The sequence below is a fragment of the Ictalurus punctatus genome, chromosome 2 (genome assembly GCF_001660625.3).
Source record: "Ictalurus punctatus breed USDA103 chromosome 2, Coco_2.0, whole genome shotgun sequence".
In the NCBI taxonomy this organism is placed as follows: Eukaryota; Metazoa; Chordata; class Actinopteri; order Siluriformes; family Ictaluridae; genus Ictalurus; species Ictalurus punctatus.
The window spans coordinates 23,949,913-24,022,001 of NC_030417.2; the positions used below are offsets into that span (position 1 = coordinate 23,949,913).

General features: G+C 37.7%; 2 protein-coding genes and 1 long non-coding RNA gene across 3 annotated transcripts; all 3 read left to right on the plus strand.

Moving 5' to 3' along the window:
- The first annotated feature begins 1,603 nt into the window (after positions 1-1,603).
- Positions 1,604-4,736, plus strand: LOC108274063 (uncharacterized). The gene is made up of 2 exons (XR_006980950.2): positions 1,604-1,654; positions 4,082-4,736. It is a non-coding gene; the product is annotated as an uncharacterized LOC108274063 (long non-coding RNA).
- Positions 4,737-5,778: 1,042 nt separating this feature from the next.
- On the plus strand, positions 5,779-23,373 carry LOC108274059 (baculoviral IAP repeat-containing protein 5). The gene is made up of 4 exons (XM_017483878.3): positions 5,779-6,080; positions 6,392-6,501; positions 9,654-9,771; positions 22,722-23,373. The coding sequence occupies exons 1-4, from the start codon at positions 5,976-5,978 to the stop codon at positions 22,809-22,811; spliced, it is 423 nt and encodes a 140-aa protein (XP_017339367.1). The 5' UTR covers positions 5,779-5,975; the 3' UTR covers positions 22,812-23,373.
- Positions 23,374-25,474: 2,101 nt separating this feature from the next.
- LOC108274755 (transmembrane protein 235) lies at positions 25,475-43,562 on the plus strand. The gene is made up of 4 exons (XM_017485075.3): positions 25,475-25,950; positions 27,955-28,032; positions 29,955-30,092; positions 38,741-43,562. The coding sequence occupies exons 1-4, from the start codon at positions 25,779-25,781 to the stop codon at positions 38,983-38,985; spliced, it is 633 nt and encodes a 210-aa protein (XP_017340564.1). The 5' UTR covers positions 25,475-25,778; the 3' UTR covers positions 38,986-43,562.
- Positions 43,563-72,089: the final 28,527 nt, after the last annotated feature.

Sequence of the window (72,089 nt, forward strand, 5' to 3'; positions counted from 1 at the left end):
CTCCATCAAACCCCTTCAAATGATTCAGAATGCAGCAGCATGCCTCATCTTCTACCAACCCAAAGGAAACCATGTCACACCCCTCTTCATTTCCCTCCACTGGCTTCCTGTAGTTGCCCGCATCAAATTTAAGGCCTTGATGCTCACGTACAAGACCTTGTCTGGAACAGCAATCCCCTACCTCAACACTCTCCTTAAGGTTTACGTTTCCTCACGCAATCTGCGATCGGTTAACGACCAACACTCAGTAGTACCAACTCAGCGTGGCTCAAGGTCCCTTTCCAGAACTTTCAAACTAAATGTCCGTCAGTGGTGGAATGAACTTCCAACCTCAATCCGGACTGCAGAATCCGTCACTACTTTCAAAAAACAGTTAAAGACCCACCTCTTCTGTGAGCACTTAACTAACCCCAAAATGCCAACCCCCACATTATTAAAAAAAAAAAAACAACAATGAAAAAATGTACTCTGGCTCTTACACCTCTACTCTGTGCACTTTGCTTATGAAGAACTCAATTATAAATGTTGTATGGTAGCGCTACTTGTATTGTTCTCCGCTTGATACATCGCTTTGCTTGTATTTCCTCATTTGTAAGTCACTTTGGATAAAAGCATCTGCTAAATGAATAAATGTAAATGTTATAACCTTCCAATTTTGTTCAATTCAGTTCAATTCAATACACCAAATTTTAGACACAGCTGACTGGGAACAACAAACATCTTTTTCCACAGTCCATGTTGGATTTCCTTCTTGAAGGAGTTTAAAAAAAAAAATCTTTTCCATTGTTTCAATTGACAACTCTCTTGTTGCGGTTATGTTTCCTTTCACAAAGTCCAAGGTTAAGGTCTATATGAGCACTCTTTTAAGGCCCGTAAGCACTCTCTTTTAACTACAGACTAATTTGCATTTTTAGACTTGTGCTGGTACTAAATTTTTCCTCAGCATTGGTGATTCCATAATTATTTCATCTACTTGATCTGGAAAAAAAATATGCCATTAATTAAAAATAATTTCATTTAACTTGTTTAAGGTATGATGAACAAAGTCAGAATGTTCAGCTATTAAACAAAAATTGTTTTGTGTCATATCTGTGATTTGTTTATTTGCTACAAATCAAAAAAGCCAGGTGAACATCCTCTAAGTGTGGTGATTCCATAATTTTTGTCAGGGGTTGGACATACTGAATCAGTTAGGGTTTAAAAAAAATTATGCCAGTTGAAACATATTAATCACTACAATAATGATCTAATCATAGGCCAATACAATCTTAAGTATTTGCTTATTTAAATACAAACAGCTTTTTTTTGGCCAGGCAGTGCATAACTGAATACATAGATTCATTATAAAGTGGGTTAAACAAATAACTTGCCCAAATCAGTTAAATACACTAAAAATAACTACGTTCTCTATTTATTATTAGCTTTTACTGTTTGTTGTCGTTCAACTTTTCACTTTTCCTGTTGACAATTCCAGCAAATGTATTAATTGTTTATTAAAAGGTCCTTATAGCGTTTAGATGGTAATAAGGGGGCGTGTCTTATTTATCCTGTCACGCGCTCGTTAAGTAGGAGAGACATTGCGCATGCGCGTTCTCCTTGGCTTGAGATTCAACGGTCTACCGAAGAGAACATGGCAGGCAATACTGAAAACAGGGTACGTCGTTTGCTTACATAATATGCACGATATTGCGGCTATGTAGCTGTGTTTATTTCTTTGTGGTGTGTGCGCAGCTAGGTCTACAGTATAATGTTTAAAATGTAGGAAGTAAATCTTTGATTAGTTGGGTAGAGTCTTAAGAATTTTACTAACTGTGTAATCACTATTAGAATTTTAATATTAGGTCATGTGTAAACCACATAAATATTATATTTGAACCGATGGAGGAAGTATTCTGTACTACAAGTTCTGTAAATGAGCGAGTTGTTTGGGATCTAAATTCCCCCACATACTTCCAGCCATAATTATTTACACCTGACTCTAATGTTCACATGTTTCAGGCCTCTTTAATTATCTGGATCAGGTGTGTTGGACTGGGGCTGAAACTACTTTGCAGACTGAGTAGTTCTCCAAGAGCCACACCTAGCTTATGTGTTTTGTGGTAAAATCTGGATTTTTACTTGTCTCTGGCAGAAATCTACAGAATTATTTTTCCGTTAAAAGTATTGCGGTTACCGATAAAAAAATAATAATGAATGTGAATCAAAAATTTAAAAATGCACTTACAGTTAGGCCTAGGCTGTATTGCACAAAACTGCTTTTTGCGCAGCGTAACATTGTACTCATTTATTTTTTCAGTTTTGTACAATATTTTTACTTTTTGTTTGTTTGTTTGTTTGTTTGTTTGTTTGTTTGTTTGTTTTAAATGTTTGACTTATTTATCCGTGACTGCAATACATTTGGCGGAAAATTTATCCTGTAGAGAAGTCCGCTGTCATTACACGATACAAGAGTGGCCTCTGGAGGTGAAATAAAAACCATCGCTGTCCAATTTTGTTATTTGAAGTGTTTTTAATTTCTTAATTTTTTTGTCACTATTTTTATTTATTTGGGGTGTTACTTTTGGTTCAGTTTGATGTATGTTTTATTTACTTTTATATTTATTAAGTTCATATAAATATTTATATTTATTTCTTTTAAAAAGAACTACATTTTCATGGTATAGTCAATACTGCTTTTTTTTTTTTTTTTTTTTTTAAAGAAAGTTCAATTATGCACTGAAAGGAATATTCTGGGCTGAAAGTGAAAATTCATGATGCACTTGGCTGAAAACTGGAAGTGTTTTTTTATTTTATTTTTTATTTTTATTTTTTTAAAAACCCCATTTAAAATATATTATTCTTCATTCAGTTTGTAACAATTTTTTTAAAATCCAATTTTCCAAATAATGTACATTAATTATTATGCAAAACAGCAGTCAAGTAATTAACTTATCAGCTCTAGGCTTGCAAATACAAAAAGGTTAAATATGCTACACAATCATTTTAACAGGCAAAACACAGAATGGCAGAGGTCCTCTAGAGTGTCCTTTGGTTGTTTTTTTCTGTACTCTGCATGTTGAACAGGATGTTTTCAGGTGGTGTATCAAACCTGTCGTGGAAAGGTGTGGATGGCAAATTCGATGTCCTTATCAGAAACTTTGAAGTATTTCCAAACCGCTTGAAATACTTGAAAATACCACTTTCGGCTGAAAATTCTGGTGCATCCCAATCAGCAATATTTTACTTTGAGTGTTCTGTTTTCTTTCAGTATCAATTTAAAAAAATCGGTTTTAGGCATGCATTGCCCAACTTGGCCTACTTATAAGGTATCAGTAAAATCCACCATCAGTCGACCTAAAAACTACCAATAGGAGTATTGATTAGGATGACAGAACTCTCAGGACAGCTTTTACAAATGCTGTAGTGGCAATGGCACAATGTAAATAAATCATGCTAATAGATGGAGGAAAATATCCGTATTACCTCAGGCTCACTTTGAAGAATGTTTAAGCGTTTCTGTGCGAGCCCACTGATTGATGACACAAGCAGGACATGGTAATTTTCTTTAATCGACAGTCAGTCCTTAAAGGATCTTCATTGTAAAATCTGAAACTGAGAACATGCCATTGCACAGTCTAATAAATAATCCAGCCAAGATTTTATTCAAATCATCTACAGTCTGGCAAGTAAATCTTGAAAGACCATTTATAGTTTAGGCCAGTGATTATATGTCTCACTCTTCTTAAAATAAGCAGTTCAGTGAAATATTCTCTTTATGCAAGTTTATAAAAGTCAAGAAAATGCATTTCTTCAGCAGAACAGTTTTTAGCACCTCTTAAGTGCTTGTTGCAAGTTTTAGCATTCAAGGGTTTATGTAGCTATTAATATTGAATATTAATGATATTGTCTAGTGCACACAGGAGCCAGAAATAGAATAAATCAATTTTATTTGAGATTTGCGAGTTGAGAGATATATTATTCTAATTAAGCTGATTATTATTGGATTTTTTTTTTTTTTAAAGCCTAGCCTATGTAATGCCAATTTCATTTCAGCTGGTTATGACTTTATTTTTTTGGCTTTTTTAAAAAAATTTATTTATAGGTACAAAGGCTTGTGGACTCATTAAGAACAGCTGTACAGTGGTGCAAAGAAAATGAGCACCGCTTTTTGCAAAAGGTCGAGATGCCTGATGTCCTGTTGATGCCACCTGAAGATGCTGCTAATGCCGTAAAGGTGTTTCTAGAGACGCATGACAGCAGTGAAGAAGAAAGAGATGAAGCAATTGTTCCTTTCTTGTTTCACTTCCATACATTTGCTGACATGGACTTATTCTTGACTGAATTGTCAGATAGAAGAAAACTTTTGGTATTCACTATTTTAAAATAAAGCACTTGCGAAAGAGCCATGAGGTGGGAGGAACAGTGACCCCAATCTAGGATGAGCCACAGATCACGCTGTAACGCAACCTCAGTATACAGCTCTTGCGGCCCACAGGAAAATGGAATAACTTACAATGTTATGTACATATAATCTGTTGGAATATCTTCCACTCTATTACATTTTTACATACGTTCATACCTCTTTCTCCTTGTCCTGGCCACTCTTTCCCATCTTTCACCCACTTCTGTCTGCTAGGGTGCAGGCTTGCTTACTTTATAAAAAAAATAAATAAATTCCAAAGATGTTACTGCTTTGACAGCGAATGTGTAATCTCTTCAGATCAGCCTTCCACCCCCCAAATAAAAGTATCATTCCAGACAGTTGTCCCAGTTTGCTTTTGAGATTGAGAAGCCAGTTTATGTAGGCTACAGAGCAGAGAAGGGAGGGGGGAGCTAAATGAGAAGCAGGGTAAGCCAAACAAAGGGTCATCCCAGACCTTGGTGTGGTCTGAGATCATACCAATTAAGACAAGGGTGGGAGAAATAGGCCTACATGTTCAGCATGTTTAACATAGAGAATCGGATATGATAACTTCAGCAAATGGTCACGAGTGAGAGGGAAATAATAATAGATTAAATATTTCCTTAATTTCCCCTTTGATCCTCCTTAATGGATAGTCACAAAGCAAACATGGTCAACCTAGACTAATTTGGGAATGTTGGTTAACTGATTGTGCTACTTTTCATTGTCAAGAACAAACATTCTTAAATGTGGGAGAATTAATGTCACAAATCAGAGCTGGTTGCCAGTAGGTCTGTCTATCAGAGGGTTACGTTAATGTCGATTCCTGTCTCCGCCCTGTGTGGGCGGAGCATGCATGTTCTCCCCGTGTTCCGGGGTTTTTCTCCCACAGTCCATGCTCTGTAAGGTGATTGGCATCTCAAAATTGTCCTTTGTGTGTGAGTGAGTGAGTGAGTGAGTGAGTGAGTGAGTGAGTGAGAGAGAGATTGATTGATTGATTGATTGATTGGCACTCCGTCCAGGGTGTCTCCCGCCTTGTGCACTAAGTATAGGCTCCAGGTACTCAGCGACCCTGTGTAGGATAAGTGGCACAGAAAGTGAATGGATGGATATCTTCTAAATGCAACTTTTGTCATTGTTTTGGCGCTTATAGATAAACTTAAGGCAAACATATTCATACTAAAAGCCACAAAATTCCATTGTGATTTCATGGGTACTTTAAATAATCAGCCTAATAAATTATGCATCGAATAACATTATAAATTTACTTTTTAATTTAATTCAATGACTGAGACGTTGGGAAATAATTAAAATGAGTTTGATTAATACAACCTTTATAGTAATTTGAATTAAATGTTTCTTTTTTGACAGCATATTAACGACTTTTACGCGTTGGTGAAGTACAGCAACGGGGTTACGTGATGACGTTTCAACCGGTTACGTTTCAACCAATCAGAGGAGACGTCGCTCTTGAAGCCTAAAATTCAAAAGTGATAGCTGTTGACGTTAGCTGACTGTTTTGCTAGCTTGGTTTTTAACACTGTGACAGAACTTCTGAACTAATTAGCGCCTTTTTTGTGCTTTTTTCAAAAACATGGAGCTTATGAACGAAGATTTAAAAATGTACTTTTACGAGAACAGATTAGCTTCTTATTCAGGGTGGCCGTTTGATGAGGACTGCGCCTGCACGTCGGATAATGTGAGTAGCGTTAATTTGACCTGGAAGCCACTGTAATTAAAGAAGAATGTGAGCCAGAAAGTGTGGAGGGAGAATTGACTTAAATGTGCCCGGATGTTTGGTGAAATTACGATTAAACATGTTTTTTAAGTTGTATTTTTCAGTGTGTAACTAAATATTTGAATACAGAGTGTACTGTGTTATAGATATATAGATGTTATAGAAGGTGTAAACAAGGCAACTTAACGGTGTTCTAATTTAAATCTATGAATATATCTACGACGAAATAATACAGCAAAACCTAATTTCCTGTGTGCAAATACACCTTCCAGATGGCCAAAGCTGGTTTCATCCACAAACCCACTGAAAACAGTCCGGATGTGGCCCAGTGCTTCTTCTGCTTTAAAGAGCTGGAGGGTTGGGAGCCTGAGGATGATCCTCTGTAAGTAACTGTAAAGCCACCACATGTCTCACTTGGATAGTCTTTCTGCATGTGCCTGTAGTTTTTTTTATTTTTTATTTTATTATTATTTAAAAAAAAAAAAATTTTGTCGTCGTCACTACGTCTATGTAGTATAGGAGAGCTTATAGCTCTGTACTGCAAAACGGCACAACTCGATGAGGATCTGTTGCTTTCACAGTAGAAGTAGGAGTGCAATTCATTAGGGGCATTCAATAAAATTAGTATTCTGGAGCCACAATTCAATGATAAATTGAACTGTTACACGTTGATGCAGCTCGGTTTTTGTTTATACAGCCCACAATGCAATACAATTTGTCTGTCCACTGTCAGTGTTTAAAACCTCATTTCTGTCCATTATGAACAGCGGCATTGGAACAGATGTCAGCCAGCAACAAATGTTTATAATATTTACATATTCAGTGGTGCAAAAATGTACATTTGAAAAATAGTTTTTGCAATCATTTATTCAACAGAAATATCATTAGATGTGTGTGTGTGTGGGGGGGGAGTAAGTACACCCTTATTCTCAGAAGCTAGTATTGCCCTCTTTAGCAGAAATAACTTCTTGTAGGCATTTTGCATAATTGTCCACCTGGCTTGCTGGAACTTTTGATCACTCTTAAATGCAATATTCTTTCAGTTACAAGATGTTTGAGGATTTTCTTGCATGTACTACTTCAATGGGATTCAAATTTGGTCTTTTACAAGGCCATTCCACAACCATCTATTTCTTCTTTTTGAGCTATTCCTTGGTGGATTGCTAATGTGCTTAGGATCATTATCCTGTTCAATATTCAACTTTTGGACAGATGGCTTTACATTATCTTCAAGTTGAATCAGTGGATGCAAGCTGTCCAGTTCCTGAGGCAGCGAAGCAACCTCAAACTATGACATTTCCACCACCGTGCTTCACAGTTGGTATGAGGTGCTTCTCCTGAAAAGCTGTCTTTGGTCTGCACCAAACATATCTGCTGTTACAGTGGCCAAACAACCTTATCTTTGATTCGTGTGTCCAGAGCACATTATTCCAAAAGGCCTAATCTTTGCCTATATGCTCACTGGCAAACTGTAGTCTTGCAAAGGCTTTTTCCTGGCATGCCTCCCATTCAGCTCAAATTTGTGCAATCTCTTTCTGATTGTAGATGCATGCACTTGAAACCAACAGTTGCAAGACTTTCTAGCAGATCCTGTGATTAAATTCACTTGACTGGATTTTGCTGCGCTCAAACAAACCCGTGCCAAACTAACAGATAGCACCATATCAGGTTTGATTATGATTGTCATTTGTGTATTAACATAAAATCTCCCGCTATATGCTAGGCTATAAATTCAAATTAATATGGAAACTGTTTTATGATGATGATGATGATGATGATGATTTTTAAAAAAATTATTAGTAGTAGTAGTATTACATTTTACATGGTTTTGTTCATGCATGTTTAAGTTAATATATGAATGTGTGAATATTTGGTTTAATTTTTGCATTTTCTCATCAACTAATATTTGATGCCATTTTAGTCAGAGTGAAATTAACTAAAATTAATCAGTATGACTATGAAATATTGATTAAATTTAAAGGATATTTTTGTCGTTCCAATTCTAGTGTCTGAATATTCTTAAGAATGAAAAGTTTATTGCTCTTTGAAAGGATGTACTTGCATTATTCTGCTATTATATTATCATTATATGAGTGACATAAAATGGTCTTATTTATCATTATATCACTTATCGCAGTTACTTCTTGGACAGTATATCATCCAACAAAAGTAGTCATCGTGACAGGCCTACGTGATACAACTGTTCAGATATGTCACAGGTTATCATTCTCTCCTTGAGTGGCTGCCTGTCACACACGTGTTTGTGTTGGAGTGTAAACCAGATTGAAAGAGTATAACATTGGACTATAAGAGCAAAAAGGATTTAGGACTGATTGAGTATCTACATTAGCGATGGATCTCCATCACCAATGCAGATACACAGGAGTCTACATGGCCGAACACAGAGAGTTTACAGCTGAGCACCCGAGGAGAGGTTTTGCTTTTTCACCTGGTACTCAGTGACTGACAGTCAAACTAATCTGTGCAAAACTGATTCTGCAATGTTAAACATTTAATTATACTCTTAGAAGCATGAATACTTGGGCCACATCCCAAACCACAAATGAGTGTACTTACGGTTGTTATGCTTTCACTTTTTCCAGCAGTCCTGGGTGCTGAGTGTTCACTCTCTCAGTGACTGACTCCTGAAACTGACAATACCTCAAAATATGTATTTCAGTCTCTGCAATTTAGCTTTTTTTTGTGATTGTTGTGGCCAAAAATACTGGATTTTGCTGCAGCTTTTTTTTCCAAACTTTGCGATGTGCTTTTGTTTACATAAGAATGAATGTCACCATGTCATGTTCAGCGAGTAGATGGATGCAAATGCAGTTAAAGTGTTTTATTTGAATGATAGGCAGACGAATCCAAATTGTGTATCAAAATCAGTAAAAGGAACACAGGCACAGGACGGGCGATCAGCGAACAGCAAAAAAAGCTGGGAAAATCCAAATACACATGACAAAATGGAGCTAGGTCAATATTTGGAGAATAATGAAAAGTCAGGTAGCAGAACATTGAACTGCGCTCAGCGTGAGGGGGAGAGTCCTTTCCATAACATTGCACTAAAACACAGACAGTAAATAACTAAATCATAAAGAATTCACAATGCTGTATTACAACAATGTACTCCTTGTAATTTTGTTATTTCTGGAGATCAGGTTTTCACAACCAGTTTTCTTTCTTTCTTTTTTTTTTGGGATACATGTTTAAGTTAATATGTACGAAGTTTACAAAACCGAGGGTACGGATTACAAATCTGAGGGCACGGTTTACACATGATGTTACATATGATATGACATTGATTTACTAAATTTAAATGATATTTTTGTCAGAAGACAAAAACTAGGCTATTATATTATTGTTATATCGGTGGCATAAAAGTGTCTTAAAATGACTATCGTTTATCACAACTACTTCTGTGACAAGATATCATCCAATAATTTTAGTTATCGTGACAGGCCTACATAAGAGTAGCAGGAAGTGAAAGATAATGATCTGTAGAGTGGCCATTAATTTATTCGTTTTCTTCAGCAAGGAACACAAGTCTCACTCTCCAACTTGCAATTTCATTCTGCTGAAAAAGCCAGTGGAGGAGCTCACAGTGGAGGAGATTCTGAAGCTGCAGAAAGAGAGGCAAAAGTTCCACATTGTGAGTAGTATTTGGTTATGTAAAGCATTAGGCTATGCTGCACTGTACATTATAACTGATGTTTCCTTGTAGCTGTAGTGTGTGTGTGTGTGTGTGTGTGTGTGTGTGTGTGTGTGTGTGTGTGTGCCATATTCCTGTTTAGAATTCAAAACCTTCACAACATATCCATAAATATGGATACTGCAGAACTCTCAGTTGGCCGAGCATTGACTTTCCTTTTAAAGAGCTCAGTTAGTACCAGGGAATTGAGACTGTTCATTATCATCACGTGATCGGTAAACATCCAGACTGAATTGTATGTGCTTTAATCAAGAAGGGATTAGTCTGTGTATTATTAGATAACAGGATGTCAGATTAAGCACTGCAGCATGTCTTTCGTTAAACTACAATGTGTAAACACTTTACAAAACATGTTAGAAAGGTAGAAGTATCTTCAGCTACATTCACAATGCAGGCAGACATGGACCAAATATCTTTTTCTTCATATGTGGCCTTTTTCGTGACTATACAGAATTCATCTGAAATTTTCTATTCCTATTTGGGCTGCTTTCATGTGTGTCACTGAAATCCCAAAATTCCATGCTGAATACTGATGAGTGTTTTCAGGCAAAATTATTATTCAAATTTCCAATCTGCTCCACCTAATGTGGAACTTTACAAGAGATGTGTGTGGGGAGCTAGATGCATGAGCCAAGCATAATTTTTCATATTTGGTTGATCTTTTCACTGGTTTATAGTAATGCATCTGCATTTTGGAGAGAGTTGTGCACAGGCAGTATCCATCTCTACTCGCCGAACATGACATTGTGACATTCATTCTTGCGTAAATAAATAAGCATGGAAACACAACGGGCAATATCGAGGTCATGTGCATATATGATACAATATCATGATGTACAAGTTCATGTTTGTGTGTAATGTGAATATATTAAGTAGGGGGCAGAAAATAAACAATTAATGAGTCTTGCAGAATCGATGCACATGATGAAGTGGACCAATGCCAAATCTGGGATTCAAATGCAGATAGTGAATAGCTTGGAATGTATTTTTTTCAGATTATTATTCTACAGAAAAAGATGGAATTTTAATAAAATGGCATATAATAAGCTATTGAATACTGTCTCTGAATTTTTATATACTTAAAATTGTATTTGTGGTTTCATATCTAGTTATTTACTATTTAGAGCTGCATCTAATAAACTATAATCAGTTGATCTGTATTAATTTTTAATCAAATTATGTTTAATGATTCATTTTTTTTACTTTTGTTTGTTTGTTTGTTTTTATAAAGGTTCATTTTAACTTGCAGCATTTTGAGTAAACTGGTTATTCCTTCAACAGTGCTGTTCCAAACAGTGTGAAGATTGAAAGTTATAAAACAAAAAAGAATTTATGCTTTAATCGTGTCCAATAACAAAAATATAATATATAAAATAATTAGCAAAAATTATGTCTTCAGTTTGAAATGAGCTAAGCTGTGTATAAATAGAGAAGAATATCAAACTACCTGTTAGCAGGACATTTGGAGGTATAATTATAAAGTGCAAAACTGCACATCACAGTTCTTTTTGCATTGTTCTTAAAACAAAAATGAGTTTGTCTTAAAGTTTGAAATGACCGAAAAGTGGGCAATCTTATCCGGAAAGGGCCGGTGTGGGTGCAGGTTTTCATTCCAACCGGCTTCTGCTCGGTTGGAATGAAAACCTGCACCCACACCGGCCCTTTCCGGATAAGATTGCCCACCTTTGAGCTAAGCTGTTTAAAAAGTAAATAATGAAAAATATACAACTAAATGTTACACATGCATAATTATTCCCTCCTACAAAATATTGCATTGCAATGCAACACTGTTAGCATATCCACATGGTCTGAGCTTAGGCTGGTTCTCTTCTTGGAAGTTATACTGCCTGCTGGGGAGAAGAGGCATTCAGGTGGTGTATTGAGGTGCCAGGGAGATGGACGTAGGACTTTGCACACAGGGCCAAGGTGGGATATCCATCCTTATTAGCTTTCCCCAAATGGAGTTGATTTTCTTCCTTGGAAAGTACTTCCAATGTAAGTCAGGACTTTATTCCTAACTTGGCCCTTGAGATCATCCATAGCTCCCTCCTCTATTTTCTTCATCACTGCTGGTTCCAGAAACGAGGATTAACAGGGAAATTTATGTCCTGCAGCTGTTGTAATGGTTGAGGTTGTGCTGGTTTGAGCACAGAAACTGTCATGCTGCTGCTGATCCATTTCCATTCTCGCTGCTAGTGCCTGTGGTAGTACTTTGGCTTGCACATTGAAGACTTTTTCCTCAGGTGTCAGAAACATCAGTCTTCTGAACCTTTGGTCCAAGGCAGAGGAGAGGATCACTTGTGTCGGAGAAATCAGTCTCCTCCTTCCGTTGCTGTAAATGGCGTTTTTGATTTTTGGCCGAAAGAGAAAAGAGGCCAAAAATATATGCAGTCCCTCGTTGCTCGGCACTCAGATTTCACTCTCCATCAAGCAGATGGTTAATGTTGCATTGCAACATTATTAGATCTACGATTTAAAGAACATTACTTTGACGTGGAGAAAAAGCAGTGTGCATGGGAAATGAGACAGGCAGAGCTGGAGGTGATGAATGCATCTGTTGAAGGATCGACGCGCTTCACAGAGCAAAGTGTGCCAGAGAAACGGGTGTGTACAAATGATGAGGCACAAACTCCCTCAGTTTCTGACGTGTTTGATGAGATTCTAGAGGAAAGCACCTGATCCACAGCAGTACCACAGCAAGCGCAGCTACACTGTCCATTGCTTGCACGGATTGCACGCAGGTATTTATCTGCCCCAAGCACCAGCTCAGAGAGTGAGAGACTATTCAGTGCAGCACCTCATGTTCTTGATGAGAAGAGAGGAGAGAACAGTCTCCTGCCAGAAAGCTGAGCAACTTTTGTTCTTGAAGAGAAACCTGCCACTTTTGCTTAAATAGAAAGCAGTCCAATTTGTGTATAGCAATTAAATTAAAATTTGTGTAGCCCTGCAAAACTTTGTTCTTGACTTGAGGCTACATCTGTTGTTTACAGTTTGAGGTTGGCTTTAATTCTATTGCTGCTGTTTTGCACAATAATCTTTAATTAATGTGGAAATACATTTACATAAACAGAAAAAGCCTAGTTCATTACTTGACTGCTGTTTTGCATATCATTATAGTTTTCTATTTACATTATTTGGATACATTTTTTAATTGTTACAGAACTGAATGTAAATTTCAATGTGTGATAATTTTATTGGTTTGTAGTTTTTCAATTCTGATTCATTAAAGGAATTAAGTCTAATTGTTACAATTATACAAAAAAAAATATTTTAAAATAGATTTTATAAAAAGGACCAAGTGCATCCTGAATTTTCGGCCCCGAATTTTCCTTTCAGTGCATCACTATTTACTGTTAAAGCTGCTATGTAACGGTCACTTGGAAAGCCTGCAGTGGGTTTGAGGACTTGTCAAGTAGAGGTGTTGATTTGCCTTTCCCCACTCATTAACACAGTGGCAACTTCAAATGGTTCAAGGGCTGTGGAAAGCTCTTCTAGTGGGCTCCAGTGATCACTTTTAAATCAAGATCCCTTTTGCTGCTCTGGGTAATGGATGAGTTGGATAGTGTTAGAGTTAAAGGTCATCTTTTTTCAGTCAGGCTGCTAATCATGTCAAATGTGATGGTCCATCTTGTGGGTATAAGCAAGCTTATGCTCAGATGTGCCTATCTGTCGCCATTTATCTCTCAGCTTGCTCTTTCTAGACTAGGGTCCTTCACTGCATTATTCAGTTGGAAGTTGTGTTTCTCCTAAAAATTGTTTCCCACCATGTTGGATCCATTATCGTGCACAGTGGTGCTAATTTTACTAGGAATGATTTAAAATCTGGCTGCTACCTCCAGCCATTTTGCAATGTTGGATGCTGTATGCCTTTCCTCCTGTGGCATAATGGTAACGCAGGCTGTCTTCATGTTCCAATTGTGTCCATTGTAATGGCATGTAAAGCCAGTGTTTGCTTCTGATGGTTGATGTATAGCACCATACATACTCCTGACATGTTGTTAAGACCAGTTTATATACCCAGCAATAAAGTCCCTTTTTCAGGAGACTGTATTTTAAAGATAATTTTGTAAAAATCCAAATAAGCTTTAAAGATCTGTATTGGAAAGGGTTTAAGCAATATTTTTAATGCTTCAATGGACCATAAACAATGATTGCACATTCACCTGTGGAACAGTCCTTACACGAACAGTTTACACGCGGTGGGCAATTAAGTTCAGTTACAATAACTTCGGACACCTCTGAAAAACACCAGATAAAAGATGACTCTGGTTCCTGCTCACCTGCGTGAACATGCCATAGGCTTGCTGTAGGGAGGCATGAGGACTGCAGATGTGGCCAGAGCAATAAGCTGCAAAATTACATGTAACCATGTGTCCCCCAGACGTGATCGAGAGCTTGCAAATGCTTTGGTGGAAGAGTGGGGTAACCTCTCACAGCAAGAACTGACAAATCTGGTGCAGTCCATGAGGATGAGATGCACTGTAGTACTTAAAGCAGCTGGAGGGCACCAGATACTGGCTGTTACTGTTGATATCGACCCAACTTTGTTCAGGGACTCATTATTCCATTTCTATTCATCAAATGTCTGTGAAACTTGTTCAGTTTGTGTCTCAGTTTTTTGAATGTTATGTTAATACTAATAATTACACGTTACGATATTTGCTGGAAATAAAAGCAATTTAATTTGAGAGCACGTTCTTTTTTTTTTTTCTTTTCTTTTTTTTTTAGCCGAGTATACTTGATGCACAGCAACCATCAAGCACCTCCTATGCAGTCGGCATGGAATTTTTTTATTTTTTATTTCATTTCTGTGGCTAACAGGACTTTAGAATGATGAACCTATACATCTATACTGTTTCTGGAAAATATGCTTTCAGAAGTATATTTAGTAGAAAATGTTAAATGTATGTTTTGGGTTGCTGCACATGCAGGGAAATGAATAAATAATATGCATTTCATAAATCTGTGCTTACTTTTGAGAATGATGAAGTTTGTTCTTATTCATTCTCGTAAATCTATTAAAGTTAAGATTATCGTTACTGGTTCTTTCTGTTAGATAATGTGACCACCTGTCAAGCACAATCTCTAACCTTTACTCACTACACAATGTAAACAGCCTATTTAATTTAATGTAATAAAAAAAGATTTCCATCAGCAGTGTTGGTAGTAATTAAATTTATTAATGTTGATTTGCTTCTTGTTTCACTTCTAGCCATTATAATTGTTGTTTTATGCATGACATTATTCTTTTCGTATTTGGATCACTTGTACAAATCCAAACACAACCAGTCTGAAAAGACACTTCAGAATTCCTATGACTTGTCAGTTCGTCCCTGCATCTGTGTTTCACTTTCACTCAGTCACTTACTTTCAGTAACTGCTCTATCCTGGTCAGTGTTGTGGTGTATCCAGAGCCTGTCCCAGGAAAACTGGGTGTATTCCTGCCTCAGGCCGTGGATGGGACACCTATCCATCACAGGGCATCATGTGTGCGCACACACATTCACATACTCATTTATACCTACAGTGAGGGGAAAAAAGTATTTGATCCCCTGCTGATTTTGTACGTTTGCCCACTGACAAAGAAATGATCAGTCTATAATTTTAATGGTAGTTGTATTTGAACAGTGAGAGACAGAATAACAACAAAAAAATCCAGAAAAACGCATGTCAAAAATTTTATAAATTAATTTGCATTTTAATGAGGGAAATAAGTATTTGACCCCTCTGCAAAACATGACTTAGTACTTGGTTTAAAAACCCTTGTTGGCAATCACAGAGGTCAGACGTTTCTTGTAGTTGGCCACCAGGTTTGCACACATCTCAGGAGGGATTTTGTCCCACTCCTCTTTGCAGATCTTCTCCAAATCATTAAGGTTTCGAGGCTGACGTTTGGCAACTCGAACCTTCAGCTCTCTCCACAGATTTTCTATGGGATTAAGGTCTGGAGACTGGCTAGGCCACTCCAGGACCTTAATGTGCTTCTTCTTGAGCCACTCCTTTGTTGCCTTGGCCGTGTGTTTTGGGTCATTGTCATGCTGGAATATCCATCCATGACCCATTTTCAATGCCCTGGCTGAGGGAAGGAGGTTTTCACCCAAGATTTGACGGTACATGGCCCCGTCCATCGTCCCTTTGATGCGGTGAAGTTGTCCTGTCCCCTTAGCAGAAAAAACCCCCCAAAGCATAATGTTTCCACCTCCATGTTTGACGGTGAGGATGGTGTTCCAGGGGTCATAGGCAGCATTCCTCCTCCTCCAAACACGGCGAGTTGAGTTGATGCCAAAGAGCTCCATTTTGGTCTCATCTGACCTCAACACTTTCACCCAGTTGTCCTCTGAATCATTCAGATGTTCATTGGCAAACTTCAGACGGGCATGTATATGTGCTTTCTTGAGCAGCGGACCTTGCGCGCGCTGCAGGATTTCAGTCCTTCACGGCGTAGTGTGTTACCAATTGTTTTCTTGGTGACTATGGTCCCAGCTGCCTTGAGATCATTGACAAGATCCTCCCGTGTAGTTCTGGGCTGATTCCTCACTGTTCTCATGATCAATGCAACTCCACGAGGTGAGATCTTGCATGGAGCCCCAGGCCGAGGGAGATCGACAGTTCTTTTGTGCTTCTTCCATTTGCGAATAATCGCACCAACTGTTGTCCCCTTCTCACCAAGCTGCTTGGCAATGGTCTTGTAGCCCATTCCAGACTTGTGTAGGTCTACAATCTTGTCCCTGACATCCTTGGAGAGCTCTTTGGTCTTGGCCATGGTGGAGAGTTTGGAATCTGATTGATTGATTGCTTCTGTGGACAGGTGTCTTTTTTTATACAGGTAACAAACTGATATTAGGAGAACTCCCTTTAAGAGTGTGCTCCTAATCTCAACACGTTACCTGTATAAAAGACACCTGGGAGCCAGAAATCTTTCTGATTGAGAGGGGGTCAAATACTTTTTTCCCTCATTAAAATGCAAATTAATTTATAAAATTTTTGACATGCGTTTTTCTGGATTTTTTGTTGTTATTCTGTCTCTCACTGTTCAAATAAATCTACCATTAAAATTATAGACTGATCATTTCTTTGTCAGTGGGCAAACGTACAAAATCAGCAGGGGATCAAATACTTTTTTCCCTCACTGTATGAGCAATATACAGTATCTCACAAAAGTGAGTACACCCCTCACATTTTTGCAAATATTTGATTATATCTTTTCATGTGACAACATTGAAGAAATGGCACTTTGCTACAATGTAAAGTAGTGAGTGTACAGCTTGTATAACAGTGTAAATTTGCTGTCCCCTCAAAATAACTCAACACACAGCCATTAATGTCTAAACCGCTGGCAAGAAAAAGTGAGTACACCCCTAAGTGAAAATGTCCAAATTGGTCCCAAAGTGTCAATATTTTGTGTGGCCACCATTATTTTCCAGCACTGCCTTAACCCTCTTGGGCATGGAGTTCACCCGAGCTTCACAGGTTGCCACTGGAGTCCTCTTCCACTCCTCCATGACGACATCATGGAGCTGGTGGATGTTAGAGAACTTGTGTTCCTCCACCTTCCGTTTGAGGATGCCCCACAGATGCTCAATAGGGTTTAGGTCTGGAGACATGCTTGGCCATCACCTTCACCCTCAGCTTCTTTAGCAAGGCATTGGTCGTCTTGGAGGTGTGTTTGGGGTCGTTATCATGCAGCAATACATGCTGGGATCATGCTCTGCATTAGTATGTCACAGTACATGTTGTCATTTATGGTTCCCTCAATGAACTGTAGCTCCCAAGTGCCGGCAGCACTCATGCAGCCGCAGACCATGACACTCCCACCACCATGCTCGACTGTAGGCAAGACACACTTGTCTTTGTACTCCTCACCTGGTTGCCGCCACACACGCTTGACACCATCTGAACCAAATAAGTTTATCTTGGTCTCATCAGACCACAGGACATTGTTCCAGTAATCCATGTCCTTAGTCTGCTTGTCTTCAGCAAACTGTTTGCGGGCTTTCTTGTGCATCATCTTTAGAAGAGGCTTCCTTCTGGGACGACAGCCATGCAGACCAATTTGATGCAGTGTGCAGCGTATGGTCTGAGCACTGACAGGCTGACCCCCCACCACTTCAACGTCTGCAGCAATGCTGGCAGCACTCATATGTCTATTTCCAAAAGACAACCTCTGGATATGACGCTGAGCACGTGCACTCAACTTCTGTGGTCGACCATGGCGAGGCCTGTTCTGAGTGGAAACTTTCCTGTTAAACCGCTGTATGGTCTTTGCCACAGTGCTGCAGCTCAGTGTCAGGGTCTTACAATCTTCTTATAGCCTAGGCCATCTTTATGTAGAGCAACAATTCTTTTTTTCAGATCCTCATCGAGTTCTTTGCCATGAGGTGCTATGTTTAACTTCCAGTGACCAGTATGAGGGAGTGTGAGAGAGATGACACCAAATTTAACACACCTGCTCCCCATTCACACCTGAGACCTTGTAACACTAACAAGTCACATGACACCGGGGAGGGAAAATGGCTAAATTGGGCCCAATTTGGACACTTTTGTTGCCAGCGGTTTAGACATTAATGGCTGTGTGTTGAGTTATTTTGAGGGGACAGCAAATTTACACTGTTACACAAGCTGTACACTCACTACTTTACATTGTAGCAAAGTGTAATTTCTTCAATGTTGTCACATGAAAAGATATAATCAAATATTTACAAAAATGTGAGGGGTGTACTCACTTTTGTGAGATACTGTAGTGTCGTACATTTCACCTGCTGGCAAGTTTTTGAGAGGTGAGCGAAAACCCAAACGGACACAGGAGAACGTGAACAGAAACTCCACACAGGCAGTAACTCTCAGGATCACACAGATGCCTGTAACTGATAGACTGCAGCACTGCCTACCTATGCTGCTGTGCCACCATGTTCTGTTTTCAGTGGTTCTCTTAACAGTGCATTAAAAGCAGCATTAAATAAGGTTATGTTCTTTTGCAGATTGAGTTATTTTGCCGATATTAAATTCTATCATATTTAATAAAGAAAATTTAACTCTAATTCTTAATTTTAATGCTGTTTTGTGGTTTAACAGTGTTAGAAATTATATGAATTACAGATCAATAAACAACAACAAAAAAAGCTGATAATTGCTTCTCTTTTCACATGGTTAATCTAATATTTTATATATTCACGTTCAGTTTCAGTGCTTTTTTTTCTAGCCATAATTGTCACCGTTTTGTACATGCAGATCAGTTCAGGTGCATGAACTAATCTGTTCAAACTGGTGTCCACCACATTGAAAAGATAGTGTGAATAACTTCTTTTATTTATTTATTATCTGATTTGGACAAAAAATCAGAATTAAGCACTTAGGTTTGCAGTCTGAATGTAACCTAATAGACACGCAATTTCCAGATTCACTTACTAAATTGATTAACAGCACTGACTAAAGCTGTTTAACCAAGCTTCAATATTTGTACTTTGATTCGCTGTTCTTCAGTGGTCTGAAATTGAGAATTACATTAAAGCACACTTTGAGAGCTTTTTCTCATAAAAGGAAGCTTTCATCTGCAAAGCCATTCTTGCCTTTTAATAGCATGTGCTTGTGAAACCTATCAACGTAGCAAAAGCCTCACTATTTTATTTATTGTCTATTAATTTGCAAATACCAAGTCCCCAATACATCTTCCTCATTAAACTTCTTAAACATCTTAAACTTCCCTTTGCACTTTATCCTCCCACTTGATCCAAGCTGACATGGAGCATTGTACTTTAGTTCATAGGTGCAAATAAATTTTGTTGAGAATTGGTAAACCATTTCCAACTACAATCAGGTCCTTAGTCCAATCCAGGTCCTTAGTAATTTGTATGCAAGTCTTTAAACAATACCCTACAGCACAACTTCCCTTCCCAGATGCACCAGAGAGGGAAAGTATTGTGTAGCCCTGCATTTCAGTTCATTAAAAAAATATGAACACATGCCTTTAGATAAATGGGTATTTTCGTGATCCTGAGGGAAATTTCAGTATTACTTGTGAAAGAAAACAACACAGTCCACACAAGACATATCTTAATATTTACAAGAACAAATAGAGGTAAAATATTAAGATAAATAAAAGATAACAGCAAGAAAAAAGTAAAAGCAATTTAAATAATAAGATTCCAGAATAAAGATAAAGAATGGTTACAAGAAGTAGTTACACATAGATAATAGGAGAACATTGTACAGTAAGAGATTGCTGATGCTCTGCAGTAAATCTTTGTCAGAGGATGATAATTATTGCTTGTTTTGGCTAAAAGGTTGTTAAATGAAATGTAAAATATTAGAGCTGAACTTTCATTTCTATTTAAATTAGAACTCAAGTGCTCGTTAGGGCTTCAATGATGACTCCATATCATATGGTCAATGGTTTGAAATTTTTAAACAATTAAGTAAACAGTTTAGATTAATCATATTTAGCATTGCCAAGTTGGCAAAATCTAAGCAAATTAAGCTAAACAATTATCTTCCTTGTCTGGAAACCAGCAGGTACACTGTAGGTAAACTTATTTATTACTATTGTTTATTATTATTTTTAATTTTTATTTTTTTATGTGGCTTAGTAGTGAGAGTAGAAGGTGCAGACTGATGACATCAGGTAACAGTGATTGGTTGTAAGGAATGTTTTTCCAGGGACATACTCTTCTTGAAGTCTTCAGGCAGGGAACAGGGTAAACGGTAACACTGTGTATGTATTTAAAAATTGTATTGGGTAAAGCTTTCTGTAAGGAGAAATTTAACATTTTATGGAGGGTGTCAGGACTTTGTGACAGTTTTCTGCTACAAGATGACCCCCAGCCCCCCAAAAATTTGCTTTCATTTACTTAAAAATGAAGGGGGGATACTCTGGTGCAATATCCATCTCACCACCCTGTTGTTGATTATTTTCCTATAACAGCATGCCCTGTTGTGTTTTCCTGTGTCTTCCTTCCTAATTATTTCCCCAATCCTACCAGACTTATAACCAGTGCATAGCTAAAACAATCAATGTAAAGGCTTCTGGTGCATATAACTCCCCAAAATTCTCTGCCCTGACGGAAGACATGCTCAGATCAGCTAAAGCTTTGCCTAAAAAGAAAATGCCAATCTCCACCCTGGATGACCCATTGACCTGTTGTTATTATGGGGTGCCTGAAAAATCTGGTCATGTAATTCATACATGGCAATATCCCCAACACACTCAACCCATTTCAGTTACTTTATTACCACAGTGGCTTAGATGATACCATCTCACTCGCTCTGCACTTGACCCTGACACATTTGGACAAGAAAAGCACATGTCAGGATGCTGTTTGTCGACTACAGTTCAGCATTTAAAAGAGTTGTTGTAAATTTGGTGTTGAAGCCTGAGGTAGCCTGGGTCTGTTCAGCTCCATCTGCAACTGGGCATTGGATGTTCTGTCTTACAGACCTAACAGTAAAGATTGGCAACAGGATATTATCCACACTGATGGTTAGTACAGGAACGCCTCAGGGCTGCTGCCTCAGCCTGCTGTTGTGGAGTCTGTTCACCTGTGACTTTAGCCAGATTCATTGGCAGAAATATCAGAGTTCACGGATGACGCCAAAGCGATCTGGGGGGGAATTATAATGATGAGTCTGCGTACAGGAGCTAGATTCTCAACCTGTCCACTTGGCGCCACAACAACCTGGCTCTGAATGTCAGCAGTTCTAATGAGCTAATTGTGGACTTCAGGAAAAACAGAAGGGCTCATGGTCCTGTCACCACAAACAGTTCACCTGTGGTAATCAAGATTCCTGGGCGTTCAGCTGTCAGACTCCCCATTTGGGCCCTAAACATCAGCAGCATCCTCAAAAAAGATACAGCAGCATCAGTTCTTGCTAAGGAGACTTGCACAGCAAACCTGGTCAGTTTTTACCAGTCCACAGTAGAGTGTCCTGACTGGGTGCATTACAGTCTGACTGCACGTGACCAAAAACTTCACAGGACAGTGAGAACTGCATCAAAAAACATTGGCACAGATCTCCCACCTCTCCAGCAGATTTATAGCAAGCATTGGCATAGTATCATTTCTCCTACCTGGCAACTCAAGGACTGCTTATTATCTCAGGCCGTAAGGATTCTCAAAATCAACCGTTTACTGACTCTGGCTTTTCCATTTCTACCGCTCTTGACTGAACCTCTTGTGTAACTGCAAATAGAATGTCATCTTACATATGACATCTTGTACATCTCAATACATGTGCATTTTGCAATATTTCACTTTATACATACTTCTAGATCATAAATTTCTTTCAGAAATATCTCCTCAATGGCTCTACATTTTTGTTTGTTAAATAACGCATTTTAATCCATTTTCTTATTAGCCTTAGATTACTGTGGATCGTTCTGTAGCAATGATAATGTATTAGAACTAACTCATTAATATGAAGCTGTGTCTCAGCCATGCTGTAATAGAAAATGAATCCACACCTTCTGACCATTTCAGATTCAAGAATTCAGTATCCCTGAGGAACAAAAGAATATAAAGTGTTACCCAAGACAAAGCATACATAATGGCCATAGCACAGACCACTCTGTTGTCAGAGTGTAATTTCCCTGAGCTCACATTTCTCTTTTTCCATCCAGCAATTCCATCAAGTTTCAGAGAGTTTTAGAGTACCCCTTTGAACTATTTTTTATGTCTGGGTCTATAAACATTTTGTGGCTTCTTTTTCAAGAAACTACCTGCCTTTTGTTAGTTAGCATTGCATTTTAATCCCATCCATTGAATAGCATTATGTTTCTAATATTATGTACATTTGTATTGTGGTCTTGTGTGTTTTTTTTTAATTATTATTTTTATTTATTTATTTTTTACTCTGCTTCTTCTATTCAATCTGTCTTCTGATTCTGTGTTCTTTTTCAGAAAATGGCCTGCAGACAAGTAATTGAGAAGTTTGAGGAAGCAGCAAAATCGAGAAGAGGTGACATTATCAAACTAGCCATGGAAGGCTGAATGGAGATTTCTGTCTTTTCCTCCTATGATTGCTCTTTTGTTATCGGTCATGGACATGGTCCCAAGCTGCACTACCATGCTTGTGTTTACTAAAAAAAGAATTTATTAAGAGATTGACATTATTCTTCACAACCTCTTTAATGGAGTTTTATATCAACTCCCCATGATTACAGAGGTGGATTCATACAGCCTGGCTAAGTTCCTTCTCTGTATTCATGATGTTGCATGTATAAAACAGCTAGATACTGTAATTGGAACTGAACAGTCCCTTAAGTTTAAGTTTTTGTCCATGTTTTCCTAGTCTGTAATGACATGAAAGCTATTATGACTTGTCATATCTTATTTTATTATTATTATTATTATTATTATTATTTTATTTTTATTTTTATTTTTTTTTACAAAAGTGTCCTTCAAAAGTTTCACATTTGTCATATAGTAGCACTTCAGTACATTTGAACAATTTTTTTTTTTTTTTTCTGTGATTGCGTTATTGTTGGGTTGCAGTATTGTTTGTGATTTTTATGTTTTTGTGATTTGCAGCAATAAATATTACAAAATGTTTTGTTTGGTTGTTTTTGTTTTGTTTTTTGCATTTTTATTGGTTCCCCATAGGCTTCCCCATATAGAAGCCTAGCTTCTATATTACACAAACATGATCAGAGAGTTCCTTCTTGGCTATTATACTGGACTTTGATGTGGACACTCTTCTTATCAGAAGTTAGGGAAAAAATAACTAAAATGCATAAAACAAGATCGTTAATGTTGTGCTAAAAATGGGCAAAATTAAGATTTAGTCTTAAGCGTCAGTCTACAGATGCTCATGAAATAAAGAAGACTCTTCATAGCCTCTCCACCACTCTGTATATTTCCTTGAAGCTAATGGATTAATGCAGTCCTAAACTATAAACAAGTTGTAATGTTTTATTAAAGAACATTCAATGGTATAGATCAGGGCTTTTCAAAATTTTTCTACCAGGGACCCCCTCAGTATAGATTTACTATACTATCCAAGTATTCAAATATTAGGCTCCTCATTCAAATGTGTAGCATAATAGGTAGCACTCTATTGGACAGGTACCTGCATAGTTTATAACAACACATAAGCTCTGCATTAATATTTTATTAAAGCAATGTGGGGGAATTTATGAAAGGCTTATATCATAATGGGTATATTGGAGGTTTTGTGCAGGTTTGTCTTTACAGGGAAGAGAGAACAGAAACCTGCAATTATTGTTATGAGGTGACTGATTAACATACTCTGTTACTTAAAGTGCACCTATTATGGTTTTGGAACATGCCTAATTTAGTTTTAAAGGTCTCACACTATATATTTACATGCATCCAAGGTGGGAAAAAAAAACACTTTAATTTGCTCATAATTTAAACTGCAGCATTACATTTTCCCTGTGTCACAAAGAACTCTAAAAGATTCATTCTAAACTCCTCCTTTCAGAGAGCATACTCTGCTCTGATTAGTCAGATGTCCCAGTCTGTAGTGATTGATCTACCGCTGTCGGTGTATTTCAAAAAGGAAACGCCCACTACCATAACGAGTTTCAGCTTCGTCTGTTTGCGAAAAGCTGATGAAGACCAGAGGCGGGGCTTTTTGATACAAACCTACATAGATTAGTACAGAAAGTAAGTTTCGCATTAGTAAGGACTCGTTTCAGCTGTTCAGAATCGGTTCCTTCTTTTGGGAGCTAACAACTCCGTTTGTCGTGCGCTTTGATTTTTGAAACTTTGCAGACTTTTTACATTCACAAACAGCTCTATAACACACTACATGAAAGGTAATATTTGAAAAACCATATTAGGTGCTTTAAGTAACAGCACAATTATGACAATTTCTAGAAGATACCCAGCTTTTCGTAAGAGTTATAAACGTAAATTTGATTAACACTAGTTTGAGAGTGTTGAAATAATTTCTTTTGCTAGCCTATGAGCTTTATATGGCTTCATTTTAATATAAATCCATGCTCATAGAGTGTGTCCCAAAAGTCTCCATACATAGTGAAAATTAACACTTTTAGCAAAACGTCTTCCAAACGTTTTCATATATATATATATATATATATATATATATATATATATATATATATATATATATATATATATATATATATATAATATATAAGATAACACTTTATTAATCCCCAATAAACCTGATTTGCAATGGGGGTTGAATCATTTTGATTGCTCTGTACATACTATACATACATCCATGCTGAAAAAAGACAAAACAAAAAAAACAACAGAAACCATCACAGAAATTCTAACGGTTTCCTCTGCAAATACCATTGTAAATCATCAGCTAACATTAAAATCATTACCATTATTGGTACTTATTGGTATCCACTAGACATAACATGCCACCAATTGAAAGCAACAAACTACCAGTAGAGGCCCACCGGGACTAAACTGAGAATTCCATTAAAATCAATACAGTTCCAATTATAACCATTAAAACCATTACACATTCTATAAGCATTTATACTGGGGTTTTTTTCAGCAGGGATACTGTTTATAGCCTATATACAGATCTCTGGGGGTAGAGGAGCTGAAAGTGATTAATGATTCATTCTGAAGGATGAAGATGATGATGATGTGTAAGGAGTTGTGGACTCGCCGTGGCTAGCTTTTAATAGATTACAGCTGCAGAGCCGAGCGGATCTCACACACATGTGATCTGATGAAACCCTGCAGATCAGATCAAAGCCTTCAGAGATCCTGCGCTTAAAATCCATGGGGGGTGGGGGGTATAAGAGCGCTAGTGGCTGAGAGGAGGATCACACACACAGACACACAGACACACACAGAGAGAGAGAGAGAGAGAGAGAGAGAGAGAGAGAGAGAGAGAGAGAGAGAGAGAGAGAGAGAGAGAGAGAGAGAGAGAGAGAGAGAGAGAGAGACTGACTGACTGTTGGAGCGCACAGAAGTGGACGCGGTACTGAAGCTCGTGGCTTTAAGATGAGCTTCGGCGTGGTGGTGATCTCGGCTGGTTTATTGGGACTGCTCAGTTTCACTCTGCTCGCCGTGGCTGTGGGCACCGAGTACTGGTACATAATAGACGTGGACCAAGTGATCAACTCCAGCTGGCACTTCGCGAGTTCGCACTCGGGGTTGTGGAGGATCTACGAAGGTGTGTGAGCTGATCTTTAACCACCTGCTAACAACTTTTCTTTTCAGCGCATCCGTTAATGCTTTAACATGTTTTTTTTTTTTTAATGGTTTGCAGTGATTTGGGTTAAAGGGCATGTTTGTGTCACTTCGGATAATCAGTAGGTTCAATTAAACCTGTAACTTATTCCCGGATTGTAGCAACCAGATGTAGTCTATAGGAATAAATATCTTAGGAAATGGAAATGTAAGCTACTACGACCATATTGCAGTTATGAATTTAGATTAATAATTTTATGCAATAATGTAGCTTAATACTTTTATATATGTTCAGTTATGTAAATTATTTATATATATATATATATATATATATATATATATATATATATATATATATATATATATATATATATATATATATATATATATATATATATATATATATATATATTGCTACAATGTAAAATAGTGAGTGTAACAGTGTAAATTTGAGTCCCCTCAAAATAACTCAACACACAGCCATTAATGTCTAAACCGCTGGCAACAAAAGTGAGTACACCCCTAAGTGAAAATGTCCATATTGGGCCCAATTAGCCATTTTCCCTCCCCGGTGTCATGTGACTTGTTAGTGTTACAAGGTCTCAGGTGTGAATGGGGAGCAGGTGTGTTAAATTTGGTGTCATTACTCTCACACACCCTCATACTGGCCACTGGAAGTTCAACATAGCACCTCATGGCAAAGAACTCTCTGAGGATCTGAAAAAAAGAATTGTTGCTCTACATAAAGATGGCCTAGGCTATAAGAAGATTGCCAAGACCCTGACACTGAGCTGCAGTACTGTGGCCAAGACCATACAGCGGTTTAACAGGACAGATTCCACTCAGAACAGGCCTCGCCATGGTCGAACAAAGAAGTTGAGTGCACGTGCTCAGCGTCATATCCAGAGGTTGTCTTTGGGAAACAGACGTATGAGTGCTGCCAGCATTGCTGCAGACGTTGAAGTGATGGGGGGTCAGTCTGTCAGTGCTCAGACCATACGCTGCACACTGCATCAAATTGGTCTGCATGGCTGTCGTCCCAGAAGGAAGCCTCTTCTAAAGATGATGCACAAGAAAGCCGCAAACAGTTTGCTGAAGACAAGCAGACTAAGGACATGGATTTCTGGAACCACGTCCTGTGGTCTGATGAGACCAAGATAAACTTATTTGGTTCAGATGGTGTCAAGCGTGTGTGGCGGCAACCAGGTGAGGAGTACAAAGACAAGTGTGTCTTGCCTACAGTCAAGCATGGTGGTGGGAGTGTCATGGTCTGCGGCTGCATGAGTGCTGCCGGCACTGGGGAGCTACAGTTCATTGAGGGAACCATAAATGACAACATGTACTGTGACATACTGAAGCAGAGCATGATCCCCTCCCTTCAGAGACTGGGCCGCAGGGCAGTATTCCAGCATGATAACGACCCCAAACACACCTCCAAGACGACCAATGCCTTGCTAAAGAAGCTGTGGATGAAGGTGAAGGACTGGACCCTATTGAGCATCTGCGGGGCATCCTCAAACTGAATGTGGAGGAGAACAAGGTCTCTAACATCCATCAGCTCTGTGATGTTGTCATGAAGGAGTGGAAGAGGACTCCAGTGGCAAATTGTGAAGCTCTGGTGAACTCCATGCCCAAGAGGGTTAAGGCAGTGCGGGAAAATAATGGTGGCCACACGAAATATTGACACTTTGGGCCCAATTTGGACATTTTCACTTAGGGGTGTACTCACTTTTGTTGCCAGTGGTTTAGACATTAATGGCTATGTGTAATGAGTGTAATGTAACCATGCACAGTAACTGGTAGACTGGAAGCATTTATTCACAATTGAATCACTAATATTTTAGATCATTGCATACTTAATCCTGCACCACATCGTATGTTGCATTTAATCTAGTCACAGGTATGTGTTTGTGTAGGCACAATGTCAATATGAGTTCTGAATGAAATGTTTTAGCCCATATAATTTTTGTTTTACTGTTACCCACAGGAAATAATGGCAGTTTTCATGACATCTCCTTCTACATGGATACTTCTGAGTTCAATGAGCAGGAAAAATACCTCTTAAGTGAGTCCAAGAAAATTCCATTGCCTTTAATGTGTGAAATGGAGTATAATGAATACAGAGTACGATGAACCATCTACCTAGCTGCTCTAGCCGCTCTCATTGTACATCATTATACAAGGTGGCTCAAAGGGACAAAAATGATGATCCACTCTTACGAACCTACTGCCCAAATTACACACATTCTTGAGGGGTCCAAATGAAAGTTAGTATTCTAGTAATCTAGCTGTGTATGAAATTTTTGGAGAACAGAAAAATTTCCAAATGTCTTTTGGTATTCTTTTGAAACTAACCGACTTCACTCCACTCTAATTCACTGTAATAAATACTGTACAAAAATCAATAACAAGTTAGACATTTGATTAATTATTTGTACAGCATTTCATTTACTTCCCTTTCCATATTACATAATCTATTTTTGTTAATGTTAAAATATCTTAGAATTTTTTGAGAATCTGACAAAGTTGTAATGATTTGTTCAATTATTCACTCAAAAAATAACTCATTGGATGAGCACAAATTAATTGTGGGCAGGATTTCCATCCAATAAATATGTACAGTCCCAACTTAAAAAACTGATTCATGAAATGTAATTGAGTTGGTCCAACTTAATTTGATCAAATACAGTTTAAATGAAATGGATAGATTTATAAAGTGATTTTTTTTTTTTTATGCTTGTCAAACTAAAACATTTAATTGGAAAATAAATTAGGTAGAAATCCTTCTAATTTTATTCCCCCTATATAGAGACAAGAGAGACAGAACTTGGTACATATGTTTTTATTTAAAAAGTCAATATGCTTAATAATCATTTGCTGTTTGTTCATGACTTACTGTATTTAGAACTTTATAAAAGTATTTGAACAAACAAGCTAGTAATTGTAAACAGTGAAAGCACACATTTATAAACCTTTCTTTGGTCTGGAAATTTGCATTTCTCTGCATGAACAGTCAGTGGAAGTCAAAGTTAAAATAAACTTGGCTATCAATAATCATGCAAAGACAAGACCATCAAGAATAAAAGTATCAAATACAGTGGTGCTTGAAAGTTTGAACCCTTTAGAATAGTCTATATTTCTGCATAAATATGATCTAAAACCTAAATCCTAATCATCAGATTTTCACACACATCTTAAAATTAGATAAAGAGAACCAAATAAAATAAATGAGAAAAATATTATACTTGGTGATTTATTTATTGAGGAAAATGAGCCAATATCTGTGAATGGCAAAAGATTGTGAACCTCTAGGATTAGCAGTTAATTTGAAGGTTAAATTAGAGTCGGGTGTTTTAAATAAATCCAATGACAATAAGGTGTGTGAGCACTCTCTTTTATTTAAAGAACAGGGAACTATCAAAATCTGATCGATAGTTCATGAGTCCACCATCAGGAGAACACTGAACAATGGTTTGCATGGCAAGGTTGCATGGAGAAAGCCACTGCTCTCCAAAAAGAACATTGCTTTTGTCTGCAGTGTGCTAAAGATCACATGGACAAGCCAGAAGGGTAGTAGAAAAATGTTTTGTGGATAGATGAGACCAGAATAGATTATTTTTATTTCACTGAGAATCGCTATGTTTGGAGAAAGGAAAACACTGCATTGCAGCATAAGAACCTTATCCCATCTGTGAAAATGGCGGTCACACACTGTGAGTGCGTTGTCTGAACTTGTCTCGCATATGTACAAATGGTGCTCCCCAAATGAAACTAATGTGTTTATCAAATTTAAATAAATCTCATAATAAATTTTATGGACTAGTTAAATATACATATGTATTACTTCTAATTAGATATGTTTAAAGAAAGTGAGCAAAATTAATGTCATATCTATGAAGGGCCTGAATTTTTTTGTGTGTGTGTTCTTTAGTGTTCTTTATTAGAAAATAACAATTTCTATATAGAAACCTTTCTGTCTCTCTATAGATCTGCACAGGGTAATTGTCATCTTGCTACCTATCAGCTTGGTGCTGCTGATTTTTGGAGGCATCTTCGGCCTGGTCGGTTCTCTTGCCCGCAGTTATACAATCCTCACTGGTGTGGCTGTGTACTTCCTCAACTGCAGTAAGTAAACTAGGTTTACCCATGAGATTCTTCAGGTAAGGGATATAATGTATAGATTTAGAGAGAGTGTATACATACAATTTAAGGCTTGAATTCAAGTCAGTAAGTAAGTACAACAAAATGAGGAGTTTGCTGCAAACTAATTGTTTTTCAGTATTATACCTACCACATAAGTACACCATATAAACCTCTGTATGAACTTCATTTATATTTATTATATTAATCCTATGATTGTCAGTTTTATACATTCCTCTGTTCATTGGACTAAAAGAGGCAACATTATGTTTAACTCCAATATGTCCAATAACTGAGTCATGCAAAAATGATCAGTCCAAAGGGTAAATGTAGAGTCTAAGCATATTTTACAGAGAAATTGGATGGGTAATTCTGTTTAATACATTCATATGTACATTATGGTGTGTGGTATTTTTATTATGCTTTGCTTATAACCATATGCGTAACCTGGTCTGGGCTTTTTTTCTTTAGCCCCAAATAATTCTCGACTTGAAGTTGTTTGTCAATACATAACTAAACATCAGTAAAAGAAGACCACCTGTAATTTTGTATCTTCAGAGAATGTTGGTGAGACCAATCAGACGGATTATAGGAAAATATGTGGTAATACTTCTGTCTTATTGGCTGACAACTCTCAGTTCTGCCAAAGGTTAGCTCATAGTCAGTCAGTTAGTCAGTCAGTGTGAGGAAAAGTGGATTTACGCCATTTAAAAAAAAAACAGTAAATGGGTTGAAATTGAAACACTAACACCCTCTCATGCTGAGCAGGAAAAAAAGGTGTGTAAATGTGTATGAGTTTGTGAATATGTACAAGTTACATGAACATTATATGAGCAGAGCATAAGGACAGCTAATGTACTCTGCATGGCACTGTAGCAGCTAAACTCATACAATGATAGCTTAGTTGAACCTCCCATTTGCTAGTGACACTAAACTAGCCTACTGTTAGATAGCCAAAAAGATTAATTTTATCGGTCTGGTAGTCCTTCAAAAAGTGCTCACACCCGAGGTAAGTTTTATGATAAATCCAAGTTTAGGTCCAATTTTCAAATTTTTTAAGCAATTAGCCCTCACATGCAAGAAAAAAAAATGCATGCAAATGGTCTATTTAGAAGTACATTTTAAAAAGTTTTTTGATGGAGAAGAATTTGGGCCCAGCCCTGGATGATTAACAGTTCAGCTAATGCCCCTGCTTGTAACACATCTGATTGACCTTATTAAATAAATAAGTGAATGACTTCAGCAGGGTTTTACCACAAAATCATTTGAACACAGATAAAGATGCAACAAATTTGTACAGGTTGTTATTGTACAGTTTGGTTAAATAGAATTAATTGCTGGGATATGCAGTGGTGGTAAAGACAAATGTATAAAATTAAACAAAAAATGAAAAATAATAATTAAGCATGCAATTAAGCATGATTATAGAAGTATATTGGAATTTCTGTTTTTAACAAACACTGCACACCCACAACAGGCATAATTGTGAAAAAAATCATTATTATTATTATTATTATTATTATTATTATTATTTCCTTTGTAATTAATTGGTCTGTTTACATTTAGATTACATTTTGGAAAAGAACCTACTAAATGAGATGGAAAATATTGTGGCAGGTGCAAACAAAAATATTAACTGCACAAGTGGGATAAAAATAAGTCATGCTCACATCTTGAATGATGTAGCTGATGTTGGGGAAATGTCACCCAGAGTACTCAAAGTGCTACTATTTCTACCTCTGGGTTTTTTTCCAGGCATAGTGGTAAGGTTCGTTTTTTGTTTTGTTTTTTAAAAGGGGGGAAAGGCGGGGGACGGGAATTTTAACACGGATACAGATATTTGGAGCACTAAACAGTGTCATTGTGTTACACTTCAACCATTATTACAGTGGAGTGCACACCATATTTCTTACACCTTTCAAACCTCATTGCTTAAACACCTGCAGCCTTGTGGAACTTTTTTCCAACCTACCTGCAACCTCACAGAGCTTAGTACTTTGATTATACTGGTTTGTTTTTTGTCACTGGTTGTTGAACATTTGTGGCTTTGTGTGAGCTGCATTCAGCGCTAAACAAATGCCTGGTGTCTTGGGAGTGGGATTTTGTCAATAAATTAATAATAATAATAATAATAATAATAATAATAATAATAATTTAGCAAGAGCCAGAGGCCTAGTCTAATAATTGTTCTTTTAATTTTAGTTTTCACCACAACACAATGATAAATGCTGTATTTACTCCATTTCCTGAAATATTAGAGGAAGTTTTTAAAAATTAACTTCTCTTTGTTTAGAGTCAGCAGAAAATACAACCCCAGTTCCAAAAAAGTTGGGACGCTGTGTGAAATGTACATAAAAACAGAATGCAATGATTTGCAAATCTCATATACCCATATATTTATTTACAATGGAACATAGAAAACATATCAAATATTTAAACTGAGTAAGTGTACAATTTTAAGGAAAAAAGAAAAACAGTTGGGACGGGGCAACAAAAGGCTGGAAAAGTAAGTTTTACACACACTGGAAACAGGTCGGTAACATGACTGGGTATAAAAAGAGTATCTTAGAGAGTCTTTCAGAAGCAAAGATGGGCAGAGGTTTACCATTCTGCGAAAAACTGGGCCTACAATTTGTTAAACAATTTCAGAATAATGTTCCTCAACGAAAAATTGTGAAGACTATGAATATCATCTACAGTACATATCATCAACAGATTCTGAGAATCTGTAGAAATCTCTGTGCTCAATGGACAAAGGTGAAAATCAATATTGCATGCCTGTGATCTTCGGGCCCTCAGGTTGCACTGCAATAAAAACAGGCATGATTCTGTAATGGAAATCACTGCATGGGCTCAAACACCTCCAGAACTCATTGTCTGTGAACAGTTCACCGTGCCATCCACAAATGCTGATTAAAGCTCTATCATATGAAGAAGAAGCCATATGTGAACATAATCCAGAAACACGCCTTCTTCTCTGGGCCAAAGCTCATTTAAAATGGACTGAGGCAATATGGAAACTGTTCTGTGGTCAGACGAATTGGAATTTTAAATTCTTTTTGGAAACCATGGATGCCACGTCCTCTAAACTAAAGAGGACTAAAGAGGAGTGGGGCCATCCGGCTTTTTATCAGCACTCAGTTCAAAAACCTGCATCTTTGATTGTATGGGGGTGCATTAGTGCCTATGGAATGGGCAGCTTGCACATCTGGAAAGTCACCATCAGTGCTGAAAGGTTTTAGATCAACATATGCTTCCATCCAGATTCCATCCCATCTTTACTTCTGAGAGACTCTGACTCTCTAAGATACTCTTTTTTTTTTTTTTTATACCCAATCATGTTGACAATTAACCTAATTAGTTGCAAAATGTTCCTCCAGCTGTTTCTTTTTAGTAACACTTTTTAGAGACGTCTTCCGGCCATCAAATTCAAAATTCTTATTTTTTCCTTTAAATGGTACATTTCCTCAGTTTAAACATTTGACATGTTTTCTATGTTCTATTGTGAATAACATATGGGTTTATGAGATTTGCAAATCATTGCATTCTGTTTTTATTTACATTTTACACAGCGTCCCAACTGTTTTTGGAATTGGGGTTGTAATCTAAATATAAAGCCATATCTAAATATAAATAATTGAGAAGATTTTATTGTGCAGCATCCATTATTAGAACCATGCAAATTACTTGTGTAAAAACAGGGCATATCAAGGGACCAAGAACAGGGTTTATTTTGAAAAGAAAATAACTGCCAGAAAACTGAACTGGCAAATACTTTTCTTTGGTATTTGGGGTGTGCTAGTAAACCAGATTTCCCAAAGGAGGCATCTTCAGAACATCTTAAGGAACAAGCTACAGAGACTATAATAGACACATTTGATGATAAACATTACAAGGAATATAAGCATCAATAAAAACAATGATTTCTGTCGATGCCAGACTGACAATTAGGGAGGTGATTGGAGGTGGCAGCATTACTTCCCCTGAGTAGGGGGGGAAAAATCACTTGCTTGTTTCCTTGGTTCTATTTTGAAGTTCTAATTGTTACAGATGTCTTACCCTCATTTTACTAATTTTAAGTTATAAATTTTCTAATGCTATTTGGCAGATAATTTTACTTCTTTATGGAAATAAATACTTAAAATTAGCAAAAATTATCTGCCAATAGGCAAGCCTATTTCAAGCTTGAAATTAGTAATCAAATGTCCAGAAATCTTATGTTTTTTTGTAATATTGTAATAGGAAATAATAGATAAATTTGACCTTATTCAGTATATTTTCATTAGCTAAGAATTTTTTTTTTGCATTCTTGTTAAACTGGCTCCTAACACAATTATTTTTGAGGGAAGATAGGCAAGCCTGAGCAAGATTCAAAAAGTAAATAACACATTTCCATATAATTTTATGCCTTCTTAATATTGAGGTGTCAATGTATGCTACTGTATATGCAGAAAAGGCCTGTTTTGGCCTGCTTTTTCATCTTTCTTCATCGTTTTCCCAGACTACCACACAATCAATTTGATTTCTTTAAAATATCAACTAAAAGTATGTATTTTAATTTGGCAGCTGATAGAGGAGTAAAAGCTGAGACTAACTGTCCCTTATTAGATTCACTTGGTCACCGTTAGTTTAGTACATAGCTTACCTTTAACCAGGCATCTAATCATAAGTTCAATACATAACATCCAGTTAGGATGTCCAGACGTCCCGCTTTGTGTTGTAATGCACAACATTTTAGTCCTTTGTCCCGCATCCCGCAACATGAGATGATGTCCCGCATTTTGATTGGAAATAAAGAGTTAACTCAAATTTGAAGGTGGTGTTTGTGAATAGAGGGCGGAGCCTGAGAAGGTGAGTGGTAAGGATTGTGCATCTGCAGGGAATTATAGTAATGAATGTTCTGTGTTGCAGTGAGCCGAGGCGAGAATAAAAACGGGAGAGATGGGCGCCTCGAAGGACAGAGAGAGCTAACCAGCACAGAACTGTGCATGCATGTCTATAAAATAAAACAGTGAAGTGAAAGATAATGAATATAGTGCCTTTTGAGTTATCCAAATATGGGAAAGTTTTCCACTATGGTTTTAGTTATTTTTTTTTCATCATGTTTCTATGATCTTATTTCACTATGTTATAAACTGCAATAGACTGAAAACATCAGTTGTATCGCTGACGAAGTGTCAATGGCATTCATCTGACATTCATCCAATGGCTGTGAAGAAAATGTTGAAGCCTGTCATCAAAGGAGTATGCTGTCTCTGCAGAACCAAAAAAAGAGAATTTTACAATTATTGGGTGTTTTCAAACCAGGATAGGTGTTTTTCAACTGCTTTACCTTATTTGTTAAAATAACCCAAACCCTAACCTTAACACTAAGCATAAGTTGATTGGATCATCCAATTTGGATGGATGAACGATGCCTATCCGGTCTGAAGAAACTAATTGGGAAATGCGCATTTATGTTCCTCAGAGACCTATACTTGCATCAAAGGGCTGTTAGGTTTCACTCAAACTGGACACAGGTGGAGGTCAAGCCATAGAAATCCTTTTTTCCACTTAATTTTTTTTAATGCAGTAATGTTTCTCTTTGTTGCATTGTTTGATGCAAGAGACATAAATATAAATAAATATAAACCAGCCGAGTGCACATGTTTCTTATTCATTTAGACAGGCATCAAAATGGTAAGCTTTTGGGTGTCAGAAATATGTACCACATTGTCCCACACAAACTTACTAATATCATTCTTTGATTTTGTTCTTTGGGAATCCACCTGCTGTGATGAGTGTGTTGCTGCTGTTATTGTTGTTTTTTTCCCCCAATGAAACCCACATTGGTTTGTAGATCTGTCTTCATATCACAAGCTATGGTTTTTCATAAAGGCTCACTTCTAAATGTTGACATGTTTTTAAATAATTCTGTGAAATTGTTGTGTCAGGGAATTGTTGTGACTATAATAGGCTGCCTTTTCTACTTCTTCAAAACATCTCTCTTGAGATCCAGAATTTTCGGGTGTTTAATTAGTCACAAATTGGCTGCACATAATAAGATGACCGACAGTAGCAGAATTTCCATTACCATCCGTTTTCTGACCTGAAGCTACTTTTTAAAGGGTGTTCTGCTCAGCATGAGACTCATTTTAATGTGCACTTTCAGTCTCTTCTTCCTCCAATCAGTCTTGGAAAAACAAGGCTCATATCACTCCAGCCCCACTTTACCTTAGAACATACTGCATTGCAACATAGCATTGTTTTGTCTGAAGCTGTTTTCACCTCACTGTTGTGCAGTCACTTGCAGTCGATGAAGGAGCTCAGAGTACTAAGCAGTGCTTAATTATTTGGCCTCTGCAGAACTCCACACTCTCATGTAATCAGTAGCACATGAATCATGAGGAGACCCAAATCAATTCTGTGATTCCACTGTGATTATAATGTGTTTTTCTGTTCAGTTCAATCTTTGAATGCCCACTTTTTTTTCTTTTGGAAAGCTTTCATTGATAGGACAGATATTAAAATATATATATATATATATATATATATATATATATATATATATATATATATATATATATATATATATATATATATATATATATATATATATATATATATATATATATATATTTGTTGATGCTGATCCATTTACACAAGCCTCCACTTTTCCAAAGTGAGAGTCAGATGAATATGTTTGTTCTCTCTCTTTCTCACACATATCATTTACTGCAGATGTGCTCTTACGCTTGTACTATTATTGGGCTCATTATTGCTTCCTTCTATATAGGAATAAAAGAGACAAAACATCTATAATAATATTCATGGAATTTCGAGCAAGTTGAATTGACATTTTTCTGTTGTAAAATCTTGGACGTCATTGGTTTCTTTGACTTTGATTAGTAAGTCATACATTGCTGCTGGCCAGGTGGGTGCATCTCTGCACACAATGCCGGTTCTGCAGGCATACCAGGAAATGGACAAGGGTGCTGGCTTCACCGCTGAGGTGGTTAAGGAACTAAGGCGGGCCACTGAATTGGTGCTTAGAGCTGGCCCATGCGATTAGTGGGACTGATAGCAGTTGAGAGGCACCTGTGGCTGATGCTCACTGATATCAAGGACAAGGAAAAAGCTTTTCTCCTAGATGCTCCTGTTTCCCAGATGGACCAATTTGGCAATGAGGTTAATTCCATTATCGAGAGGTACTGCATGACGAAGCAGCAGTCAGCAGCATTTAGGCAGTTGATTCCTCTGCGAACATGATAGCCATCAATGGGCACTAGCTGTTCCTGCTCCAATTCCCTGCAGCACCCTTGCGAGGGACTGGAGGGTGACAGCGCAGCTCAGGTGCCTCCTCAGAGAGACTAGGGCCCTCGGCCACGCGTTGTGGCACAACAACGCCCCCTCAAGCACCTGGACCTTCAGCTGAAGGCCATCCTTGATCTACGGGTCTTAAAACGGGGACAGCATCAGACCGCTGAGGGGTATATTACACTCCCCTGGCCGCCCCCTCATTTCTGTGTTGTCAGTTCCTCCACATCTCGTTTGTCGGATGACGTCAGACCACTCACCTACTGCGAACATCGGTTTTCTTGCCTGTACGGTTTTCGGTGTACACAAGCCAGGCCACGGCCTGTACAGTGATGTCATGCTCCCACGTTGTATGATGGGGGCCCCTGTGTCAAATCAGACTGTAAAGTCTCCTGCTTTAGAACAGGTTTGCTCTGCTGCTCAGCCACTTCAGGGCTCTGTTTGCGGAGACCATTCTGAATGCTAGAGCTCCTTCTACAAGGACGTTTTATACCCTTAAATGGAAGCTGTTTGCTTCCTGGTGCAGAACACGCAGTTTGCTTTGGTGGCCTCCGTAGAGATTTTGGATACTGAATTTGCTCTTTCACTGTTGGATCAAATGGTAATGCAAAAAAGCTATTTGCTCTGGTCTCCCATTTACCACAATAGATGTTTACCCTGCTATTGTTTACTTAAACCCAGCAATGGATGTATATCCAAGAACACAATCCGTTATGGCTGATGTATCGTGTAGCATGATTGATGTGACATGCAGTTCTTAAAATGTTTTGGAAATGTCTTGAATATGGTATTAATAAGTATTACATTTGAAGTGCTGGTACCTGCAGATACCCTGGTTTAGAATGACCCAACAATTTCAGGTGTGAAAAACCATTTTGTGTCCTATTTATATTGTGTAGCCTTATTTTATTCAGATAATATTAATATATACTGCATGTATAAATATAATATAAATTATATAAATATAAAGCAATAACAATGACCTATTATGAACAGAGTGAAACTTATATATATTATATATTTATATTATACAGGCAAAATAATGTATGCTTACCTGTTGTTAGTATACATAATATAATAACTTGTATTATAATATTTTCTAGTAGGTGTTTTTATTAATAATGGTTCGTTTCAGGAAGTAGAAGGAAAATCTGCAATAAATAAATAAATAAATAAATAAATAAATAAATAAAAATGGGAAAAATGACAATGTAAAACAAAAGCACTAATTTTGCCCATAGTGCCACACTGTCAGTGAATGATATCTAATTATCGAACATGATTTCCCTACTGCTGAAAGTGAAGAGGTCCTGAAGGCTTCTCTTTTCTCTCCACAGGCCACTTTACACTCACTGGTGTGTGCATCTACGTCAGCTACTCTCAGCAGGCCTTGGAAGAGCTGCAGCAGCTGGTGAGCTCTGAATTGCTCGCCCACATACACATGTACTTCGGCTGGTCCCTGGCCTCAGCTTGTCTCTCTTATACACTCGAGGTGGCCTGTGGCGTCCTGCTCATACTCGCAGCTCGTCTTGCTTATCGTGAGCTACACCATGAATCTACCACTGCTTTCGCCATGTCCTAGAGACACTACAGAGGAAGTGTATTTAATTTACCACTGTGTTTGAGGCAGGCTTTCTTACAAGAACCTGACTTCAGGTGGAGGCAAACAAAAAGTCACATATCAAAAATCATGTATTTATTTATGGGAACTGATTTGAATTTAATTTGATTTGAGTGTTAACATGTATTCATATCTCAAAATATTTAGGAGTGAATTTGTTAGTTTTAAAAATGCAACGAATCTTGAAGCTACTCAATGTTAGAGATTTGGGGATTAATGGTAGAAAAAAAGTATTTCAGGCTGTATACAAAAAGAGCGTATTTGAATGTAGATTATGATGCACTGCATGGATTAATCTCAAAGCTGTGAATGCCAAATCAATACACATTCAGAGAGAATAAAAGGCGGTGTCTGCATTTTACACACTAAATAACATATACAGTATAATGACACTACTGGTGTACTGGCATTCTGTGTTGTAGTGTTGTATAATGTTTGGGTCATGGCCCAAGTTTTCATGATTCTGAAGGTATTATCTACTACTGTCATCATCCATCTCCTCAGTATTATTGAAGTGTTATAGTAATACCCAAATTGCATTATACTATCCCATTTACACACTGCAAGAGCAAAATCTTTTAATTTAAACCAGAGCTTGTCTTTTAGTCAGTGTTAGTCAGCTAGCTCACTCTGTATGGAGCTTGGATGCGGATAAAAGTATCTAAATTTGAACTTCAAAACCTTCAAAAGTGAAATCTCGAAGATACAGAGTAAATTAGGCCAAATGTGATGCTCTCAATGATGCTCTCGTAGGAATAGAAGACACTTTCAGAGAAAGTAACCCTGTTCCCTGAGAATATTTCTGTTCCCGGTTACATTTCAAATGGAACTCCACATTGCGTTAGCACAATGCTGTGGAAACGAGAATACCCCCTCCGTCATACCAAGGGTATGGCCTGTTCAAAAAGCCCCAAGCCCAAGGGTTACTGCAAGACACTCGAGCCCGGGGCGGAATGAATATCCAGGCTGTAATATCGAATAAGTGTGTGTGGCATAGACCACCCTGCAGCAGCACACGCATCTTGTAAGATACCCCTTTGGACAAAGCCTTCGAGGAGGCGACAGCCCAGTGGAATGAATCTTTATGCCCAGAGGTGTAGCGGGACCGCGCGCCTCATAAGCGATAGAGATTTCTTCCACTATCCAATTACAGATGCGCTGCTTCGACACAGCATCACCTCTACTGTCGCCACCAAAGAAGACCAGCAGCTGCTCCGACTTATGTGGCCAGAATCTATGAGCTGGTGCCCCTTGGGGGCCAGACCCACAGTTTCCATAGTTCCCACCGAGGGTGATAAATCAGCCCTCCGGCTTGAGACATAGATCCCCGTGGATGGGAATCTACCAAGGAGTGCCATCTAGCACGGATACTATCTCTGACAACCATATTCGAGCTGGCCAGTAAGGTGCTACTAGTAGCAGACATGGACGGTCTTGGCGAACTCTTGCTAGAACTTGTGGGAGCAGAGCGATCGGGGGAAAGCATATAGAGGCGACCTCAGCCACATGTGCACCATGGCGTCCAGCCCTAATGGTGTGGGAGGAGTTAGGGTAAACCACAGCGGGCAGTGTATTTTCTCCACTGAGTTGAACAAATCCACTTCCACTTGGACGAACCTCTGCTATATGGACTCCACAGCCTCCAACCCCTGGGCCTCAGCGCCTGTCTCGACAGAATGTCTGCCCCTACATTGCAGCTGCCCGGAATGTACATTGCACTCATTGACAATATCCTTCCCAATGCCCAGAGAAGAATTAGTTGCACCTGCCTGAACAGGGGGTGTGAACGTAACCCTCCCTGGTGGTTCATATATGAGACCGCCGCTGTGTTGCCTGTCACAACCAACACATGGTGACCTCTTAATTGAGGAAGAAAGAACTTGAGTGCTAGAAATATGGCCCGCATCTCTAGGCGATTTATATGCCATTCCAGATGAGGGCCGCTCCAAAGACCGTAAACTGGACAGCCATCTAAGACTGCACCCCAGCTTGTGAGGGAGGCATCTGTCATTACTGTCTTGCGATAAGGAGATGCCTCTAAACTGTGACCCGAGGCTATAAACTGGGGACACCTCCAAATACTCAGAGCGAGTAGGAGATCTGTAAGCTCTCTCTATTGCCCCTTCCTCCCTTGACTTTGCCCCTGGATTAGCCAAGGCCCTCCTATATCATAGACTGGATTATTTTCCTAAGAGCCTATGCCCAGCCCGTAGTGTTGCAGGCGTTCTGCCTTATTCCATTCCTTACACCAGAACAAGAAGGATTGCACCTACTGTGTACAGTAAGGGCTCTTGGTACTTATGTCCACTGCTCAGGCCAGTAGCGTAAGTCAGAGCAGTTGCTGTCGTGCTTGGCAGTGACAGTTGAGGTGATGCTGTGTCAAAACAGCGCATCTCTAATTAGATAGTGAAAGCAATATCTATTGCTTATGAGCTGTGCGTTCTCACTATCCCTTTGGGCATAAGGGTTCATTCCACTGGGGGGGTCGCCTACCTCAATGTGCAAAATATCACATCACCTGACCATGGAAAACCAATAAATTGGCGTGATTTTACACAGACTTCAGATACCGGTGATGTGCGTAGGCATTCCCAGACTGTAAAATTCACTCAACCTCTCGTTCCCTTCTCAGGGTACAGGCTTACATACGTTGCCTAGATGTTTCACTGTAGAAAAGTAGCTGTTTGATTAAAAACTTTTTAAATTTTATTTCACCACTCTGAAACTGTATACGTTTCTCTGGGCATCCCAGCTGCTTCACCTTTGGCCTAATCTGCATAAAATCTGTATTTTTGAGATTTGAAATTTGTATTTAGCTTTCTTTTCTCTTTTTTTTTTATTTAGAAATTGCAAACCATAATTTAAATACACCACAGGAAAAAAAAATTATGTTGTGTGTGTGTGTGTATAATTTAAATATACAAATTTATTATTGATCCTCCAATACTTTTGTCAGCTTCTAACCTCTGGCTCTTCTGCTGTGTAGCTATGGAATCAAAGCACAGCACAAAACCAATAGAAAAAGACATGTTATTCTCGAAGGAGAAAGGGTTGCACTACTTTATCTCAGCATGCTGTTCACCTCAGGGTCTCTGTGTGCGTTTACTTGCTCTCCCTGAGGCTGATGATAGCAAGCTATACAGTGTTGGGAGCAAAACGCCTGCACACTCCTGGTGTTTGTGGTTTTAATTATTCATTCTGTATTCGCTATGTATTTTGTTATCTGATCAGTGTGTTTTATTGTCCTATCCTGTCTGTGTTCTCAAGCCTGGCTTCTAGCTAACTGCTAGCTCACTATTGGCTCTGTGTAAAGCTGGACCTATTGAAAATGGTGTATGATGTATGTGTCTGAAAGCTCCTGCCAAATCCTACAGCTCTGACTGTGAATTACTATGTATACAGGACTGCCAGGGCTCACAGCAGCTCAGGAACTCCATGTTTGGGCTATATATTTTATTTCTTCACCGAATTAATATTGTTGGGGGGGTTTTTTGGTTGTTGTTGTTGTTGTTGTTGTTGTTGTTGTTGTTTTGTCTGTTTGGTTTTTCTTTTTTTTCTTTTCTTTTTTTTTTTTTTACAAAAAAGCATATGCAAGTCACCTTTGAAAATTAATTTTCCTTATTTGATGGAACACAGAAGTAGCTCTACCTTATCAAAGAAATGTGATTTATATGAATGTAAAACCCTTGTGTTAAATAACAATTACATTTTGATCATCCAGCACTACATGAATAAACTGTCTAAAAATATAGAAAAAGATGCTTGTGTCCAGAGTCATTGAATACTATGTTATCATGCTTGTGTGTCTATCTATAATTGGTCAAAAACATTTTATTAAGAGCTGTATTATGGATGCTTGAACACATGTTCTTGTTGGTGTCTCTTAGAGGATGACTAATTAGGGTATAATTAAGTACACTTCTTTATTGTAGCAATAAATGAACAAAATAACCTGACAAACATGCTTATCATCGAGGCAGTTAGGTCTTACAGGATTCTTGAAATAACATTCCTTTTGGCTCTTTGAAAGTATTGACAAAGAGCAATGGTTTGTGTTGATACATGTCTGTTTTTCTTTTGTTTCTTTGGGGGGGGTTGTTTGTTTTTTTTGTTTTTTTTACTGTGGCTTCATTTCTTTGTGTGCCAAATATTTTGCTTACATGAAATTCTGTGTAAAATTAGGATCCCACCAATGAGCATTTTGCCTTATTGCATACAGTGTAGAACAGTACTCAAACATTAGCTTATTATTACTTTGGTAAATATATATGCTGTTACATTCATTATGTTCGTTCATTCATTCTGTTTTGTAAATATGGTTATAGTTTGTTTCATATTAGTGTTTGCAGCATTATGGTCAATTTAAAAACACAGAAGAATTAAAAAAAACATATATATGTGCCAGAAATTTCTAATTAAGTAGTTTCATGCAAAGATCCCACAGAAGGTGATGAGCAGTACATTAGCAACTTTAGTGTTTACCATCCTTTACACTGTATATGGATAAATAACACTACTTAATATAACACACTCTAATTAAAGCCAAGACTGTTGTATCAGATCTCACACTCCAGTTGTAATTAAAGTGTCAATGGTGTCAGGGCTGCTTGCTTAAAGCTAAGGAAAGGGGGTTGAACAAAAACATTTTCTTAAGACATCTGATGTTTTCTCCACAATTTCTGATGTAATGTAAAAGCAGACAGAAAATATGATGCTTGTGTTAGTGTTACATTCACTCTTTGTCTAAAATATTCTGCTTTTCCATTATGATACTTTGGGAAGCTTTCCTTGAAGGTTTAGAGAAGGGCATTTGCAGTATTAACTGTGGCATGTGCAATTGTTTGGTCACCATACTAATTCAGTACTTGACTTGTAAACACGTTTTTAGACATCAATGAGTCTTTCTGTTTTTGTTTAATGAATTTTCACCCACTCTTCCCTTCAGAACACTTCTAGTTCTTAGATATTCTTGGGGGTATCTTGCATGCACAGCATTTTTAAGATATGCCCACAGATTTGGAGTCAAGGGACTCTGAGGGCCATTTCAAAAGATCCAGCTTGCATTTCTCTGTTTAGCTTCAATATCTTGACTGACTGTGTTACATCTGCTTCTAGAATTTGCTATTTAACTGGAATCCATTCTTCCATCTACCTGTGCAATGTTTTCAGTGCCACTGGCTGTCATACAACCCCAAAGATCCACCCCATGCTTAATAGTTGGCAAGCTTTTATTTGTTTATTTATTTATTTATTTATTTATTTATTTATAATGAAATGCTGCTACTTTTACCCTCCAAACATACCTTTGGTGATTGTGGCCAAAAATTCCAATATTTACTTCATCAGTTGACAACACATGTCTCCAAAATGCCTCTGATTTATTCAGATATAATTTTGCATACATTGGATGTTCCCTTTTTGTGATAATCTTTTGTGAAGATTTTCTTCTGATGACTCTTCCATGCAAATTACTTTCTGCAGGTCCTTACTGTCATTTGGGAATTTTGCTTTGCCTATGGGCATATGGGCATTTTGTATCCGAGCATCCTCTTGCTCTTCCAGATCTTGCCTTGACTTCCTTCCCTGACTTTAGTTCTCTAAACTGCCATTTCTTTATGACATTTTGCACAGTAGAAATTGTGAGCTTTGATATATGTTTATAGCCTTTTTATTGCATCTTCTTTGTAGGAATCAATTAGCCTCATTTTCAGATGCTTAGTTAAATGCTTGTAGAAGTGCATGGCTAGTTAGTACTAGCACATGTTTGGAAGATTCAGAGAATTTATTGTGTTCGGGAATTGTTATTCCTAATGACAGTTTTTGACTTGAGTAACAAGACCTAGTGAGTCAATTAAGTTGAATAAGTTCTTGAACTTTACAGTGAACTTAAACTTTATTGTAACTGTGCATTAACATTAGCAAAAAATGATATTTTAAAAATACCACTGTTTGTAACAGTGGTTGACATTCTTTCATTTTACTTCAAAAATCATTAAAATATGTCATTTGGCCAGGGGTGCTTCAATGTTTGCATACAACTGTATATAAAAATATTATTTAGGGATTGTGATCAATTTTAATTTAATAATCACAGGTGATCAGTGTCAGTTGTCAAATATGTGTAAATACTTGAAAGTGGTTCAGACAGACCTTGCAATATCACCAGTATGCTATGTACATTTTTGGGTCTATGTGAAATCTATTGAAATATCCAAAAAGTCAGCCAATTTATGACCATCAAATAACATTGACATAGGGTGCCATAATAAACAAAATACTGCTTACTACTTGGTGTCCTTGTATTACATGCAGTTTCATATCATTTATTTGCTTGTTTGTTTGTCCTATTATTTTAACCATTCATATTAGCACTATGTTTAGTATTTTTAATCAAACAATTACAGCAGGCTCCCCAAGGCCTATGTTTGATTAGCCAGGATGTCTTGTGCCTGCAGTGGCAATGGTGACTCATCAATTTGTCTAAAATGAGCTGATCATGGAAGGGAGAGGTGTGGTATCACTGCTAAGAAATCATATGGATGTGTTTATATTCATTAATTTATTAATTCATCTTCAGTAACCATTCTATCCCAGCCAGGGTCAAGGTGGATCCAGAGACTATGCCAGGAACACTGAACGTGAGGATGGGACACCAGTCCATTGCAGGGCAACATGCACACAGCACTTATTGCTGGACTGAAATATATTGTGCAAATAATAGTGAACAAATAAAACTCAGCAAAGCAGAGCTAGTCTCAGAAGGATATGGATGTGTGTTTTTTTCTTTTTGCATCAATGCCTGTAGACCTCACTGCCGTCAACAGTCAGGGGGTCACTGCTCTCCTGATGTTTTGATGTATGAAATAACACAGGTTTTCTATGGGGTTAATGCTCATTTGTAAAATGTCAACAAAAAGTAAACTGATGTGTTTTACAGAGATTCCATGTGACTGTAGGAAAATTAAATATTTTACTTCAATCACTTATGCTGTTCCTTAATACATATAGTTCTCCTAATTTTTCATATTTTGTAAGGAATAGGGAACCATATTGAACACAGAACAAGCTCATCAAATGAGCTTTAACACTATAGAAAACCTGTGTGATTTCATACATCAAAACATCATGGTTTCTCTCAATCTGGCAAAAAATGCGGCTCTAAATATGAAATAAAAAGCAATCCATCACAGGTCATCTTGCACACGCATTCACACACTCATTCACACCTGGTCAGTGAGAGGAATCCTCTGCTCTTGGAGGACATCCTGGAGGAAATCCATGCAACCATGGGGTAAACATGCAAAACTACAAATTGGCAGTAAACTGAGCTCAGGATCAAACCTGGGACACTGGAGCTACCCACAATACCACCATACCAATTTTTGTATTCTGACAACTTATGCTTGTTGCTAGTTAAATGACAGGTAAATGCAAATGATAGACAGGATGGCAATAAAGGTATAAAACTATTTTAGGATGAACTCAGGACAGCACAGTATTTCACTACATAGTAGTACCACTTGCTTTTGTCTGCTTTCATTTCCTCAACTGGCCAAATTTGAGCTTGCTAATGAATGTTAATACAAATAGTTGCCTAAGTAAAACATTAGTTTGCATGGTAGGCTGGATGAATCAAGTCTGTTTGTATTTCTTTTTTGTGTGTGTGGTTGCCATTATGCACTGAGATGTTAAAGCATTAGAAAAATACATCAACATAGTCAACAATTATTCTTTAACTTTTGAGGATATCTAAGCTGATATTTGTTGGCTAATTTACATGTAAAATACCCATGTCACTGGTAATTAAGAGTTCAATGTAGATGCACTGCAGCATAAAATGTTCAGCAAATCTCAAATGAATACAAATGAGTGAGGTTGCCATGTTACTTTTAGTGTATCTGGTAATGGGAACTCTAAACTCTAGTTACAACTGTACTTGCATGAACCCAGGGTAATGACCATGGGCAGTGAGAATTACCTGGGTATGTTCTTGTGGGTGTGCAAACACATACCAAGACTTTCCAACAAGTAACATGTGAGGTATAACACCGTATTGACAATCAATACAGTGCCCTTCACTAATATTGGCACCCTTGGTAAATATGAGCAAAGAAGGCTGTGAAAATTTGTCTTTATTGTTTAACCTTTGATCGTTTGTTCAAAAAATTAAATACTCTACTCTCATGGATATCAGACAATTGCAAACACAACACAGGTTTATAAAAAAAATATTTCTTAAAGATAAGTGTGCAACAATTATTGGCACCCTTTTAGTCAATACTTTGTGCTACCTCCCTTTGCCAAGATAACAGCTCCGAGTCTTCTCCTATAATGCCTGATGAGGTTGGAGAATACAAGGCAATTCCATGCATGTAATCTACACATTTTATATTGCCATAGTCCAGCAATGGTTAATCTACTTGGACAATCTCCAAATATTGGTTATTTCTCTTTTGACAGTTATCTGATCTTCTATTTAATCAGCTGATTATAATTGGTTGGTTTTGCTCATGGAATAATTTGGAAGCAAATGTTTGATAAACATTAGCTTAACTATCAAGGTGAAGTGGTCTATACACTCTGTATATGCGGAACAGGTCTTGGCTCAGTTAAATGAATGAACTTGTGATGAAGGCACTAGGCTGTCACAGATCAGTAGCTTTGGATTAGGCTGGACCCAAAACTCATTAAACTTTAATGGAGCGTAATATTTCAGACCTCTCCTACTACATAATGTCTGAGAGCTGTAGGGCCACCACAGAATGCTCTTTTCTCCTGTTTGCTTTGCCTGGTCTGTGACTGAGCACTGCAATTTTGGCCTTTTGCTGATTTTTTCCCCCATAGAATAAAGCTCTGTTAAAACTTTGGTATTTTGTTCAAGGTTGGAAAAGTGAAAATTAAGGTGTCTGTCATTTCTGATGCATACACATACTGTAACTGATCCATGAAAGAGGATAATGTAATCATTTCTACCTAGCATTGATGTTGGATAAGTGTTTAAAATACAGTATTTCATATCATTGGTAATGTCCTTTATAATTCATTCTACTTTGTACTAGCTAGCCAGCTGGATACTTGCTATCAAGCAAAGCTTCAATGATCTTTAACATATGCTAAACTGTTTCTAACACACAGGGGAAAATATGACCGCAAGTTAACATTTGTGATAGACTAAAACTATAGGCACCAAAGCCAGTACACCTGATTGATCTTTCAGGATTTAATGGAAAACTGGTGTGTAATCCATCAGTGTGTCTCAATCAGCTCCCTAGTTCAGTAGTCAGGGCACTGATCAAGGAGTCAGCCATTTTAACGGCTGTCTCAATTGCAAAATCCTTCCAATGGTCTGGGACGTTCGCTCCCTAAAAAATCCCACAATGCACCTCAAAAACCATGTTCCCTTTCAAAGGGAACTTCAAAGTTGCATTTAGCATAACAGTATGGGAGCGCCCTTGCACGCGTGACCGGTATCTGAAGCTTGTGTAAAATCATGCCTCTACTTATAGGCCTGCCATGATCAGGTGACGTGGCAATTAAGTGCATCACATGATATATATATATGGCACCTGTGAATCACACCACCAGTTTTATTAACTTCAGCGAGACGGCTTGCCTGTTGTTTATGTGACAAAAAGACGCTTCATGTTTTCTGTGTGAAGTGTTTGGGTGTGGAGCATGCGACGGCAGCCCTCGAGGGGTCTCCCCAACATGCATAGGGTCAATACTGTCAACATTGTGCAAGGTAAAGCTGGAACTTGGCATCCCCTCCAGTCTCTATGGGACACTGTTGGAGCTTATGGCAGCAGCAGCCAACATCATACCGTTGGGCCTATTGCACAGGAGACTGTTTCACTGGTGGCGAGAAGTTCAAAAATTGAACTGAGAAAAATTTCAGTACAGAAAAAGTCTATTATCTGGCAACCTGAAGTGTCACTGAGGAAGCAGCACCCTTCGAGCTAACGCTATTACATTAATTTCTTCTAATCTCTATACTTTAAAATTATTTACCTTACGTTATACAAATATAACTGACACTACTTTAGATGAAACAATCGTAACGTTGCGCTGTCGCTAAATTTGATCTGTTTTTTTTTGTTTTTTTGTTTTGTTTTTTTTACAAACATCCGCGATTAGCTTGTAGCCCGTAGCCCGCTAGCATCACCTACCGCTAGCCTTGTTTACGTTTCACATTTCTCACTTACCGCTGTTCTGTTTTAAAAAAAAAAACAAATATGTCTGCTGTCTCTCCGGTTTTGAGTGCAGATGAGGACTCGCTCGAGCTTCACATGGTGCGGCTGGAACTGGAGGATGTGGAGAAGCAGATCCGTGGAATACTCGACAAGCAGGCCCAGCTGCTGGAGCGACAAACTGCGCTGGAAACATCTTGTGCCTCTGCCCACATATCCAAGGTAAGCACACAGCATGGTATTTCCACTCCCAGCCCCACTACGCCGTGTGTTTCTCTGTGCAGGGACCGTGCACCTAGGACTTTCCCAGCCGTGGTCTCCGTCACGCCGGCGCCAACACACCTCGGGCCTTGGGTGAACCAGCGGCGAAAGGCGCGGGCTGGACCCTCTCCACCTCCGGTGTTCGAGATTCGTCGGTGTTCGAGATTCGTCGCTGTGATCGTCGGGGACTCCATTGTGCAGAACGTCCGTGTAGCCTCATCTAAAGGTAAGGTGCGCACACACTGTTTTCCTGGTGCTTGTGTCCTTGATGTCGCTGCGCAGGTATCCGAGATCCTGAAGAAGGACGAGCGCATTGGAGCGGTTGTGCTGCACGCGGGGACGAACGACACCAGGCTGCGGCAGACGGAGGTTCTGAAGAGGGACTTCTCCAGCCTGATCGAGACTGTACGAGGCAGATCACCCACCGCGAAGATCATCGTCTCTGGACCTCTTCCCACATACAGACGTGGAGCAGAAAAGTTCAGTAGATTTCTAGCATTAAATGATTGGTTAGTCTCTTGGTGTAATGAGCAGAATCTGGTGTTTGTCAATAACTGGAATCTGTTCTGGGAGCGTCCTAGGTTGTTTCGTCCTGATGGCCTGCACACCAGCAGCCTTGGAGCGGAACTGCTTTCAGACAACATTTCCAAGGCGCTACACTCCAAGTGACTGCCTACCGTAAGTACATCTTCCAATAATAACAACATTCAGTATAATCAATGTTCAATTAAAAATCCAGCAAAGGTAATACATACTATAGAGACTGTGTCTGTTCCCCGAGCTATACAAATATATAGAAAATCTCGGAAAGTCTATCTTCGTAACCTAATTAACATAAAATTAAATCATATTGAATGCACAGCCAGCACTTTTGATCTGAGGCTAGGACTATTAAACATTAGATCTCTTGCGTCTAAGGCTCTTATTGTTAACGACATCATTACTGATCAGGAATGTAATTTAATGTGTTTAACAGAAACTTGGATTAAACCAAACGAGTACATAGCATTAAATGAAGCCAGTCCTCCTGGATACAGTTATGTACATCAGCCTCGTTCAACTGGTAGAGGAGGAGGTGTTGGACTCATCCATAGTAAAAATCTAGTCGTCACACAAAAACCTAAGCATAAATTTAATTCTTTTGAAATTCTTTATACCAGTATAAGTTATGTAGCCACAAAAAATAAGTCAATTCCTCTAATCATTATTTACAGACCCCCAGGGCCATATACTGAATTTCTTAGTGAATTTGCAGACTTTGTCTCAAACCTGGTTGTGTCTGTAGATAAAGCATTAATCGTCGGAGACTTTAATATTCATTTTGATAACCTGGAAGACCCTCTAAGATTAGTGGTTGTGTCCATCTTAGATTCAGTAGGGATTAATCAGAACGTAATTGGGCCTACTCATAATGGTGGTCACACTCTTGACCTCATACTAACATACGGACTAAGTATAGAAAATATTATCATTTTTCCGCAGTCTGAAGTTGTCTCAGACCATTCTTATCTCGTTCATAAAACGTATTGATCATAATATTTCCACCTCGCCTCGCTACCGCAAAAAACGTACTTTCACATCAGCTACTGCACCGAGCTTCATAAATAACCTCGCAGAAACATCAATTAGATTTGGATCACCGTCAGATCACATAGAACTCGATCAGGCGACTGAAAGCTTGGAGTCAACACTCCGCTACACGCTAGATAGAGTGGCTCCACTCAAAAGGAAAATAATTGGAGAAAAAAAATTAGCACCCTGCTATAACGATCAAACGCGAACCTTAAAACAGACAACTCGACAATTAGAACGTAAATGGCGCCAAACCAAACTGGTGATATTTCAAACAGCATGGAAGGAGAGCCTACTGAAATATAGGAAATCTCTTGGCGATTCTAGAAAAATCTATTTCTCCACCTTAATAGGAGACAACAAAAACAATTCTAGATTCCTTTTCAACACAGTAGCAAATTTAACTAGGAATAAAACCACTACAGAGAGAAACACTCAATCATTACATAGCAGTGAAGATTTCATGAAATTTTTCATTGATAAGGTTGAAAATATTAGACGTGAAATACAGGCCATTAAATTAAAACCGGACAGTACTGTAACAAACCCATTACATGACAATGTAGCAATATCAGATCAATGTTTAGAGTGTTTTGCTCCGCTTAGAGAGACCGAACTAGCTACATTAATCTCTTCAGCCAATTCATCAACTTGCATACTAGATCCCGTACCTACATGTTTGTTTAAACAGATTTGTTCAGGAGTAATTGAACCACTTCTAAATATAATCAATTCTTCCCTAAGCACTGGCTATGTACCTAAATCACTTAAATTCAGTTATTAAACCCTTGATTAAAAAACCTGATCTTGACCCGTCTCAATTGTCCAACTATAGACCAATATCAAATCTCCCCTTCATCTCTAAGATTTTAGAAAAGGTTGTAGCAAAGCAGTTATGCTCGTACTTAGATAGGAATAACATTCATGAAATGTATCAGTCAGGATTTAGACCTCATCATAGCACAGAGACAGCGTTAGTTAAAGTAGTAAATTACCTTCTACTGACTTACGATCATGGTTGTGTCTCGCTGCTTGTGTTACTCGACCTTAGTGCAGCTTTTGATACTATAGATGACACTATTCTACTTGATAGATTAGAAAATGTTGTTGGTATTAAGGGAACAGTCCACTCCTGGCTCAGGTCTTATCTGACCGATCGTTATCAGTTCGTAGATGTAAATGGTGATTTCTCCATGCGTACTGAGGTTACTTTTGGAGTTCCACAGGGTTCTGTTTTAGGCCCACTGCTCTTTACTTTATATATGCTACCCCTAGGTCAAATTATTCGTAAACATGGAATTAGCTTCCACTGTTATGCTGATGATACACAGTTGTATGTTTCAGCGAAGCCAGAGGACAGACAGAAGCTTAGTAAAGTTGAGGATTGTGTAAAGGACATTAGACATTGGATGTTAATTAACTTCCTTCTACTTAATTCTGATAAAACAGAAATACTTTTATTAGGCCCACGTGTAGCTAGAAGTAATCTTTCTGATCACATGGTTACTCTGGATGGTCTTTCTGTTTCATCATGTACAGCAGTTAAAGACCTTGGAGTGATTATTGACTCCAGCCTATCATTTGATGCTCATGTAGATAATATTACTAGGATAGCCTTCTTTCATCTCAGAAATATTTCTAAAATAAGAAACATATTGTCACTACATGATGCGGAAATACTAGTTCATGCATTCGTCACCTCTAGATTAGATTACTGTAATGCCTTACTGTCTGGATGTTCCAGTAGGAATATAAAAAAGCTCCAGTTAGTCCAGAATGCAGCTGCTAGAGTCCTAACTAGAACTAGAAGATACGACCATATCACACCGATATTATCAATACTGCATTGGCTCCCAGTAAAATCTCGCATTAATTATAAAATACTTTTATTAACCTATAAAGTACTAAATGGTCTCGCGCCACAATATCTAAGCGACCTTTTGGTTTTATATGATCCGCCACGCCTACTTAGGTCAAAAGATGCAGGCTATTTGACGGTACCTCGAATAGTGAAGGCTACAGCAGGGGGAAGAGCTCTCTCTTATAGAGCCCCACAGTTATGGAACAGTCTTCCTATTAGTGTTCGGGACTCAGACACAGTCTCAGTGTTTAAGTCTAAGCTTAAAACGTATTTGTTTATTCAAGCCTACCCTGACTAGATTCTGTTCTACTACTTCGCAGTCATAATTATCTTTTTTCTCCCTCTCTCCTTTCGCCGAGCCCCACACGAATTTATGGAGATACTAGAGATCCAGATCCTTTCTGCCTCTGGATGGAGCTCAAATCTTCTTTAATTCCAGACTGCTGGGACTACGGCTGCTCCTAACGCCATACAGACTTCATATAAATCCATAATGAACTTTTTCACACTAACAGTTGTTACCCAGATGAGGATGGGTTCCTTCTGAGTCGGGTTCCTCTCAAGGTTTCTTCCTCTTAAAACATGTGGAATGGCATATAAATTGCCTATAAATGTGGGCCATATTTCTATCACTGAAATTCTTAGTCCTCAATTGAGAGGTCACCATGTGTTTACAGACAGCACAGTGGTGGTCTCATATATTGACCACCAGGGAGGATAATGCGTTATCACCAGGAAAACGATTATTGCGTTATCCATCCATTATGTTATCCATCCATCTTCTATACCGCTTATCCTTTTCAGGGTCACGGGGAAACCTGGAGCCTATCCCAGGAAGCTTGGGGCACAATTCGGGGTACACCCTGGACAGGGTGCCAATCCATTGCAGGGCACACTCACACACCCATTCATACACTTGCCAATCAGCCTACCATGCATGTCTTTGTACGGGGGGGTGGGATCGGAGTACCCAGAGGAAACCCCCGCAGCATGGAGAGAACATGTAAACTCCGCACGCACAGGGCCACAACGGGAATCGAACCCCCAACCCTGGAGGTGTGAGGCGAACGTGCTAACCACTAACCATCCACAGTCACATGGAAAAAGTAAGTAAACCCCTGCATTTATCACACCTTCAAATCCATAAAATTAGAACCAGGTGTTCAAGTTTGAGTGCCAGTGATCAGTGCAGTGAACTTGCTTAGGGAGTGCAGATGGAACTTGTCTTATTTATACCTCTCTCATATCTCATGTCTGGTGTTCATTTGCTATTGAGGTGTGTGGTGTCATCATGCCAAGATCTTAAGAGCTCTATAAGGCCTTCAGAAAAGAGGTTGTGGATGTCTGAGTCTGGGAAGGGACTTAAAAAGATCAAATTATTTGAAGTACATCATTCCACTGTAAGGAAAATCATCTACAAGTGGCACACATTTAAACGACTGCCAATTTGTCCAGGACTGGCCGTCCCAGCAAATTCAGCCCAAGCAGACCATCTGATGCAAAAAGAAGTCTCCAAGAACCCCAAAATTATTTCATAGTATTTGCTAGTAAGTCTTGCAACTGTTGGTTTCAAAATGCATGCTTCTTCAATCAGAAAGAGATTGCACAAATTTGACTTGCATGGGAAGTGTGCCATAAAGCCTTAGCTGTCTAAAAAGAATATTCGAGCAAGACTACAGTTTGACAGTGAGCATATAGGCAAAGATTAGGCCTTTTGGAATAATGTGCTCTGGACAGACGAATCAAACATAAAGTTGTTTGGCCACTGTAACAGCAGACATGTTTAGTGCAGACCAAAGACAGCTTTCAGGAGAAGCACCTCATACTAACTGTGAAGCATAGTGGTATGGAAATGTTATGGTTTTGGGTTGCTTTGCCAGGGACTGGACAGCTTGCATTCATTGATTCAACTATGAATTTTGCATCATAGCAATAGTATTTGAAGATAATGTGAGGTCACCTGTCCAAAATTTTAAGTTGAACAGAAATTAGACCTCTCATCAGGATAATGATACTAAGTGCACTAGCAAATCCACCAAGGAATGTTTCAAAAAAAGAAGAAATGGAGGGTTATAGAATGGCCTAGTCAAAGCCCGGATTTGAATCCCATTGAAATGTTATTGGGGATTTGAAACTAGCAGTACATGCAAGAAAACCCTCAAACATCTTGCAAGTGAAAGAATATTGCAGTTAAACGTGGTCAAAAATTCCAGTCAGAGACTGGCGGACAATTATGCAAAACAGCTACAAGAAGTTATTTCTGCTCAAGGGGAGCAATACTAGCTTCTGAGGCCAAGGGTGTACTTACTTTATCACATCTATTGATATTTCTATTGAATAAATGATTGAAAAAGCTCATTTTCCTTGTGGTTATCAAGTATATCAATTTTATTAACAGACACTGTTTCAAAGATGATCAAATGTTTGCTTGTCAAAATATATATATTTTTAAAACCAAACAATTTCCATGGGGTGTACTTATCTTTTCATATAATGAGTTAAAGAAATAGATAAATAGTAAACAAATTATATTTATTACTTTGTATAAATATAATAAATGAGGCATAAGATGCTGAATAGTTGAATCAAATAAACGTAACTTAGTACGGTGTTTGTGTGTGCATATCTTTATACACACACACACACACACACACACACACACACACACATATATATATATATATATATAATATTATGTGTATATATGTATGTATATATATGTATATGTATGTGAGAGTGAGAGAGAGAGCACTTAGTAACACTCCCCTTTGGCATATATAACAGCTTCAAAGCACTTTTTGTAGCCAGCTAGGGGTCTTTAGATTCTTCTGTTAGGAATTTTAACCAACATTTCCTTCCAAAACGCTTCTATTCTAGTTGTGTCTTACATGCACACGTTTACCTACATATTTTCAATTATATTTATATTTCAGCTTCAGTTTCTTGACTGACTCTGTCACATTTGCTTTCATAATTTGCTTATGTTTACTGAAATCTACTCTTACATCTACCCTGTACATTGTGTCCTGTGTCACTGGCTGTCACACAACTCCAGCATAATAGATCCAGCCACATGCTTAATAGTTGTCAGTGGTGGCAAAGTAATAAGGGAATAATGAAACCCTAGATGTTTTGCATACATGAGACGTTCACTTTTGTGATGAGGTAAGGTTTCTTTCTGATGATCATGTTTACGCCAACAACACTGCAGATTAGCAACACCACTCCTATGTTAGCTACATATTCTTACAGGTCCTTGCTATCATTTGGGGATTTTGCTTTACCTTTCTGCCCATCATGCAGGCATTTTTATCTGAGTGCTCTTGGACTTCCAGATATTGCCTTGACTTATAGAGTTCCCCTTAACCACTGTTTCTTAATGACATTGCAGAAAATGAAAATTGCAAGCTAGAAGCACTTGGATATCTTTTTATTGCCTTTCTCTGCTTTGTAAGCATCAGTTATCTTCATCTTTAAATACTCAGTTTGCAATTTAAGGGTGCCTTGATTGTTCGTACGAGGTTTTAAGAATTTATTACGCTCTGAAATGAGCGTTTCATGTCTCATGAAACTAATCAGTGAATAAAAGTCAGAAATAATAAGGTTACCTTTTACTAGTTCACAGCTCCCAAGTGAATCAAGAGATCACAAGTTTGAATCCCAACAATGCATCGCCAGGATAGGACTTAAATTGTAGGCTAGCTTCAATTGTTTTTGATGAAGTACCCTGACCTTCCCTCATTGTTAGCCTTTATACGATGGGAGAGAACCAGTTGTGCTTTTCTCTTATATGTACTTATATGGTCTGCAGCCGATATGGTGCTTACAGTTATGTACAGTTTATGTCTATTAGTACTGTGTCTAATACTAATAGTATCTTCAATATATTCTGTAGATATTTCATACATTTATTAAAATGACTAGGATTCTTGAAGCATTCTTGAAGGGATCACTGGATAATTAATGGTTAGTAGTTTCCAGAACAGGGCTATATTTGTGACCCTTTATAAAGGTTCATTGTAAGGTTCTACATTGAACATTTAAGGGTTTTTACTATAAAGATCTATACTAAAGAACTATAAAAGTGTATAAAAAAAAAGAAAAAAAAGAAAAAGAAAAAAGAGTGTATTTATCTATTAATTATTGAAAAGTGTTGCACAATATGTTTTTTGTCAAAGTTTAGCAATAGAACTAGTACACAGATGCTATATAAAGTACTATATACTGTAGTACAATTAGCATACTATGATATACAAATCATCATAATCAATAATAAAGTGTTCAGCCAGCATGAGATGCCAAATGCCTTCCAATTTCAATGCCTCTTTTCAGTAGTTCTGGATTGATTTGTCTTAATTAGTCTGATCACATCCTGAATTGACATTCCTAGTCATCTTGAAAACCACGGTCATCATTCACTCTGTCTGTGGTCAGCCAATAGAGTATAAATAAATTGGAAAAAACTTTTTATAAAAATAAACCAAGAACATTCTAGATTGGCTTATTTATTTATCTATGTACTTTAAAAAAATATATAAATACCTGTTGCCCACTTTTGAGAACAAATTATTTAAATAATTAATAGATAACTACACTCAAAAATTTTTTGAACACTTAAGGTTTCATTATCCTTCTAGGAAAACCCTAACATCATTTCCTATCCTCTTTATGGATGCATTGCTGCATTGCTATCTATTTCATCCTAGATTTATCATTGCAGATTAAATTGCTTTAGACTAAAGCTTCTTCAAGCATGCATTCTTCATTCCTCATGCCTCTTGTGTGCACCCATGAGTGATTCAGAAAGTGAAGACTACATACTGAGAACAAACACCTGCAAGGGGATAATATATATTTATATCATATTCTAAAGAAGCATGGCTTACCATTCTGAAAGACCATTTTTTAAAAGACATGTTTGGTAATTTGGGACACATCTTTGGCTTAGGCCTTACTTCTCATGGACAATTTTAAAAGATTATTTATTTATAGCATTCACTGTATCAATAAATAAAATTTCAATAACAATCCAAATCCATATTCATCAACATATTATACTATGTTATGAACATAGCAGACTAAATAGATTTTTTTTAAACATATTAAGATGTTGTACTAAGTGACATTGTATAATTAACATCTTAAGGCAACACTTGATAACAATTAACACTTTTTTATTGTTATTTTTTATGTTATTATTTTTATTGGTTTATAAATCTTCAATAATTTCCAAATTCATAATCATCCATCCATCCATCTTCTACCGCTTACTCCTTTTCAGGGTCACGGGGAACCTGGAGCCTATCCCAGGGAGCAAATCCATAATCAATATTTATTAAATTTACCATGAACAGGTTACATAAAAATCACTGTAGAAACAACCAATAAAAGTCATTTTTATCATGTATTTCTTGCAGTAGGTTTTAAAAAATAAACCAACAGTAGTATCTTAAATTATATGTACAGTATATAAAGTAAAAATCTCTGTGTACTAAACAGTACACATTCTATATTCCCCAGTCTACATTATTCCCCGGCTTCTTAAAGATGCTTCATAAAATCACCATTTAATGTACATCAATGCATCATTTAACTATAGTTGTGGAGTGTTTCATGCATCCATTTATGCATACATTACATGCTGTCATTTTTTTCTCTACACTGTCACAATTAATAATATTGTTCTAAATTGTCAAAGCCATATTTGGTGACACCTTGAAAATTAAATTATAAACATATGTACATTTTTTTTAACCAACCTTATATTTATTTTCGCTACTGTAATACAGCCTGTGTATATATTCATCATAAATATGTGTAATATAGACAAACCTGTCTTTGTTCCTACCTAAAGATTTTTAGGATCAGCTTCCTGATTACCCCTCCAAGGGGAGGTTACACACAAAAATTGTGAGCAATTTTATTTTACAGTTTTTTTTTCTTTTCTTTTTTTTAAAATCTGAGTTCTTTACTGAGGGAAATCCAGGAATTTTAGTCCTGAAATATAGCATGGATCAGGCAGACAGGATAATCATTGGCATATCCATAATCATGGATAACACAAAAACAAAGAAAACAAAGAATGGGGAATGTGAGAAATTAAGACTCAGAACTGCACATTCAAAAGGACACTTGAGGGTGCATAAAGACAAACTAATCAAGCGATGAACTCAGAACAAGTGCACACATTAGGTGACAGACCAAAGCATAAACACATGACAATGTGAATGTGTTTGCAAAACAAAGCCAAAATACAGTGCTTATGACTCTTAAAAACATGCCATGCCCACAGAAGGGGAATTCATGACAACAGGTTCTATAATATCAAAAAGAAATATAGCAACACTGTTTAAAAATATAAAACCAGGCTCTGTATAGGTATTTCTTCCAACTCCATGACTATATAGTTAGAAGACTACACTTACATTCTACTGAAATGAAAATTAACCCCTGTACTCTAATTGTGTACAGTGGAATACGCCTGCAGTGTAGGTCACACAAATAAAATTAAGTGATTCCTTTTTAAATACTAAGTGCACAAATTTACTCAAAATAATTAGTTATCTTTATTTTATTAGTGAAATATTTACCCATATTTTTGTCTACAGCGTGGAATCATGACAATCATGAAAATTATTACTCAACCCTGATTCATTTCTTTTTAACAGTGTACAATATTGTCTTTCATGCTATAGTCCTTTCTAACTTTGAGCACCTGCACCTCAAAATGTCTTTCCATGGCCCTGACTGAGAATGGTTGTTCAGCATTTGGCATGTGTAGACAGGAATCATACTGTAATTTATTTCTGAGAAATGTCGCACTGTGAGAATCCATCCACTTCAATGTGTTTCATCTGTGCTGAGTAAATCATATTACAAACTAATTCAAGACCTTGATTGGTGTCCTGCTGTCTATGCCAGTAGATATCATAGCACTTACTTTCCAATTGAAGACAGTAGGTGACATTTAAGTACATAAAAGCCACTAGGGGCCACTGTGATATCAGAGAAACATTTCTGCATCATATCTGTTGGAATAAGGAGTAAATATTACTTTTAAAAAATTATATATATATTTTCATTGTACTGCATGCTATTTATTTTGTTTTCTAATGTTTGGTAGTACCAGAGAGAACAGCGAGAAAAGTTTTTGGTTATGCTGTATAAAGTTATAATAACAATAAAGTTGAATTGAACTTAAAAAAAATAACAGGCATGGTTCTGTGAGAGAAATGGTTGTTTAAAAGACACTGTTCTCAGTTGGAGGTTTAAACCTCAGACTTCCAAATGATATGATGCAATTTCAGTTCTTTAGGCAATGATGCGATACTTGACAATATCGCTGAATCTGCTATGATACCATATGACTCAATATATTAGCCTCTGACTGATATATTACCAACTTTCTTCAGAATCTGTGGTATACCTACCATTAATTTGCAAATTCAGTCAAAGACCTCTTCGATTCACATGCGTTGAACACCTAAAATGTGTAATTTCATCACTGCGAAATAACGTGCAAAAAAAATATTGTCCTCATTTCCTTTCCTTGCTTCCTTTCCTTGCATCTTACCTCCACCCTCTTAGGATGTGAGGAAGGATGCTAGGATGCAAGGATGCGAGGAGAGAGGAATGGAAGCAAGTGAAATTAAATATCCTCGCTCTTCCAAACATCACTTCAAAGCGACGTCAATTAATGACGACTGTGCTCAGTTGGATGATCTCACTGCCATTCAGGGATTAGATAATTGATATGTCCTTCAAGATGGTTGATGTCAATCAATTTCTGAGTCACGGGCTAGAGGACAGAGGAGCGAGGAAATGAGGAAGCATCAATTTGAGTATTGAGAAGCACCCCTATGACTCACAGAGTACTACACGCCATTATTCAAAAATCTAATAAAAAATCCAGTATCTCAAAATATTAGAATAAAGAATTTATAATACAGAAATGTCAAACTTCTGAAAAGTATGTTAATTTATGCACTCAATTCTCAGTCAGACTCTGGGACCTTGATTTTCAAATGAAATGCAAAATTTACTTTCATCTTCCCCATGATTGTGGTTGTGTGTACTGAGCCAGACTGAGAGATTAAAGGCTCAGGAAACTTTTGCAGGTGTTTTGAGTTAATTAGCTGATTAGAGCTCTTCTCAGGTCGACATTTCTGTATTATAAATTCTTTATTGTAGTATTTTGAGATACTGGATTTTTTTTATTTCCATGAGCTGTAAACTGTAATCATCAAGATTAAAACAAAAAAGGCTTGAAATATTTAACTTTATGTGTAATGAATCTAAAATATATGAAAGTTCTACTTTTTTAATTAAATTACAGAAAATAATTAACTTTTCCACTATATTCTAATTTTTTGAGATGCACCTGTATAAGGCCCTTCAGTTCTCACAAACATTTTGAAGTATATGCTCAGTGTCCTGTACCTGTTTTTTTGCTATCTTGTGTCTTTGGTTTTGCTCTTTTTTCCGGTTTTCTGGTTTTTGCCCATAGTCTTGCCTAGTTTCCGCTGTTTGTTGATTGCCTGACAGTTGCTTGAATTTACTTGCTTAAATTACGACTTTGCCTAACCCTTTGGATTTGTTTGCCTGCATCTTTAACAAAACCTTGGTTGCCTGCATTTGCATCTGTTCCTGATGATTTGCACCTCCATGCTATTCAGAAGATGTGATAGTGTATTCAATTGATATAATGATTCAAATAGCACCAACTATAGTGTGTACTGATTTTTTTTTCTTTCTTTTTTTTGTTGAACGTTTCCAGAAAGGTCAGTGATTGCCTGACTCAGTAAATGGTCCTTCTGCCCATTGCTGCTAGATATTTCGAAATTTATGATGCCACCAGCTATGCTCTTTTCTATTTATAGCTTGTGCAGATGAATTGCACAACACTACAATTATAGCAAGTATGAGGTCATTCATCAACATTAACATCTGACCCACACAAAGGCTAAATAATATATGACACGAACCATAACATATGGTACCAGTGGTTGTGCCAGTCCCAAGCCTTATCAGAATTGCGACTCACAGGAACTGGAACAATGACAAATCCCAGCTATGGAAGAACAAATGACTCTGTTATACTCTGGTGGAGAAAAGAGAGAAGCCGGTGTTGGCTTTATGGTGGACAGCTGGATAGCGAGGAGAGTTCTGGCCTTCCAACTAATATCGAACCACCTCACCGTGCTGCCCATCGGCGACACCATCAAGACACACCTACTGGCCGTCTACACCCTGACAGAAACCAGTTCGGACGAGACCAAAGACAACTTCTATAATCAGCTACAGCACATGATGGACTTGATCGCATGGACCAAATTGACCATTCTGGAGGGAGACGTCAACTCGCATGTCGGTTCCAATCATGACAGCTTGAAAGAGACATTGGGAACTTTGGCATTGGCAGAATCAATGACACTGAGCTGCATCTTATGACGTTTGCCTCAGCAAACAATCTTGTGATTAGTAACAGCCTATTCCGGCACCCTTAAAGACATCAACTCACTTGGCGTAACCCGGCGGGAGAAGACTCAGCTGTATTGGACTACATCTTGATTAATCGCTGGTCCCAATCGTCACTCAAAGATGTGAGTTCAATGAGAGGACCTGACTGCGGCTCTGACCACTACCCCATCCACACCAAATTACAACTTCGGCTGCATCAGGCAAAGAAGAAATCACCACCACCATCCAAACCGAACTGGGCATGGCTGAACGACCCACCACACTCCAGCTATTGGTGGAAAGGAGAGTGATGTAACCAATTCAGGGATGGGTAGTATTAGGGGGCCATGTTAGATAAGGGCCAATGGGGAATTTTGGGGTATATGAGGATATAAAAGCTGAAATTCTGATATCATATTTATATCATATATGATATTCATCTTTTGATATCAAACCCAAATGTCTTAACAAAAACATGTATGGCAGAATCAATAGAATTGGCATTGCTGTTCCAATACTTTCAGAGGGGACTGTACCTTAAGTAATATTTAGGGATGTACCGAAATGAAAATTCGTGGCCGAAGCCAAAAACCGAATATAATAAAAAAAACTTGGCGGAAAGCCAAAGGCAGAATACCAAACACTTTGATGTTTTTTCCATTTATTTTGCCATTTTTTTCACCATTGCATAAATTAAATAGTCAAAATGTGCTTTTTACTATTTTGTCTTGCTTTTCAAAGAAAAAAATTAATCACAAAAACTACAGTTTAAAAAAATTTATTTAACACTGAACATTTTTTTTCATTCCAGCAGGCATAGGTTACCAACAAGGCACAATATAACTTTAAATAAATAAATGAGTAAAATAAAAATATTTTGATGTGGTCATCTTTGTGGTCATCTTGAATAGCCTATGTTAGGGCTATAACTGACTGCTGAAAGAATGTAACACTCTGTAGACCACAACAAAGAGTGCATTAAAAAGTGCATTGACAAGAGTGCAAAAAATGGTTCTATTTGGTTCTATACGGCTGATTATATTGGGGATATATACCGCTCGCATCCCTGTACACCTCGAGGAGTATTATTGCAGATATAGTATAGTTAGATACATTGTTAATGTTATGTTCCTTGATAGATTTAGTTAGTTTAAACTATAGATTAGTTAATTTAGTCCCTGCTGGTTGTGCCACTCCCAGTCCATAGTACTAGTTCATGTTTCTTGTTTTGTGTTTTGATCCTGTTTTCTGTGACTACGTTTTTTGGATTACGATTTGGATTTGTCTGCCTGACCTTAAATAAATACGTCTTTACCTGCTTCCGTACTCTACTCCATTACGTCTCGCGACGTGACAGAATACTCCAGAACAGAAACAAATCAAACGCACGTGTCCACAGTAAACAATGTCACGGTTGTCAACATCCGAAGAGCATGCGCTCGTGCACGTAGCACGTGTATGCGCACGCCCCCTCATCGCTCCGAACGCACTGCCGGAAGTGGAGGTCATGAAATTCGCGCGTCTCACTCTGGTTGCTAGGCTATTTGGTGCGTCATTAAACACGTCATTGTTCAGTCAAAATTATTCGGCATTTTCACTTATTCGGCCGAACACCAAAAGTGCTTTTTTTTGCTATTTTCGGCCGGATAATTTCGGTTGCCGAACATTCGGTGCATCCCTAGTAATATGTATTTCACACCCAGTAATAGTGTGTTGTACTACATAGGTCAATTCTACATAACCAGATCTATATTGCATTCTTAGCCTTAGAGCAGTTGCAAGTGAGATTCTTTATCATCCTATAAATTGTAATAAACAGGAAACCTACTTTTATTAAATTGATTTCTACAACGTATGCATTGTTACAGTTTCTGCATATCAGCAGTGGTGTAAATATAAATGTAAATATACCTGCACTGTTTATGTTATTTTGACTGAGCATAATTGCTGAAAACTGCTAGTAAAGAAGGAGGAATGTATGCAAAATATAGGACTGGACTGAAGTGATGATAATCGAAGATAAGACCTTTTTTCTGCTATTGACATTTAAAATGTACTGCATACTTTCCTGTGTGAGCCACAACTACGCCATTGTTGTGATGGCCAATCCTACTATCTAACCATTTATTGATTTATTCAATGCCATGTCACTGAGCAAAAGTATCATTATGCACATGTGGTAATGGATTGAGCTGATTAAGACTGACAGTGTGTGGTCAGTACAAAACAAAACATCCTTTGACAGTGCAGAGAGACATGCAATCCTTATAAATGACTGTGGGAATGGAATTTAGGGTCATGCTTTCAGAGCTGAACACAGTGCATTTGACCTAGATGGATGAACATAACAAATTCTTACAAGGCTGGATCAAAGATTACAAGGATCACAAGGCTGGAACAAAGGCTGGATCTATTATCTGCTGTTCAAGGAAATCTATGGCTTGAGTATTTCTCTTTCTCATTCATATACATGTTCATACAGTCATGTACACATTGACAAATAAAATTTGCAGACTGTTTAAGAGAAGAATCCAAATATCTGTGGGAAATATGAAGAATTGTGAAACAAATATTAATACAACACCAAACAGGCTACACAGATATTAGTCCAGGCTCTTGTTATCTCTAAACTCGACTACTTCAACTCACTGCTTTCAGGCCTCCCAGCCAGCTCCATCAAACCCCTTGAGATGATTCAGAATGCTGCAGCGCGCCTCGTCTTCAACCAGTCCAAGAGAACCCATGTCACACCCCTCTTCATCTCCCTCCACTGGCTTCCTGTAGTTGCCCGCATCAAGTTCAAGGCCTTGATGCTCACCTACAAGACCTTGTCAGGAACAGCACCCTCCTACCTCAACTCTCTCCTGAAGGCTTACATTCCCTCTCGCAACCTGCGATCGATTAGCGACCGACGTTTAGCAGTTCCAATTCAGCGTGGCGCAAGGTCCCTTTCCAGAACCTTCACACTAACTGCTCCTCAGTGGTGGAATGCACTTCCAATCTCAATCCGGACTGCAGAATCTCTCACCATGTTCAAAAAACAGCTAAAGACCCACCTCTTCCATGAACACCTAACCAACTCATAAAAAAAAAAAAAAAAAAAAAAAAAAAAATGCACTTACACCTCTACTCTGCACTTTGCTTCTTCTGGAATTCAATTAAGAGATCTTGTATGGAAGCACTTCTTGTATTGTTCTCTGCTTGATATATCGTTTTGCTTGTATCTTTCTCATTTGTAAGTTGCTTTGGATAAAAGGGTCTGCTAAGTGAATAAATGTAAATGTAATGTAATATTTTAGTGAAGACTAATAAAATACTAATACCCATAAATGCCATAATACTAAGACTGTTGGGCAGTAACTGAATACATATTCTCTATATATTCCATTCTGTCTACAAAAGTCTTTTTAAGGAGAACTTTTTTTAAGGAGTACATTTTATTCAAGTACTTGAGTCAGTAAATCAGAATATTATATATATATATATATATATATATATATATATATATATATATATATATATATATATATATATATATATATATATATATATATTTCATAGCCTGCATATGGTTTTGGTAGCACATAAGGATAGATCTCCAACTATTTTGATATTTGAACAGACAAACTGGCACAGCTGGCATATGTAAGCAGGTACATATTTACAGTAGATGTTTACTGCTGGATTAGCATCTAAATTCTTGTAATAATGTAGATCATGCATATTAAACTAAACCTTTGAATGGGGATAGCCACCTACTCTCATGATCAAGCTTATGTTTAGTTAGGTAAGTGCTGATATATTAGCCTAAATAATGGATGTCACTGAGTCTCCCAGAACATGAAGAAATCATGCTATGTGATAATAATGAAGAACATAATGTTAAAATGTAGACTTCTTGAAATACTTTTAATTCTTCTTTTTTAATGAGTATATTAATACCAATATACCTTTTAGATTTATTCATTGATCTTCAGTAACTGATTTATCCTGGTCAACGTTGCAGGGAATCCAGAGCCTGTCTTTGGAACACTGGGTGATAGGTGTGGGAATACACCCTGGATGGGACCAGTTCTTCACATGGCACCATGCACACACAGATTCACACAGTAATTCACACCTAGGGACAATTTAGCATACCCAATCTCCCTAGCAGCATGCCTTTGAGAGGTGGGAGGAAACCAGAGAACCTAGAGGAAACCCACATAAGCTGGAAGCCTTACTCAACTTCAAAGCAATTAGTCAGAATATAGTTAGTATATTTGCGGTATATAACAATAAGTCATGCCTGTTTCATCAAGAAGGTGATCAATTAGATGGTCGTGCTGTTCAAACCTGGCATCTACTTAGGCCATTGCCTATACTGGTGGGTGATAAGCAGAGGCTGCTATTAAGGGGCTAGCAGGGTTTGGCCTTTGTCTTTTAAAGATAAAAAGACATAAATATAAAGTTTCCTTTATTCTACATCCAAATTAGATTATATGCTGTTAGCAATCTCACAAGATTTTGTGGAACCAGTAGTCAGAAGAAAAAAAGATTAGCCCTTTTGGCCATATTTTTTTTCAGCCTATGTCACTGACACATCTGTAACCTGTCATGAGCAATGATTCAGAAGGCACACTAAGTTGAAATATAGTCACAGGCACTAGCAGATCTGGACCTTTTTAGGGGTTGCTCAAGCACCCATAAATTTCTTCTCACCACCACTAAAACATTAGTGTCATAGCCTGGGCAATATTTTTTATATGTTATTGTTTATGCTTGACATGTATTTAGAATAATATTAAAGTGACTTAAACAATGTCATTATAAATTAGATTTAACTCATGGAAGAACTGTCACAACGTTTCTGGCTGCGCACCTCTCTGTTGACTGGAGAATACAGAGCACCACAGATACACACAACACACAGTTAACATCTCTGTGTGCCATGTTGATCCCCCTATCTGTGATGCATCTGAGCCTTCTTCAGAGTCTGGTTTGTTAAACGAACATGCTAGGAAAAATTTACCTTATGTAACATTATTTTAAAAATCCAGAATCCAAAGAATCCAAATAATATCAGATTTAAAAAAAAAAGTTATCCTGTGTTATTTAACCAGTAGGCAAAATAGAGCAATAGATTCAGGGCCATAAATTCAGCTCCTTACTAAATGTGCTAATGAGATGTCATCCTTTATAAGTAATCTAAAAAAAATATATTGTAACTATGTCTCTTTCCAAAGGAACAAATGGTTTCACATAAATGGGGACAAATGTATGGTGTGTTCTGCTTTGTAAGTGAAATATCCATTTGTGTATTGAGAATATACAAATGGATATATGCAAACAAATTAACAAATATACAGTAAGAGGAGTTGCTGAGGTGTTATTGGTGTAGTAATATGATATGTTGTCCAAGTCACTTCTCCTTTTCTCTACTCACCTTCACATATGCTGGACTGCAGTTAAAGTCTGAGGATAGCCATCAGCTGTGTGCCTACCTAAAAACGAGAAATGCAATGGCAATCTCTCAAGTTTATGGCAAATTTTTTTTGATGGTTTGACATTAGTCATGGCACAGTAAAAATCTCATTTTAGACCTGAAGCTGCACACCAAGGTTCATACCCTTCAGCAGAGCCTGGGACTGAGCACACTCTTGTTTCTTAACCACTGTTGGCTCCAGACCCAGGAAAATATTCTTATCAGCTTCTGTTATCTCACAGATGCAGCTGGCAGGCTCCAGACCAGCTGCAACTGCTAAAATTAACATGGCGGTCCAAATAAGGTTAGATACTGTGACACTGTGGTTTAACTGATAACATTGGACATGCTCTTCTGCTTGCTAGTCACCATCGACTTCACCTTTCAAGGAAGCATCTCCCACCTCTGACGTGCTGAAGTGTGGCATCCCAAATATCCCATCACGATATACCCATATATCATGTTGATCTGAAACATGTATCACTGAAAACTGCTCTTCTGCTGGCATTCACCTCAGCAAGAAAAGTGGGAGAATTGCACACTTTAGCTATCAGCTCACTCCGGATGCGTTCTAGGCAGATGATTCAAGAATACCGTTGCTGAAACCTGATTGTCTTTCTAAGGTTATGTAACTCAATTTATGCCAGGTGACTGACCTCATAGCATTCTACGACAGTCAATCTGTCCAGTATGAGCCTTATGGTACTATCTACACCATATGGCAGTTGTCATTCATCAGACCAATTATTTATCTACCACAGTGCTCCCCTGTCTAATCAGAGATTGGCCCACTGGGTGACAGGGAATATTACCATTGGTATATTCACAAACTGAACATCCAGACATGCCATTGCATGGGTGTATTTCATCCTTATTGGCATTACTGAGAGGTGTGCCATTCCAGGATCTGAGCTGCAGCTACCTGGGCATCAGCCTGTACTCCAGGTTCTATAAGTTCAACATCACCTGAGTGTTGCAATCATCTCCGAACAGCAATAGGTGAGTCACGACCTCGTGGCGACCTCGAATCCAGGTGTTGAACTCTGACCTTGCAGTTAGAGCCAGTAATATAGAACCCTATTTCTGGATATAACTGGTTCTATGAATATCAGATAATGTTGAACCATGCTGGTCAATGTTGTATGTTCCTCCTTCAGAGTCATCTGGTTCAAATGGCAAGAGGAACTACTGCAGGATCGTCCACTGTAGTACCACTGGGCAGCAGGAAACTTTTGCTGTCACATTTACAGTAATGTGATTTTTTTTCTTTGCATATCCCAGCTGGGATCAGAATGCAGGGTGAGCCGTGACACAGCAACAATGGAACAGTGGGGGATATGGATCTTGCTCAAGAACACAGCAGTGGAAGCTTGTAGATGATGGGATTTATTGTCATATGTCTTTCTGATAAGTAGACCTGAACCATAACCACTGAGCCACCAGTGCCCTAAGATGCTATTAGCAGTTAGCAGATTTACGAACACTAACAGGCTATTTGACAGCTGGGGGACATTGGAGAGAAAAGGCTCTGGCGCCTGCTGCAGTTCATAATTTTTCTATTATTATGTAGCTTTTATATTGATTGTTTAGCGTAGACAGTACAAAGTATAAAGTTTAGCATTTGTCCTCATTTAGAATACCTGATTAAACTCAGCAGCTATTTTAAAGCCTTTACTGGTTACATTTGGTGTGTTAAAATGGAAAACACACATTTCCACAGGATTATGTCTCCATAGGTCCACTTTGACAATCCTGGTTAAAAGGTATATTCAATTATTTTCCAAATATTATAACTATACTGACTTCTGAGCACACATTTTATCTTTACATCTGCTCTCAGCCCTGCATATTTCTTCAGTGAATAATTTTTACATTTCATCCCAGACTAATTTTATTTTTATGTGGTAGGTCTGCAGAAGTGCTCAAAATCAGATCCATCGCATGCCTTAGTCTTGATGACCTTTGACATTGAACTTGAGTATCCAAGGGCTCCTGCTGGTCCGGTTGAGCTTAATGACAATGGTCTGTGATGCACTAGTGAGATGGACACTCATGTAGTCTGCCATTTTTGTTTCAGAACAAACAGTCACCATTAGCAGATATTAAGAAATATGGCACTGTGTTTGATAGGATTTAACATTTCTACAGGTCTAAACCATGCAAATATAAGCAGAATGTATGTATTATATTTTTAATTAGACTTTATTAGACTCAAGCAAAATGTTGTTTGATTGCTAAACACTAACATGGAGGATGTACGATGAATGCAGGGCTTTGTAGGACAAAAAAACGTTACCGTTACTAAAGCTTTCATTATTCTAGGTACCGATAAAGCTCAGGTCTGTCAAATGGAAGTAATACTCAAACATCTCTTCAAGTATTGCTGCCTTGGCTCATATGGACATGCTCAGAATGTCTGCAAACCCCTCAGCTGGAATCTGTCTGCATGCACCAAACCACATGCCCTAAGAGTTAGGAAACTCGATTCACTGATTATTATAAATTGCTTACTCTATGTTCTCTATGTAAGTCTGAATCACAAATTGGTGTGTGTGGGGGGTGGGGGGGTGCTATGGTCATATCTTACTATAAGTTAATATTCATTAAATTGGTCTCACTGAAAGATTGTGGGATGTTTTAAGTCGAAATAACGATATAATATGTTGAAGTGATGAGATAACAAATTCAAATAAAATATTAACTAGGAATTTTGAATTATTAAGTTAAAATAATGTTATTAAATGAAAATAATATATCTTGTAATAACTTGATAATATCTTGAAATCATACATTCTTAATTCAAAATAACAAAATATTAGGTTCAAATAACATCTCCAAATCGCAAAATGACAAATAAAAACTACAACAATAATATGAAAAAAGGAGTTATTAATTCAAAAAAATTTTATCCATTCATTCATTGAGCTTCAATAACCACCAATATCCTAGTCAGGTTCACAGTGGTTCATAAGTCAATCCTGGGAACACCGGGCACAAGGTGGGCAAATTCACCCCAAATGGGAAGCCAGTCAATCACAGGGTACCATGCAGACACATATTCACACCTATAAGCATTTTAGCATAACCAATCCACCTATATGCATATTTTTGGACAGAGTGCAGAAACCGGAGAACTCTGAGTAAACCCACACAAACATACGGAGAACTCCATGAACTGTGTAACTCCACACACTTTTGCCTGAAACTGCCCAGGAGTTTAGTGGAAATGTGATAGGAATTAACTTAATGTTAGTTGATTATTTTATAGTCCTCCTCTTGGAAGGCTCACGAGTTGGAATCCTCTTATTGCTGTTTATAAGTGTTTTCTCTGTATTATCTCTTAAAGCTGTTTTGTAATATATTTTATTAATTTTACTCTACATTTAAATGAAGGTATTTTTCACTACATTTCCTTTATGAGCTTATCTTTTTCTCCAACTGAATAACAAGTAAACTGTACTTAAATATTCAGACTGAAATACTGTGTTGGCAAAGTTGCAAATAAATATTAAATATCTGTATTGAAATTATTGGCTTCTGCTTTTACTTAATTGGTGTCACTAGCTTTGACCAGTAACTATCTTGATGTAATATGTGAAAAGGATGTGATGTTTTGCACTATGATGCATTGTAATATGTACAGTATATGAGGTAGACAGCAATACCCAGCACTATAACATAATGTATGAATATGATAAGGTTACAAGAATTACTTTGTGTTACTTTGTGCTTATTAATAAACTAGATCTATTGCATAAAAATTGTTCTTGTGACACATTATCCTTGGGGAGAATCCACCGATGGATTGGAGAGGGCTTGGAATCTGAGTGCACAGACTGAAGAACACTGCAAGCTTCTACAATTCAGCTAACTGTGCATACCTGATCTCACTCACACACACACACACACACACACACACACACACACACACACACACACACACACACACACACACACACACACACACACACACACACACACACACACACACACCCACCAAGATGGGCAGGTTGCTGTGCGGAAAGGGTATTTTTCCATCGAAATGCATCTTAACACTGAATCCAAGGGGTCCATTGAACTGAAAGAGCTAAAAGTTCAAGTTCAAGTTCAAATGGTTTTATTGTTATTTCAACCATATACAGCTGGTACAGTACACAGTGAAATGAAACAACATTCCTCCAGGACCATGGTGCTACATAAAACAACACACAAATCACATGAGATGACACAGAACTAAATAAGATGTAAGCGTCTCTTTTCT

Bases quoted from the DNA above. Each gene is read 5' to 3' on its own strand.
- LOC108274059 (XM_017483878.3), top strand. From the start codon at position 5,976: ATGGAGCTTATGAACGAAGATTTAAAAATGTACTTTTACGAGAACAGA. The intron at 6,502-9,653 runs GTAAGTAACTGT...CGTTTTCTTCAG, and splicing joins GAGCCTGAGGATGATCCTCT to CAAGGAACACAAGTCTCACT. The intron at 9,772-22,721 runs GTGAGTAGTATT...GTTCTTTTTCAG, and splicing joins AGAGGCAAAAGTTCCACATT to AAAATGGCCTGCAGACAAGT.
- LOC108274755 (XM_017485075.3), top strand. From the start codon at position 25,779: ATGAGCTTCGGCGTGGTGGTGATCTCGGCTGGTTTATTGGGACTGCTC. The intron at 25,951-27,954 runs GTGTGTGAGCTG...TGTTACCCACAG, and splicing joins GTTGTGGAGGATCTACGAAG to GAAATAATGGCAGTTTTCAT. The intron at 30,093-38,740 runs GTAAGTAAACTA...TTCTCTCCACAG, and splicing joins TGTGTACTTCCTCAACTGCA to GCCACTTTACACTCACTGGT.